At 39.2% G+C, this 60,948-nt stretch overlaps 2 protein-coding genes across 3 annotated transcripts; one reads left to right on the forward strand and one right to left on the reverse strand.

The window, feature by feature from the left end:
• Positions 1–24,938: 24,938 nt before the first annotated feature.
• On the reverse strand, positions 24,939–33,653 carry PSMF1 (Proteasome inhibitor PI31 subunit). Of its 2 annotated transcripts, none has more exons than XM_051213007.1 (3): positions 33,292–33,653; positions 31,234–31,524; positions 24,939–26,417 (listed from the first exon to the last, which is right to left on the reverse strand). In XM_051213007.1, the coding sequence occupies exons 1-3, from the start codon at positions 33,559–33,561 to the stop codon at positions 26,067–26,069; spliced, it is 912 nt and encodes a 303-aa protein (XP_051068941.1). In that variant the 5' UTR covers positions 33,562–33,653; the 3' UTR covers positions 24,939–26,066. The 2 variants fall into 2 exon arrangements, with proteins under 2 accessions (XP_051068941.1, XP_051068942.1); XM_051213008.1 differs by lacking the exon at positions 24,939–26,417 and adding an exon at positions 27,704–31,194.
• A 9,664-nt stretch (positions 33,654–43,317) lies between these two features.
• Positions 43,318–58,884, forward strand: STARD7 (StAR- lipid transfer protein 7, mitochondrial). Its single transcript, XM_051213009.1, has 6 exons — positions 43,318–43,359; positions 46,692–47,011; positions 47,056–47,552; positions 54,773–55,278; positions 55,884–55,968; positions 57,762–58,884. The coding sequence occupies exons 1-6, from the start codon at positions 43,348–43,350 to the stop codon at positions 58,106–58,108; spliced, it is 1,767 nt and encodes a 588-aa protein (XP_051068943.1). The 5' UTR covers positions 43,318–43,347; the 3' UTR covers positions 58,109–58,884.
• Positions 58,885–60,948: the final 2,064 nt, after the last annotated feature.

A 60,948-nucleotide genomic window follows, 5' to 3' on the forward strand; every position in this document is an offset into this window, starting at 1 on the left:
CTTGAGTTGGCATGCTACACGAGAGTGGTTTGTATCCAGAATCTGAAGATTGCGTTCGTAGGGAATGCGGACCAGAAACGCTGCAGACGAAGGACGAAACCACGTTGAGCCAAAAGACCAGAAGCGACCTTAACGACCATGTTCGAGACCAAGCGTATGCCAAACATTCGAAACCAAAATATCGACTGAGTGCGTTGACAAGAGCATGGGTGGCCAGTCCAGTTTTCGCCAAAGTTGACTGAAGTCGACGGAACCAAACGGAGGTGGTCGAAGGCGTGGGCTCAGGAAACAAAAAGAAAATCAAAAAAGAGGAGAGTGTAGCATGCATGTAGCATAGGAATAACACTACACCGTATCGGTTGTTGACTGTGCGACGAGTCGCGGAAGCGTACGGGCAACCGTACTCGGCGACCGGAACGTGAGACGGCAGTCTCGTTCGTATCGCGTGAGCCTGCAATCTCATCCGAGGTCAGAGGCGGCGTGGTCTGCTGATCTGGACGTGAGACTATCGTCCCGTCCGTAGACGGTGCAGATGACGCGTGCTGTTGACCGGGACGTGAGAATGAGGTCTCAGATGTATCTAGCGTGGGACCTGAAGAAGATTTAAGGATCCTGCTAGGTTTAATAGGTCTAGCATTGAATCTCAGGTTACCAGATAGGGAACTGTCATCGACGTGTGCTGGTTTGAGACGATCAACGCTGACGATCTCGACGCGTCCATATCGATCAACCTTGAAGGTCTTTTCGTGACGAGCGATCACGTGAAAAGGGCCTTCGTAAGGTTGTTGCCAAGGTTTGCGTACCGAATCTACTCGTACAAAAACATGTGGACAGGTAGATAACTCTCGAGAGAGCGACCTGTAGATGTTGTATTCGAGTTGACACCGGAGACAGCGTTCGCATAAATGCAGACAGTCGATGGACGTAGTCTGATTTACCGAAATCAGGTCTGCTCCGTGGTGTGAAGAATTCTCCGGGCAGACGCAATGTCGTGCCGTATACCAGTTCAGCGGCGGAACATTGTATATCTGCCTTCAAGCTCGTTCGAATACCTAAGGGGACGAGCGATAAGGCTTCGTACCAGTTGTCGTTCTTGTGTGCCCGTAGAGCACTTTTAAGTTGGCAATGAAACCGTTCAACTTAACCATTTGATGCTGGGAGGTAGACGTTAATGCGTATGCGAATGCATTCCGTACTAAACAGCCGGCTCAGCGAGGAGAATAGTTAATAGGGGAAAATTTCTCGAATAAAGCGTGGAATTCATCGTCACGCGAATAAAAAGTAACAAGAGTTCGGTACACATAAATGGGAGTCCATTATATTAATACTATTCTTATCGTTATCCGTCATGTCGAGTATATTATATATTAAATATGAAAATATGCGACAGACGTGGATAGATAAATCATAGACTCACGAATTGGCTTCTTTGGAAGATTTGACCAGAAGCTGAGGCGTGTTCCAAGATACGGGTCACCAATTGTAGCGTGGTGTCGAGTTGAGGTTAACTATGAACACCGCTACCAAGAAACACGTGCCAAATAAATCAGAAGGCGAAGGTTGGACGTAACCAAATAGATCCATAAAATCCCCGAGAAGCCAAATATCAGAAGGCAATTAATGGACCAAGTCGAGATTTATTTGCTGGCGATCTCGTGGCATCGAAAGGATACCGAGATCGTGCCAGGATACAACCTTGGTTACAGAACGTAACCGAATTCGCGCGAAGTTACAATCGAAGTGTAAGTATAAGAATGGAAGCACAAAATAGCTGTCATTAGCACAGTCAAACAAAAGCACATTAAAACAGTCACTGGTACACTTGGTTATAATAATAAGCGTTTTTATTAAACCAGTCGTGTTCTCGTGGTAAATGTGAGTCACTACAGGAGCCCCCGCTAGAAAGGGTTTACACTTTCTATAAATAGCGGTTTAAATCGTGGGACTGATCGGCTGACGAGCGATTGTAGGACGGAAAGATTGGCGAACAGGAAAGCGGTCGTTGATCGTCAAGTTGCCAACGAAGGTCGTTTTCGGAGAACAGTACCAGGAGCGATGTGTTGTATTTATTGCTTGAGTTGGCATGCTACACGAGAGTGGTTTGTATCCAGAATCTGAAGATTGCGTTCGTAGGGAATGCGGACCAGAAACGCTGCAGACGAAGGACGAAACCACGTTGAGCCAAAAGACCAGAAGCGACCTTAACGACCATGTTCGAGACCAAGCGTATGCCAAACATTCGAAACCAAAATATCGACTGAGTGCGTTGACAAGAGCATGGGTGGCCAGTCCAGTTTTCGCCAAAGTTGACTGAAGTCGACGGAACCAAACGGAGGTGGTCGAAGGCGTGGGCTCAGGAAACAAAAAGAAAATCAAAAAGAGGAGAGTGTAGCATGCATGTAGCATAGGAATAACACTACACCGTATCGGTTGTTGACTGTGCGACGAGTCGCGGAAGCGTACGGGCAACCGTACTCGGCGACCGGAACGTGAGACGGCAGTCTCGTTCGTATCGCGTGAGCCTGCAATCTCATCCGAGGTCAGAGGCGGCGTGGTCTGCTGATCTGGACGTGAGACTATCGTCCCGTCCGTAGACGGTGCAGATGACGCGTGCTGTTGACCGGGACGTGAGAATGAGGTCTCAGATGTATCTAGCGTGGGACCTGAAGAAGATTTAAGGATCCTGCTAGGTTTAATAGGTCTAGCATTGAATCTCAGGTTACCAGATAGGGAACTGTCATCGACGTGTGCTGGTTTGAGACGATCAACGCTGACGATCTCGACGCGTCCATATCGATCAACCTTGAAGGTCTTTTCGTGACGAGCGATCACGTGAAAAGGGCCTTCGTAAGGTTGTTGCCAAGGTTTGCGTACCGAATCTACTCGTACAAAAACATGTGGACAGGTAGATAACTCTCGAGAGAGAGCGACCTGTAGATGTTGTATTCGAGTTGACACCGGAGACAGCGTTCGCATAAATGCAGACAGTCGATGGACGTAGTCTGATTTACCGAAATCAGGTCTGCTCCGTGGTGTGAAGAATTCTCCGGGCAGACGCAATGTCGTGCCGTATACCAGTTCAGCGGCGGAACATTGTATATCTGCCTTCAAGCTCGTTCGAATACCTAAGGGGACGAGCGATAAGGCTTCGTACCAGTTGTCGTTCTTGTGTGCCCGTAGAGCACTTTTAAGTTGGCAATGAAACCGTTCAACTTAACCATTTGATGCTGGGAGGTAGACGTTAATGCGTATGCGAATGCATTCCGTACTAAACAGCCGGCTCAGCGAGGAGAATAGTTAATAGGGAAAATTTCTCGAATAAAGCGTGGAATTCATCGTCACGCGAATAAAAAGTAACAAGAGTTCGGTACACATAAATGGGAGTCCATTATATTAATACTATTCTTATCGTTATCCGTCATGTCGAGTATATTATATATTAAATATGAAAATATACGACAGACGTGGATAGATAAATCATAGACTCACGAATTGGCTTCTTTGGAAGATTTGACCAGAAGCTGAGGCGTGTTCCAAGATACGGGTCACCAATTGTAGCGTGGTGTCGAGTTGAGGTTAACTATGAACACCGCTACCAAGAAACACGTGCCAAATAAATCAGAAGGCGAAGGTTGGACGTAACCAAATAGATCCATAAAATCCCCGAGAAGCCAAATATCAGAAGGCAATTAATGGACCAAGTCGAGATTTATTTGCTGGCGATCTCGTGGCATCGAAAGGATACCGAGATCGTGCCAGGATACAACCTTGGTTACAGAACGTAACCGAATTCGCGCGAAGTTACAATCGAAGTGTAAGTATAAGAATGGAAGCACAAAATAGCTGTCATTAGCACAGTCAAACAAAAGCACATTAAAACAGTCACTGGTACACTTGGTTATAATAATAAGCGTTTTTATTAAACCAGTCGTGTTCTCGTGGTAAATGTGAGTCACTACAGGAGCCCCCGCTAGAAAGGGTTTACACTTTCTATAAATAGCGGTTTAAATCGTGGGACTGATCGGCTGACGAGCGATTGTAGGACGGAAAGATTGGCGAACAGGAAAGCGGTCGTTGATCGTCAAGTTGCCAACGAAGGTCGTTTTCGGAGAACAGTACCAGGAGCGATGTGTTGTATTTATTGCTTGAGTTGGCATGCTACACGAGAGTGGTTTGTATCCAGAATCTGAAGATTGCGTTCGTAGGGAATGCGGACCAGAAACGCTGCAGACGAAGGACGAAACCACGTTGAGCCAAAAGACCAGAAGCGACCTTAACGACCATGTTCGAGACCAAGCGTATGCCAAACATTCGAAACCAAAATATCGACTGAGTGCGTTGACAAGAGCATGGGTGGCCAGTCCAGTTTTCGCCAAAGTTGACTGAAGTCGACGGAACCAAACGGAGGTGGTCGAAGGCGTGGGCTCAGGAAACAAAAAGAAAATCAAAAAAGAGGAGAGTGTAGCATGCATGTAGCATAGGAATAACACTACACCGTATCGGTTGTTGACTGTGCGACGAGTCGCGGAAGCGTACGGGCAACCGTACTCGGCGACCGGAACGTGAGACGGCAGTCTCGTTCGTATCGCGTGAGCCTGCAATCTCATCCGAGGTCAGAGGCGGCGTGGTCTGCTGATCTGGACGTGAGACTATCGTCCCGTCCGTAGACGGTGCAGATGACGCGTGCTGTTGACCGGGACGTGAGAATGAGGTCTCAGATGTATCTAGCGTGGGACCTGAAGAAGATTTAAGGATCCTGCTAGGTTTAATAGGTCTAGCATTGAATCTCAGGTTACCAGATAGGGAACTGTCATCGACGTGTGCTGGTTTGAGACGATCAACGCTGACGATCTCGACGCGTCCATATCGATCAACCTTGAAGGTCTTTTCGTGACGAGCGATCACGTGAAAAGGGCCTTCGTAAGGTTGTTGCCAAGGTTTGCGTACCGAATCTACTCGTACAAAAACATGTGGACAGGTAGATAACTCTCGAGAGAGAGCGACCTGTAGATGTTGTATTCGAGTTGACACCGGAGACAGCGTTCGCATAAATGCAGACAGTCGATGGACGTAGTCTGATTTACCGAAATCAGGTCTGCTCCGTGGTGTGAAGAATTCTCCGGGCAGACGCAATGTCGTGCCGTATACCAGTTCAGCGGCGGAACATTGTATATCTGCCTTCAAGCTCGTTCGAATACCTAAGGGGACGAGCGATAAGGCTTCGTACCAGTTGTCGTTCTTGTGTGCCCGTAGAGCACTTTTAAGTTGGCAATGAAACCGTTCAACTTAACCATTTGATGCTGGGAGGTAGACGTTAATGCGTATGCGAATGCATTCCGTACTAAACAGCCGGCTCAGCGAGGAGAATAGTTAATAGGGGAAAATTTCTCGAATAAAGCGTGGAATTCATCGTCACGCGAATAAAAAGTAACAAGAGTTCGGTACACATAAATGGGAGTCCATTATATTAATACTATTCTTATCGTTATCCGTCATGTCGAGTATATTATATATTAAATATGAAAATATGCGACAGACGTGGATAGATAAATCATAGACTCACGAATTGGCTTCTTTGGAAGATTTGACCAGAAGCTGAGGCGTGTTCCAAAATACGGGTCACCAATTGTAGCGTGGTGTCGAGTTGAGGTTAACTATGAACACCGCTACCAAGAAACACGTGCCAAATAAATCAGAAGGCGAAGGTTGGACGTAACCAAATAGATCCATAAAATCCCCGAGAAGCCAAATATCAGAAGGCAATTAATGGACCAAGTCGAGATTTATTTGCTGGCGATCTCGTGGCATCGAAAGGATACCGAGATCGTGCCAGGATACAACCTTGGTTACAGAACGTAACCGAATTCGCGCGAAGTTACAATCGAAGTGTAAGTATAAGAATGGAAGCACAAAATAGCTGTCATTAGCACAGTCAAACAAAAGCACATTAAAACAGTCACTGGTACACTTGGTTATAATAATAAGCGTTTTTATTAAACCAGTCGTGTTCTCGTGGTAAATATGAGTCTCTACAATTTAATCGTATGCCATGGACTGGTCCATGCGGCGGTGGTCTTTCTTTCGCTTGTATCTACTTTAACTAATATATTTCTGTAATAACGTCCTTTGTGTTGTACAGTCTTCAAAGCATCTATAGTACCTTGATACGTCAATGGGGGTAGTCCATGTAAGGTGCTGACCACGAGGTGTGACTTTGACGTTAGTTGGTTCGTCACACCATTCATGTCTAACTCGAGTAGGCCTCCAATCATTTCGACATAGATCATCTACGTTGGTGATCTACAGAATCATATTTAGAGATTAAGCATCAGTGCAAGTTTTGGCAGTTTTGCCTACTCGTTTCTCATTATTAATTCATGAACAAGAAGATATCTAGTTTCTGATTACCATTAAGAACCTTAGTCATAGAAACTATTAAATCAATAGAGCTTTGTGAATACGTGGCAAAAGAGTTGGGTGCCAACAATATGTACAACAATTTTGCTTCGTACTGGTCATTTCGATCATTTTCGCCGGGACATAAATATAGAAGAATGAGAGGCTTTCAGGAAGCGACATATTACTTTCATCAGGTTAGTGGAAAAACTTAATTAAGATTATATGATGATTAGAAGTATTTGAATTATTGTAATAACTAAGAATCCCCGAATTAGGTTAACACCAATTAATGTATTGTGTTTGGAAATCGAAATCAGTAACATATTCAGTACAAAAGAATCATCAGTTCATAAAGGTACCACACACTATCTCTACGACCCCCGCCTAGCATGTGAAGGTATTTCTTCACTATTAGTAACGATACATGATGGAAAATGTGTCATAACACATGCATAACATTAAAAATCCGATGAGAAAGTCGCTTAATACCCATTCTCACATACTGTTGTTCACGAACTAAAGATTGTGTCAGCTTAGCAACTACACAGTGTTTGATATATAATTAAATGCCCAAATAAAATAAAATCTAAACTCCATGCTGAACTACTGTCGACTCCAAATAAATGTTTTACAGCCGGTTATATATCACTGGCAAATGAGCCATAAAAAATTTCAGTCAAAAATATTTAAGTGCTCACCACATAAAACTAATTTCATCCTGGACTAGTTATTGTTACGATCCGTTTTATTTAGCAACCATAAGAAGACACCAAATTCTATATAAACATGGAGAGTTCATTGGTTCATCTTGTTGCATTTCTTCTACTGTTTCGTAGATCAGCGCTTGTTTTTCGCTTTTTAATCGGATGGGTTACCTTCTGTTTTGGTACTAGTTGTGTTAATTTACATTTCAGGGGGAGATTATGATTGTTGACTGAATACACAGTTACCTGTGTTTGGCAATAGTCTAGCTAAGACTGTACGACAATATCAGGATGTATTCAGTAAATTCGCCTGTTGGCGGGTTAAATCACACTCCAGGCTCATAGAACAATATAGATTACTTTGTCATACACACTGTTGAGGCTAACAGTATTTGGGTTGGAACCGAACCATAGTTTGGTTGCATTGCCTCGTTTCAACCCTCACTGGCAGCTCTTGTGCACCGTCTCATCGGGCGGATACCAATTCTCCTCCCTGGGTGCTACTCGACGTAGTAAATTTCTGTCTCTCACTGCACTTAATAAATCGGCAAGTCGCTAGTCAGTGAACTAAACTTAATTGCTCATGCTGATTTTCATTAATTTTTGAAACGATATTTCGATATTTTACTTAGTTTACTTACTTAAATATGATCCCAAGGACAGTGTGAGCTATCCCTTAAACTAGAATCACTATTGCATTTTTAGGTAACTACTCATGAGAAGGTTGAGGCATATACCTAAAAGATATGCAATATAATAATAGTACTTAATTGGTATGTTCTCATGAACTAAACGGAACCCAGAATCAAAGTTGATAAGCAGCAAACATCAATGAGGCCAATACCTCGAAGATAAGTGGTTCTGTATTGGATATCTCCAGCACCCTGTTGAGCGCTGTATAGGCGTGTTGCAGTTATTTTCTGTGACCCCAGATGCAGGTAATCATAGTATAGGTGCTGTCTTAAATCAGTCCGACAGAGTGGTTTAATACGTGAGGCTTGTCTTTACACCCACTTAACAGGATTGTTCAGCGGTCGAATAGGAGTGTTTAGCGATTGTATGTGCAGTAGACAATGTGAGTAGACCATTCCACATCGTGGATGATCGTAAACGCCTACAGTGGTTGAAAGCAGAAAGCGATCCCTGTGGGAAGTTGGTGCGATGAATGATACGTCTGTAAGAGTAGGGTCCAGTGTCAGGCATGTTCCTGTGAGGGAACATGTGGTGGCAGATTACTTGTCAAGGTTGGATATGGGACCTGAACTTCCACTGACAGCATACGGAGTGGACAATCTAGAGGGAGACACACTAGAACCTGTCCGGCAGCGGAAGGCTAACCCTAACCTTTGAGAGGTAATCAGAGTGATGAAAGAAGGATCAGACGTCAACAAAAGGGTGGTGGACATGGAGGTAATAATGTTGCTTCGGTAGAAGGAGAGACTGAGGGCGAATACATATGGAGCCTCGATCTGGCAGCATGATGACAAGAATTGGATGGCAGTGATTCTGAAGGACTTGCGGCATAGGGTGATACATAAGTGTCACCAGGTAAAGCATACAGGCATCACTAGAATGATGAATTTACTACGCAAAGTGCCTATTGATCAGACATGGGAGACGATGTGTCTCAATATATGTTAGCTTGCTAGAGGTGCCAACTAACGAAAGGTGATCGATACATACAACCACCATTACAGTTGGCCCCAGTAACTGCAGTTGGTGACCTGTGGTAAGAGAATGTGACGAGACTGTTTCCACAGATAGTGAGCGGTAATAATCACTCGCTTGTGATGACAGAAGGTGCTACATGTTGGATAAATGCAGACCAGTGTGTAAAGACAGTGATGAAAGTAGTAATGTGGCATATTGTAGCGTGTCTCGGAACACTGGAGATGATACTAACCAACCACGAAGCCTGTTTTGAAGCCCGGCAGCAAGAGGATAAAAACTAAATCGTTTCACTCACGGACTAACGTACTTATAGAAAGGAACATCCGGACGTTAAAAAAATGATTAGCTTTTAAAAGAGGGAATTAAGAGAAAGAGTTTCATTGATTCTGCTGGCGCATCATATCTCCACACAAGAAATAACTAAGAAACCACCCTTCCAGCTGATGTAAGGGAGGTAGCCGCAACTCTCAATATGTAATAAGACCTGGCCACAACAACATAAGTGGATGGCAACAAGATTGAGAAAAGGTAAGGGAGAGGCGATGAATAACGTGAAGAGGAAACAAATGCCAGACGCGGAACAGCAGAAAAAGAAATGGAAGCCCACTGCAGTGAAGACTTGGCAAAGTGTAGAAAAACGGAAACACGACATAGCGGAGATATCAGGACCAGGGAAGTTGATGTATAAGATAAACACGAAAACAAACTTTAGGCCTGTAGTGATCTCATTCATAAATAGTTGAAATGTCTGTACAGCATTTTCGAAATCTGGATGGAAATCATAGGAACTCAAACAAGCGAAAAGGCGCAATAATGGCTGTCTTTGATATACCATCGGATGCTACCGGAATTTGATAGCACACTTGAGTCAGATCGATTTTAGAAACACTTTGTAACGTAAGCGGAAAATCATGCAAATGTGGAATGAGATAACGATCAAGTAACATTAAGTTATTCAACACGACTTGAAGGTCACGCTGACTAAATGTCGACTGTTACAAGAAGATGCACTATTTTCGGACAGCGTATTACCTAAGAAAGAATAGATATATAAGAGGACAAAAGGCTCCCCGTTGTTAAATAATCACTACTCAAATCATCCGAGGGCGTCTGCAGATTCTTACGCCTGTTTTCTGCTTCCGGTGTTCTGTCTGATATATTGCATTACTGACATAGAACAGAACTGTTATGGACAACGGGGTGACGGCAGGCACTCTTTAATATACCCTGCTCCCCAGATACCATTACGTTTGTTCCTAACACTGGGCCTGAGTGACCGCCTCTACAAGGAGGGGATCCCGATTTGTGACCAGATTACCAGAGACAACTACATGGAAGCAACATACTACCTGTGAGATAATTGAAAGATTAACACCCAAGCTACCCAACCTATTACTGCCAAGTGAGTCGAAGAAACTTCTAACGACGTGTAAAAGTTCAGTATATAACTCATCAAATGCACAGCGAACTCGGCCACATAGGAGAGCCAAAAGCCGAACATATTGTTCTCAAAAGTTCTTGGCGGCCATCTACCCATTATATCCGGATGAGGAATAAATGAACGGTAATTGCTGGGAGTTAGTATGGACTATTATTATATATACTCTTACTGGGTAATTATTAAGCAACTAGACTTCATACATTGATATACATACGTTCTTTTTATTGCAAACTTTCATTTGACCAATTGGCTACTATTATACAGTTTACCATTCTTAATTTATTCCTTATTTGCAGTTTACAATATTCCACACTCACAGGCACTTTTAGGTTGAACCTGCATACTTATTATTTTTCATTTTATGGGGTGACGAGGTTTGATCTGCTTATATATAAACCAAGTGTGTATGAAATATACGATCCACATTTCGGAAACTGATATTTGTGTTCTGGAGTACACGGGCTGGTCTAGACGAGAGGTTACACAGGGGACCAATAAAAACTGGAAGTTGACTCAAGGCCGCTAGTGCTATATGACACACCATTGGCTTAGCACGGGGACAAGGCCAGAGAAGTCAATATTCTGATTAGCGATTTTGTTATGTGGTATTTGTCGAGCCATAGGACATAGCAAGGCTACGGAGATATAGCAGGATTTTGCAAAACTCGTAACACGTGTAGCAGTATAAAATCATCCCGGCAGATGCCTTGTGCAGTGTTAACTCAAATGAGTATTAAACGGACACTCACTATGACAACTAAAAGAAACTGCTACGTACTGATGGCGGTGGGCCGTTACACCAACGGGCGTAAAACCGTTCGTATACCACGGCAAAAGGTCCTAACCCCAAAGCGATCATTGGGTTTCCCGCTGTAGCTTTCTGTTTCCTCCGCTTCCTGATCAGGATGCAGTCTTGGAAAGTCATTTCATCTCCAAAGTATAGTGGTATAATGTCTTTTACAAGCATGAGTGAGCTTCTGAAGTAAGCAGTCAGTTTGTCGATCATTCTAGACAAATCACTGATTGCTTTCAGAATTATTTTGCTGTCCTCACTGTGCAACCTTTTGGTATCAGGTTTACAACTGCTTCAACTTATGAGTTACTAAGTGCTACTGAAGCAGGTGAAAGCGGTGGGGAGCACGTACTCAGTAAATACATACTCAGTAATAGGGGAAAAGTTCCCAGTCAAAATGTTGACAACTGAAAACTCAACTTCGACACATACAACATACATTTCAGCAACACCAAATTCTTCAGAGGTGCATAAGTAGTCGCTCAGTTTGCGTTTGACAGCCCTAACAATGAATGAATTGGGTGTGTTTACCGATTCACCTCTTTGGCTTATCAGTTCCACACTTCAGCGTGTCATCCTCGTGTGCATTGATGCTTTTTTTAACCGAGTACTTCAATGAATGAAACCTTCAGTCCATCAGCTATATAGTAGTCAACTGAAGGCAATGATTTCAAAGTAACGACAACTTACGACAATGATGCAATACGGTGCATGGCCTCAAAGGAAAATTGACTATCGTAGTTGATACGACCAAAGATATCGGTCAGAGTAACATCGTCCATGCAGAAAAACAATTTTTCTTCCAGCAGCCATTTGTTCAGGATTACTAACACTTTCTCCCTCTCCTTGTTGTGAACGAGAATGTGGCAGCGACTTAGTACAATTCTGACGGAAGCCTGTAGTTTAAGAATATACGGCCAAAATAGATAAATAATCGCACCGACCTTTTGAACAATCATATCACCTTTCATTATCTTAATTACAAATCTATCTAGCTGTTGCTTCATCGACAGATGCACGGGAAGAGATATTCTTGTATATTAAATAACAAAATAATAACGGTTGTTATGAAATGAATGTTACTTGTGAGCTGCTTCTGAGATAACAACATTTTTATTTATTTAAGCACATAAACATTGGTAAAAGGAGAAGCCAAATATATATGCGCCACATAAATCATTCGATTCGCATGAGGGCTGGGATACTGTCCGGGAGCCCAAACCAAAGCAGGTGGTTTTCTTAGCGATCATACCTCGACCCTTTGATCTAAAGGTCCAGTCCACAAGACAGTGGAGCAACCCAAGGAGATGCGGTCCCATGGTAACCAGTGACCAATAATTGGTTCATACGCCATTTGTTCCTTCCGGATCCTGGAGCCCATATGCACCATTGGTTTGGAGTCAGGGTCTTCCTATCTCCTTGAGTGGATACCTCGAGAAGGCAGTGAGTAGGACTTCCCTGACAGTGGTTGTATGTACGTGGGCATGTGAGAGCATTTGAAAAGGGAGAGATGATTTTTCCTACTTTCGGCCGTACCAGGGCATTCGGGTGCGATATCAACTACAGATGAATTCAGTTAGTTAACGAAGGTTTCTCTGCATGCGATGACACCAACAACATAGTGAGAAAGATATATCCGACAGTACTATGTGATAATAATTCGGACCAACACTCCAGCATAGTGTAAAATGGCCTAAAAGGATGTTATAACATTATTACAATCTTCAGTCAACAGGTCGTGGTCAATAAAACAGAAAAACAGATAACGGAGTTAGCGTTAATTTTTAGTCAGAGCAGTAATGTATTCGTAAAACTGAAACAATTACAGAGAAACAATAGATATTGAATATAAATGTCATTACAGATAAAGTGTGACAAATAAAGAAAATAATTGTGATCTTTATTTTGTCGTTACAAAAATCATTGAATTTATATGTCACTATAGTCTTAATCATTAATTCACAACCCAATAGTTTTCTAATTCAACGTAAGACAGTGTCGTGGTCATCCACCGACATCGATGATATCTGCTTACACTTTCAGGACAGTTGAAACCAACCAGTAATGTTCATCAACTTTCTAACAATTATTCGTTCGATTTTCAACGCGATATCTATTTCAGGTAGCAATTACATTAAATAACGAATCATAATAAATACTGACTGTAATTTTGGTTCACAAATCATGATAGGTTAAACAGAATTCGTATGTATGGTCAACTGTTTTAATACAATGTCCAAACGGTATTAAATGGATAGAGTAATTGTAAGGTTTATAATAACATACATATATTTTACATTATTCTTGGGATGGTTATATATAAGTTTAGATTAACTATATGTTACAAGTTGGCTGGTTGTACCGATTGCTAGGAGATGACTAGTGATGATGATAGCTAATCACCATTTATACAAATAGGTGTATTATCATCACATTTTAACGTGTGAAGTAATTAAAATTTTTTAGAAGTTATAGCAAAAGAAATCACTTGATAAGTTCTTCATACTTCATATTATACGTTGACTCCATGCAACTGGGTAGTAATGTAGTGAATGAGAACACAGGTGGGGATAATCGGATGTATATGAATACAAAATTACACAACATCTTGGTAAAATCTGCGAACCATACAATAAATACTTCATTTGCAAAATGTCAATCAATTGTCTCAAACTTGACTGTTTCTTTTGCAAATTTCAATCAACTGTCTCAAACTTCATTGTTCTTTAGTTTCTACACCAATCATTCTTTGTTCTCGTTATCTGTTCTTTGATCTTCTTGACCTTCTGCTGCTAGATATTTCACTTTCAATTGATGACACATACTACTTATATCTATCGACAACAATAGTACACACCACAGTATTTACATTGTAGCGTGGAGTCGAGTCGCGACTGACTATGGACACCACTACAAGAAGACTACGTGCCAGTTAACCGATAAAATCACCCGTAAGCCAAATATCAGAAGGCGATTGATGGCTGTAGTCGAGATGTATCTATTGGCGATCTCGTGGTATCGAAAGGATACCGAGATCGTGCCAAAGGAGTGCAAGCGTGGTTACCGAGCGTGACCGAACTCGTGCAAGGTCACAATCAAAAGATAATGGAGCAGTAATATGGCTGCCTTTAGCACAGTTAAACAAACGAGCACAGTAAAACAATCACTGGTATAATTGGTTATAATAATAATTGTTTCAATTAAATCAATCGCGTTCTCTTGGTAAAAGTAGGTCACTACAACGTATTTATACGTTTTATGGATAACTGTTTGATTTAATGGACTACATTGTAAAGATATCGAAGTCAAGCATACTTAAAGAATGACTAATTAATAATAAATTCATAGACACAGATAATGCATTCAAATGATTATATCTACACAAAATGAAAACTTGGTCTTTTGAATAAGGAACGCATAAAAACAACAGTATGAAACGATTATTGAGTACTCTTATAAGAAAACGTAGTACTTTTCAATTACTAAGTCTTAGTGTACATAGTAGTTCTACTAAATAGAAATGTTATTTAAGTCAATAAAAAGATGGATGACATGGAAATTGCATTTAACGGTCTCATTTATTCTATAATTGTATAAATTTTTCCCTGCTTGGCTAATTCATTTACAGGGGACTGAGTATTATGGATGTCTCTGTGTTGTAAATATACAAAAAAGGTTTATTACAACTGGATTAGATGTAGTAAATTTAAGAATAAAGTGTATGCAACTGAGCAATTTATCAAATGTTATGTTTATATGAATTTGAGAGAAATTCAATATTCAGTGGCTTTGTTTGACGTATGACGATTCTATATAGATGGATATGAATGATCAGGAATTAATGTGACTATGAAGATTTTTTTCACTTTACTGAACTGATGGACGTTCGAATGTGGTTACACGTGAAGTTAACACGATTCATATCAAAGTTCAATTTTTAATACCAGTTTATATTTGTATTTTAGAATAACCTACTACAAAATTAGACTTCAATTCGCTGATTATAGATAATGGAATTTTTAGAGATTATATTAAGAGAGGGGTTTTGTAGATAGTATAGTAATTTAATAGTTGAATTCATCAGTCAGTTGAAGCGAGACCACTATGGAGAACCTGGAAGCACCAGACGGTCGTTTTGTCCTAATATGGGACTCAGCAGAGCGCATCCACTGAAGACAATAGTGGACGGCAGCGAGATTTCGTGGGTTGGTTGAAGTTAGGCATTAACACCGTCGGATGCTAGCTCAGTAGTCTAGAAGTCAAGTGTTCGCGCGCGAGACCAACAGGTCCCGGGTTCGAACCCCGCGAGGTGGGACCGTGGATGCTTACTGTTGAGAAGTCCCATACTAGGACGAAACGGCCGTCCAATACTTCCCATGGTGGTCTAACTTCAATTTACTCATGAATTTTAGAGATTAGTTAATTTACTATTAAATTCTACACAAAGTAATAACATATTGTAAAACTAAAATGTATAACCATGCTTTCGTTAATTTGTGAAACACATAAACAATAAAACCGTTAAAGATACTTATTTTATGATCTATAAAGTCATGACAAAATTCCTGTAAACATAAGCTTCTAATTCTAATGTATGTTATCCGCAATACAATTTAAGTATTCATATATCTATCTAAATGAATCGATTATTAATATGGTTAATAAGCAGTTTTCAAATCATTATCAGCATATTCAAGAGAGTGAATTATTGATTAATTTCCAGGATTTTGTGCTGTAATTCAAAAGGTTACTAACATGTACCATTTATGAAGCGATCAAGGTCCCTGTATATTGCTTTTATTCATTTGTTTATAATCTGATATAAATTGCCGTGTAAATGATATCGTGAGTTATAAACGAAGTACCATCCTTTGGTAAATAAAGACTAATCGTTATAGATTTCATTTATTTGTGATAAATCCCGCTTAAGAATTAAATACATATAAGTCCCTTTTATTCGACTCAAGATACATTTCATTACAATGTTTTAATAAAAGCCCTGCTTGTCTGAATTAACATTAGCTAATGTGTAAATTTTAGTGTTCTACTCGCTATATGGTATGAACTGATAAGTGTTCAATCATTCATACATATAATTCTTATGTCATTATATGTGAAAATTATATTTGAAATATTCTCAGCGATTGAAATATAACTAATTCCAACGTTTCGTCCAGCTAATTTGTCTGGACTTCTTCAGGGTAATAATCAAAATCAAAATTATCAAAGACATATAAAGCTTTTAACAATCAGGATTATACTGTGTTAGGCCAATCATATTTGGATGTTGATGTTTTGTAAAATAGGATAAAATGAGTCAGTTAACTACAAATCATGTGAAGAATTCAACTACATAGAAATAATTAACTGAGTAACAAATCGTATGTGTGTGAGTGTGCAGGTATGTGTGTATGTGTAAGAGATTGATATGAAGGTATAAATAAAGTTCAAGTTCAAGGTTGAAAAATGTTTTGATAATGAAACATCGATGTACATACATGTCAAAACATAAATTGTATTGTTTTAAAACTCATTCAGTTCTTTCAATAATAATAACGATGCATGTGATATTAAAAAACAGGTTTAAACAAGAGATAGGTTCCAAATTTACTTGTCAAACGAGATTTGCCAGGTAGTTGCCAGTTGAATACCATCTTTTCGGTTCAGGCTGTTCTTGTTCGCCAATATATGCAGCGCTTCTGCTGTCAATCTTTCTTTGTGGGTGTTAAAACCTTTCTAAAGTATTTTGGCCCCTTCAAAATTAATCTTGTGCCCTGTTTTTAACGCATGTAACGCTATCGCTGACTTATTTTCAAGTTTCTTTAAATCTACCGAGGATTTTGGAACATTTTTCAAGCATTATTTGTGTTCCTTCAATCTTACATTCAACTGTCTGGATGTTTCTCCAACATAGGTAGCATTACAGTCATGACAGCGAATCTCATACACAATGTTCTGTTGTTCTTCCTTTGCTAATTTGTCCTTAATTTTCACTAATGTCGATCTTAATGTGTTATTCGCTCTAAAATACACTCTTATATCATGTTTGTTTAGAATCCGTTTGATTTCTTCTTATGTTTCACTACGGTAAGGTATGACTACGGTGTACTTCCATTCTTTTCGTATACTTTCTAGTTTAGGTTTTCTTTCATTTTTAATAATCTTCTTTAAAAACCTTTTGCGTAGTTGTTATCCCTAAGAGTAGAAAATACTTTATTTAATTCGGTTCCTTGGTCTTCCTTGTCTGTAACAATCTTAGTACTTCTTTTCATTGGATTTTTCACTACATTAATTTTCGTGCTTTGTGAATGGGCTGAATTAAAATCCAAGTATCTCTCGGAATGTGTTGATTTTCTGTAAACACTTATTTTTAACTTCTTATTATTGTGTCGACGTTCAACTAAACAATCTAGATATGCTAGTTTGTGGTCAACTGACTCTAATTCCTTAGTTAGTTTAATGTTTTCAGAAATGCTGTTTGCATTGGTAAATAGTTCTTCCATCCCATCCCGTTTATTGATAATAAAAATATCGTCTACATACCTTAACCATAACTTTGGTGGACATAAACTCTTTGCGATTTCACTAGTTTCTAGGGAATGCATGAATAAATTCGCTACAGTCGGAGAAACTGGTGAGCCCATTGCTATACCCTCTTTCTGTCTGTAAAGTTGGCCTCGAAATATGAATAAGGTAGATCTTAAACATAATTCTAAGCATTTTATAACCTCTGATGGATCTAATGTGCATCGTAAATTCAAATCTAAATCAGATTCTAAACAATCATTGATAATATGGGCTCACCAGTGAAAAATCTAATGAAAAGAAGTACTAAGATTGTTACAGACAAGGAAGACCAAGGAACCGAATTAAATAAAGTATTTTCTACTCTTAGGGATAACAACTACGCAAAAAGGTTTTTAAAGAAGATTATTAAAAATGAAAGAAAACCTAAACTAGAAAGTATACGAAAAGAATGGAAGTACACCGTAGTCATACCTTACCGTAGTGAAACATAAGAAGAAATCAAACGGATTCTAAACAAACATGATATAAGAGTGTATTTTAGAGCGAATAACACATTAAGATCGACATTAGTGAAAATTAAGGACAAATTAGCAAAGGAAGAACAACAGAACATTGTGTATGAGATTCGCTGTCATGACTGTAATGCTACCTATGTTGGAGAAACATCCAGACAGTTGAATGTAAGATTGAAGGAACACAAATAATGCTTGAAAAATGTTCCAAAATCCTCGGTAGATTTAAAGAAACTTGAAAATAAGTCAGCGATAGCGTTACATGCGTTAAAAACAGGGCACAAGATTAATTTTGAAGGGGCCAAAATACTTTAGAAAGGTTTTAACACCCACAAAGAAAGATTGACAGCAGAAGCGCTGCATATATTGGCGAACAAGAACAGCCTGAACCGAAAAGATGGTATTCAACTGGCAACTACCTGGCAAATCTCGTTTGACAAGTAAATTTGGAACCTATCTCTTGTTTAAACCTGTTTTTTAATATCACATGCATCGTTATTATTATTGAAAGAACTGAATGAGTTTTAAAACAATACAATTTATGTTTTGACATGTATGTACATCGATGTTTCATTATCAAAACATTTTTCAACCTTGAACTTGAACTTTATTTATACCTTCATATCAATCTCTTACACATACACACATACCTGCACACTCACACACATACGATTTGTTACTCAGTTAATTATTTCTATGTAGTTGAATTCTTCACATGATTTGTAGTTAACTGACTCATTTTATCCTATTTTACAAAACATCAACATCCAAATATGATTGGCCTAACACAGTATAATCCTGATTGTTAAAAGCTTTATATGTCTTTGATAATTTTGATTTTGATTATTACCCTGAAGAAGTCCAGACAAATTAGCTGGACGAAACGTTGGAATTAGTTATATTTCAATCGCTGAGAATATTTCAAATATAATTTTCACATATAATGACTCCTCTATACTCTGCGCTCAATTACTGTCAAACTATTTGTTCCAATCTTGATGAATATTCGTATATAATTCTTATGGTTTCGTACGCATAGAATACTTGTCATTGAGAAAAATTAACATAAACATCTGGAAGCAATTAATGACCTGATGATTCTGTCCGGTTATTGTGACCAAGATTCATGATTCACCGACAACCTAGACACCATGTAAACGATTGCATCACATCCCGTTGTTTATCAATTAACATGTGTGTGGCTACACATAAGTAAGGACAAGTAATTGTGACTTGTAAATCAAGGTATCTGAACGTGTACCTAAATTATTACGAAAACAAATGACCCAACAAGAATAGACGATAAACATCTATCTCGCTCCATTACTAAACACTGTTGAAACAAGTCATAAAGTCAATTTTAAGCCAGTCTTTGTGGTTCTACACAGTAGTTATCTAGGGCGTATACTGAGGTTTATTGAAGTATCAGTCATATGAAAACCCGAACTCCCTTTGTGTAATTGAAGAGTTTGATTTCGCCCTAAAATTACCTTGGTAAAACAGTTTTACTATCCGGAGTGTTGAGTTTTTCACATTTCTTTTGTTTCCTCTTACTTTCCATCTTCTTAGTTAACCTTTTTTTCATACATAAATGTTCTTAAAAAGTGTATGTGCGATTCGACTGTTCAAAAAATATTGTGCCAATAGATTACATATCTCTGACAATCCTCATCTTATTACACTATCCAAATTTACCAAGGTGACAAATTGTTCTGAAGATTTATAATTTAAACCATCCAACTTAGCTACAGCAGGGAATTTTACATAAGAACTTCATAAGGACCTGTACATGTTATATTTTTTAACGAACCTCGGAGATATTCAGAAGATTGAATGGTAATACGGTAAATTGACGACGATCTCTTATTATATGTACTTTCTGATTGACTGATAGATCCAACACTACATACTACTGGCAATAAGACATAATAATAAATTACAACAAGACTATCAACACCCCAACTATTTTAACAGAGGTATGGAGAAATAGAAAGCTAATGTTACGAATTATGTATTTTTAAGAATTATTTAGAATGTAAAAGTCACAAGTTAAAAAATACTAATAAAGTTTTCTAACACCCTGAGAGAAGTAACTAAAAATTTCACTCCAACTCCGAGAACAAAACCCTAGTAGCTGTTGAATGACTAACATAAGTATAGTAATTTGTGCATAAATTGGTATGTGATATCACTTTAAGTTTGTATCAATTATTGTTATTATATGAAACGTAATCAGATAGATTATTTTATGTTTAATCTGTAAATGTTTGTAAATCATCTTGTTCTTGATATTATTGACTAAATTCTGACCAATCATAATATTAGGTTCGAATCGTGGAGTGAACGTCAACCTCTGGCATAAAGGTACATACAACTGACAAGTCTTAAAGTGAACGAAACGTGTATCCCGAATCCCACTACTAGCTACAATTCCTATCTTCTATGAGATTAGTTTTTAGTCAAAGTAGTCTAGCTTAAGGTATAATTTCCAATTGACAAATTTCGCTATGACTTTAGTTGTGAAATTTACAATTAATAACTTGAAACATATAAATTTAAATTTAGCTACTAATTATGTTCAGTATCATACTTCGAAAGGCATCGGTTAGGCCGACTGAAATGTCACTTGAGCATGAAGCACTAAAAACAGACATGACTAATTATTAAAAAGTTATTCTTTGCAACAATAATAACCCAAGGAAATACTACAAATGCTTAGGATTTACCTGTGACTTGACATTTCGTTGACCTTTACTACAGTTGTTGGGATCAAAGATCAAATTACAAAGCAACAACAGAGCCAAAGTGTACACTACAAAACAGAGAACGCTAGATTAATGGTTTTGGTATTTATTTCGTGCCTTTTTATGTAGCATAAGATGACTTATATATGAAAAACTTGATACTCATGCAATCCAACCAACCCACGGCAATTGAAATACGGAATGACCGCCTCTAGTCAAGCCGTTCAAGGTCGTTGAAACGAAGGGGCGGGCAAATTTCGAAAGGACCTAACGTTTAAACCGTGCCATTATGTTTATATGTGAATCGGCAGAACAGATTAATAGGAGAATGAAACATTCGCGTATGAATAGATATATGAATTGTTAAGGACAAATTTATGACTCCATTTTTATGTATAAATGTAATTTCTAAAATGAAGTAATATACTAGATCTAGTTTTGTTAATGTTATAACTTGTGGCCTTGTGTCATATTAATATATTATGTAATGACACTGCCAATAAGAGAACAGTGATTTATCGACAGGACCAATGACGCGTAAACCCGTACGAACAGTCTACAGTTCTTATCGGTCCTTCTTGCTGCCTAGCCCTGCCTGTTGAGTCCAGAACACTAATCTCAGCCTCTGCGATATGAATCATGTATTTCAAACAAGGCACACTAAACACAACTAGCGATCACTTTATTCAACACATATATGAAAGAATAATTCTGCCTGATTTTACATAAATTATAAAGGTAAATATTTAAGCATTTCAACTATAAATCTCTAATCTACTTACGTATAAGAAATTCATCCGAATCTTTTCAAGATTTGTTCGTTTTTAACTTCTTGCAAATATAAAAGCTTTAATCGTTCATCAAATAGAACTTGAACTTTGTAATTATCTTAATTTTAAATTGATTGATATTACATTTTAGACTAATGGATTTAACAATATAAAGAAGCCCCCGAATGCCCTGGTACGGCCGAGAGTGGGGAGAGTCCGCTCTCCCTCTCGAAATACTCTCACATGGCCACGCGTATACAGTCTCTGACAGGGAAATCCTACTCATTGCCTTCTCGTGGCGGGAGTGTTGTTTACGAAAATGAGAGGACGAAAAGCGGTTGTCCGGCGCTTTAACCGGATCCCAAACCAATGGTGCACATGGGCTCCATGATCCTGAGGGAACAAATGGCGTATGAACCAATCGTTGGTCACCGGCTACCATGGGAATGCATCTCCTTACGATGCTCCACTGCCTTGTGGGTTAGACCTTTAGGTCAAAGGCTCGGGGTGTGGCCCCCTAAGATAACCACCTGCTTCGGTCTGGGCACCCGGGCAGTTTCGCAGCCCACACGCAAATGATGAACTCTCTGTATCTATGGAAACTACTTTTCTCGCTTCGAAAAACAATCAAATGATTCAAATTATTGTCATTACTATTATTATTATTATTATCATTATTACTTACTACGACATTATTCACCCTCTTTTATTCCTACACTGTCTATACTTATTTTTCGACTTATACAGCGGCTCGTCTTTGGTGGAAATTCGACTGTATCTAAACGTTCTCGAGTCAGTGTCCGGTTGAAAATTGTATGTTACCACTGAATATGAGTACTGAAGCAGTTTTTCTGAAACCACGTGCACCATTCAAACTGGCTGCCTTCAACGTTCGCACACTTATGCAGGTTGGACGACAGATAGGGCTGGCTATGTCTTTGGAAAGTCTTCATATCGATGTCTGCTGTCTATCCGAGACCCGTATTCAAGACTCTGGCGAAGTACTACAAATTCGCTCTTCATCTGTCTCTTCGAAAAGCTTGTTTTACATGCGCTTATCCGGGGACCCTGTAGCATCTTCGTCTGGTCTTGCTGGCGTTGGTGTCGCACTAAGCGCTAGAGCTGAGGCAGCACTAGTCGATTGGATCCCCATTAACAGTCGGTTATGTGCTGTTAGATTAGAAAGTTCCATCAAAGTGAGAAGAAATCGGCGTGAGAAACGATGTCTTTTCGTCATCTCCGCCTATGCCCCGACAGATTGCAGCCCGGATGCAATCAAGGATGAGTTTTACCACCACTTATCTGTTCTCCTCCAAAAAGTGCGATCGACAGATATTATTGTGCTAGACGGAGACTTGAATGCTCAGGTCGGGCGTTTAGGCACAGAAGAGAGTCGTTTAGGTGGCCGATGGGGACTCGTTGGTCGCAGGTCAGATAACGGGGACCGTCTACTGCAACTTTGCACAGAACACAACCTGTTTCTGGCTAGCACTAACTTTCGGCACAGTCATCGCCGATGTGCCACCTGGCGTCCTCCTTCTGCATCCCAAGCCTGGATTCAGATTGATCACAACGCGATCAGCTACCGCTGGCGTATTTGTGTACAAGACTGCCGCTCCTTTTGGAGTACCTATCTGGACTCTGACCATGCTTTGGTCTGCGCCAATCTTACCTTACTTTTCAGTGGACAACGAAGTGACCGCCACCAGCGGATTGATGTTAGCAAGCTGGTTGCAACTTCTGTTGCTAGTAAGTATCGAACCGAGCTAGCATCTAGGCTAGCTACCATTCCACCGAAAAGTATAGATGAGCATTGGTTGCAATTGCATGACGCCATGAAAATGGCGGGTACAGTCAGTTGTGGGTTCGCGAAACGTCCGACTTATAAGCACTGAATTTCTTCAGGCTCCTTACAACTCATCGAAGCCCGTCGGTCTACTCCGTGTCACCGTGAGTTTGACCACAAACGAAGGATGTTATGGAAGGAAATTGGGCAAAGCTTGCGTAAGGACCGAGAAGCCTGGTGGTCGGAGCGTACCAATGAGCTGGAAGCAGCAGCTGCATCTGGTAATTACCGGAAGCTCATCCAACTCATTCGAGCCACTGGCAGCAAGAAGTCTGGTGTGAGTGAAACAATCTGCGAGGATGATGGGATGCCAATCACTAACATCCATCGACGTCTTGGACGATGGGCAGAAGTTTTCGAAGGGCAGTTCAACTGGCCTGCTGCTCCGGCAACACCGGTCAGACTGTCCTGCCCTCCACGGCCGGTGACGACTGATCAACCAAATAAGGCGGAAGTCCGCAAGTTTATTAACATCCTAAAAGCCCTACATACAAACACCTAAGGCAGAGTGAGGGCATACAACCACCTCTCTCCATTGTTCCATTCGAGCAGTGGGGTTAGGCAGGGTTGCCCAATCTCACCATTCCTCTTCAACTTTGCCATCGATGAAATTCTGGAAACAGCTCTGATGGATATAAGTAATGGTGGTGTGGATCTGTTGCCTGGACAAAGAGTTCTCGACCTTGAGTATGCGGATGATATTGTCTTCCTGGGCGATAATGCCCAAGGCATGCAATCCGCACTTAATCAGTTGGCAATCAGTGTCCGTAGGTATGGTATGTGCTTTGCACCTTCGAAGTGCAAAGTACTTCTACAAGACTGGCAGGATTCTAATCCTGTACTCACCCTGGGTGGTGAGCAGATAGTAGTCGAGAGGTTCGTGTATCTAGGTAGCTGCATAAGTGCTGGTGGGGGTGTGAGTGATGAGATCAATGCACGTATAGTGAAAGCCAGAGCGGCTTATGCCAATCTGGGCCACCTTTGGCGCCTTCGTGATGTTAGCCTGGCTGTAAAAGGTCGGATCTACAACGCGTCGGTGAGGGCAGTTTTGCTCTATGCTTGTGAACCCTGGCCTCTCCGAGTTGAGGACGTTAGAAGACTCTCTGTGTTCGATCATCGCTGTCTCCGAAGGATTGCTGACATCCAGTGGCAACACCATGTCAGTAATGCAGAGGTTCGGCATCGTGTGTTCGGACACAGAGATGATAATGCAATCGATGTCACCATCTTGAAACACCGACTTCGGTGGCTTGGACATGTTCTACGAATGTCGCTCCAGAGAATTCCACGTCGTGCATTATTTGCCGACTCTGGGACTGGTTGGAAGAAGCGGAGAGGTGGTCAGTGCATGACATGGTGTCGTGGTATGAAAGAAAGCTGCAAAGGACTGGCTTCTGTCGGTCCTTCACGACTCCCTGGTTGGGGTCTGAGAGATGGTGCTACACAGTGGCTAGAGACGTTATCAGATATGGCTCAGAATAGAAGCCAGTGGCGATCCTGCTGTAACCTTCTTTTACTTTCTTCATAAAAAGTGGTTGTGTCTCCCTCAACTGAAAGATTTCTTCTGATTGTACCTTTCCGTTCTCTCATTATTACTATTATTATTACTACTACACTACCTTACACCAACCTCTTCGTTATTGTTCTCTTTTTTTCTTTCTCTTCGAATTCTCATTGTTTTGTGTGGCGTATATATATTGGCGCTCTCTTGTACCAATATTTATGTGTTCAAATAATAATAATATAAAGATCACCTTTTGTGAATTACTTTCATATCTAGTTTGATTATCTTCAGTATTATACTACTTCATTCTGGTGGGTGGGGTACTTTCAATTTTTACAATACTAAGGAGAAACAGCCGTCCAGTGCTTCCAGGTTTTCCATAGTGTTCTAGCTTTAATTGACTCATGAATTCAACTACTAAACCCCTGAAATCTCCACAAAAGCCCCTTCTGACAAGAAGAGTCTCCAACCATTGGTTACGATAGTCACGCGGACCCCAACCAAGTAGTCTGCATCTACCAACATGGGACAGACCAGAAGTTAGTGTCTTCAAGCACTGATACCACGTTTTGGTTTGGCCACCCCTAACTTTCTTCCAACCATCTCCAACACCGGTTAGCATTGCACGTCGTCGTCATCGGTCTTCAGGCATACATAACACGTGGCCCAACCATCTCAGTTGATGGAGATTCACCTCATCAAATGATTTGTCATCATTCCCTAATACCCTGCATCTAACCTCACTATTACTCACCCGGTGATCCCAGCAGACGCCAGCAATATTTCTAAGGCATCTGTGGTCAAATACTAGTAGCTTATGAGTATCTTCTATCCCTAGTGGCCATGTTTCGCAGCCGTAAAGCAGAACAGAACGAACGAGATTCTAGGTCCATCATGGACACAGTAAATCTACTTTGATTTAGCTAATATGAACCTATATATAGGTATAAATGAGTTATATCTATTAACTCATAACTATTTATAGTTCTCTACAAAATAAAACAATTCGATATTCAGTAAGCTTTTGAAATGATAGAGAAAGAAAGCAACATATATAGTTGTAACTGTAAAATGAAGTGATACATAATAGGGAAAATAAGAGAATCTTCTACGTAATTGAATCGAATAGAAGAAAACTCAGTTCATTGAAAGGTCTACATATAGAAGTTATCGAATCCAGGAGGTATGGCATGATCAGGATCTGGAATATGGCGACGACCACCTGAAGGATGTGGTCTGACAGGTCCTATACCGGGTCCAAAAGGATCGAATCGAGCCCCCGGAGGGACTGCCCCAGGGGGAAGAACATCAGGACCACCGAGAAAAAAGTCACTATCAACTCGACTACCAGGTATGATGCGCCTTGGATCTAAAATCATTCCACCACCTCTTGATGGCCCTCCAATACTTGCTAGGGGATCAAGGTCACTTCGTCCATAATCTGGCGGTAGTGTCCCAGCTGACGGCTCTGTTCTGGTGAAATTGCCCCGAAAGGGTATTTGTGGCTACAAAGAGAGGATGTGAAAGACAATTACATTTTACACATTCGTTTAATAAAGACAAGTCACTACAGATTGAATTTTTTCTTAGGATACATTCATAACAGTAACTGATCAACTATTGCCCTAAATAAAAAAACCCATCTAGTTGATGTCAATGCCACATAGTGCTCCATTTTACAAGTTATGCTCGGAGAAATATTTCATAATGATGGATGAAAAACCGAAAACCTGTTATCGATAACAATCAATATTATCAAGCCACTAGTCTGGTTTCAATAAATGTAACCGATATGTTAAAAGACAGTCTTAGGATTATTTATTTATTTATTTGAACACATAAATATTGGTACAAGAGAGCGCCAATATATATACGCCACACAAAACAATGAGAATTCGAAGAGAAAGAAAAAAAGAGAACAATAACGAAGAGGTTGGTGTAAGGTAGTGTAGTAGTAATAATAATAGTAATAATGAGAGAACGGAAAGGTACAATCAGAAGAAATCTTTCAGTTGAGGGAGACACAACCACTTTTTATGAAGAAAGTAAAAGAAGGTTACAGCAGGATCGCCACTGGCTTCTATTCTGAGCCATATCTGATAACGTCTCTAGCCACTGTGTAGCACCATCTCTCAGACCCCAACCAGGGAGTCGTGAAGGACCGACAGAAGCCAGTCCTTTGCAGCTTTCTTTCATACCACGACACCATGTCATGCACTGACCACCTCTCCGCTTCTTCCAACCAGTCCCAGAGTCGGCAAATAATGCACGACGTGGAATTCTCTGGAGCGACATTCGTAGAACATGTCCAAGCCACCGAAGTCGGTGTTTCAAGATGGTGACATCGATTGCATTATCATCTCTGTGTCCGAACACACGATGCCGAACCTCTGCATTACTGACATGGTGTTGCCACTGGATGTCAGCAATCCTTCGGAGACAGCGATGATCGAACACAGAGAGTCTTCTAACGTCCTCAACTCGGAGAGGCCAGGTTTCACAAGCATAGAGCAAAACTGCCCTCACCGACGCGTTGTAGATCCGACCTTTTACAGCCAGGCTAACATCACGAAGGCGCCAAAGGTGGCCCAGATTGGCATAAGCCGCTCTGGCTTTCACTATACGTGCATTGATCTCATCACTCACACCCCCACCAGCACTTATGCAGCTACCTAGATACACGAACCTCTCGACTACTATCTGCTCACCACCCAGGGTGAGTACAGGATTAGAATCCTGCCAGTCTTGTAGAAGTACTTTGCACTTCGAAGGTGCAAAGCACATACCATACCTACGGACACTGATTGCCAACTGATTAAGTGCGGATTGCATGCCTTGGGCATTATCTATGGAAACTACTTTTCTCGCTTCAAATAACAGTCTTAGGAAGATAGGTATGGTGCTACAGGCAGTTAAGTGGCTAACTAACTTGTCTCATTACTTTAGAATTAAGCCGGTCAAGCACCAACCTACAAAATAAGAAGTGGAAAATGTGTTTATTATATAGGAATATGAGTCTGGTACTAGCTTCGCCTTTCTTTATGAGTCACTAAATTGATGTTCAACACGTAAAGGACGTACTGGTATTGGAGGAGAATGCTGGGTGCTCCGAATTAAAATGTTAAAGTGCCCTGTTAAGCATCCTTACAGAACAGTATGATATTTGAAACCTAGTCTGTATTCGAGCGAGTTCCGAATATACAGACTGGTTTATCTATTTATCGACTTATATTTTTACGCTTGGTTGTATTATTAGTAGGACAGAGATAATAATAATGCGCTGAACGCACAAGATCGTTGACATTTAATCCATGCTGAACATATATAATTGGTCGTATTTCATACAACAACGAAATATGGAGTACTCGGTAAGATAAGTAAGTCAATAAGTAAGGCTGTCAATCTTCAGTCGACCACATATTTAAGTTGGGTCCGAATGAATCGTTTATATCTTACGTACGGTCAAATAAAAAAGGAGTTATGAACTTTTTAAGTGTTTTCGCTTAGTGTAGAAAAAAAGTTGAACAGTTAGTATGAAAAGCCTATGGTAATAAGAAATATGAATGGTGTGATTTATGATTATACATAGCCGTTTATAGTTTGATATTTAAACCATCTGTTATTTATACAAGATAACTTCTTGCAGTTAACAGATTTTTTCAATTGTATCTCTTTACATTTCTTGTTCAGCAGTTTAATAATTGCAGTATGAACTTTGAACAGCATTTTCGCTTTAAGAAACGATTAACTAAACTGCTTACAGATGGGAATGGAAGATTACAATTTAATTTATATATATTCAGCATATTCCAAAAACTTTATGTAGCTGCATTATGAGTTTGTCGTACACGATATTGCTAATAGTAAGTTTCTGAAAAATCTCAGAGCGAAGGTTATCGTAATAATATTCAGAAAACACATTATCAACCATAAATGCCAAATAGGTCCAAGCAAAATATGAAACCTAGTTACGAATATGCACTATTGTATTCCAAACTATTCAACGATATGATAAATGTTGAGATATTGTTCTAGAATAATAGTATGGAAGAATGAGCAGTGAGCATTTCTTTAAAAATCTTAACGCGTTTAGCAGACAGATTAGTATTTGGTTCCGAGTTACACTCGAAGTGTGGGGGTTATTGGTGCTACTGACAACCCAAACCGAAGTAGATGGATCGGGACCTGAGCCTGTGACTTGGTGGCTGAATGTTAAACACCTCAACCACTGGACCAGCGTCATCAAAGTAATAGCCACCAAATGCCCTGGGACGGCCAAGGTATGGAGAGTCAGCTTTCCCTCTCGAAATGCCCTCAGATGGCCACGCGTATACAGCCACTACCAGGGAAGTCCTATTCATTGCCTTATCGTGGTGCGGGTATTGTTTACGAAGTTGAGAGGACGATAAGTGAATGCCTGGCACTCTAACCGGGTTGGTGGATACGGGGTATCTACTAAGGGGAGTTAGAAAACCCTCATTCCAAACCAATGGTGCACATGGGCTCCATGATCCTGAAGGAACAAATGGAGTATAAACCAATCGTTGGTCACCGGCTACCATGGTTCTGCGTCTCCTTACGTTGCTCCACTGTCTTGTAGATCAGATCTTTAGGTCGAAGGCTCCGGGTGTGGCCCCTAAGAAAACCACCTGCTTCGGTCTGGGCACCCGGGTAGTATAACAGACCGCACGCAAATCAAGTGACTTGTGTGGCGCATATGTATTCTGTTCCTCTTTGTACCAATATTTATGTGTTCAGATAAATAAATGACTAGTGTGACTTAAGTATCAAGTACAATTCTGCAAACCGTATTATCAGCCACGACTTTTGTGTGAGAGCTCATGGAAGTACCCGGCTGCATACACTGAAGTAGACAGTGTAGTCGAACGTAGGGTTAATGTACGTGTTAAAGATAGCTATGTGTATGAAATATGGTTCGTAAAAATAAAACCGGATAGAGTAAATGATGTTCGGATGATAAGTTTAATTTTAACGAAGAAAACAGTGGGATTTCTCTATAATGCTAACTTAAAGGATCTGTTTTAATATGAACAACTAGGGCCATCCTGATCAGCAATTAGACGCAATTAGTTTGTCATAATCCACATAGAGTCAGACACACATGTGTTAGCCTATGGTGACATACTAAAATCATCAGAGCAAAATGTACAATAGCAGGGTGGTCAAGGTTTGGTTGTTCTTAAGAAATATGAGGACTGTAAATACGCGTTTAGGGTATCAAACTCTATGAAAGCACAAACAGTATTCACATGTCCACCTTGGTAGAAATCAGACTATCTGAGAACTATGCTTGTGATACTGTCGAAAATAATGTACAGTAATGTGTAACCATCAGTTCGTTTAATTCACAAAGAAAGCTCGGAAAGGAATATTTAAGCATTGTTAACTCAGGTAACTGAACAATACTATCAAGAAGTGTATAATTTAAGCTATGACGTTAGTTGAATTAAAAAGACTGTAATCATATTATGGACATTGTGAGCACAAAAATGTAGTAAACTGATCACTATTATCCTTCAAAAAGTGACTGATCACTAATTATATGTTTTTTGTTTACAATGCATGTCGTTCAATTACTTGTGCCTGTAGGAGACAACGTGTTTATAAGAACCTTCGTTTAAATTTGGACAACATTGGATTTACTTAAAATTCGATTGCTGAATTTTTTACAAATATAATCCTCCTGCTTGATGTTCAACAAACTTGTTAGTTTAAAATCATAACTAATCTTTCCATAGATCATAAAAAAGTCTATACAGAATTATGTTGCTGTTTAATAGCATCAAGATAAATGTCACAGTATGAATTCCTAGACAAAAAACAGTACAATGAACTAACTGAAATTACAACGACCGAAATTGAAGGGTGAGAAATAGCATTTCTCAGACTTTTGGAATCGCTGTGTTGTAGGTCAACATTAGCTGAAGATTGGGAAATAAAGAGCACCGAAGGGATGTTTTGCTCTGGCTCGACTCTTTGAAATTTCGGACCGAAAAATCAAGATAGAACCTAGAACCTTCAAGTCTTGCAGAAAATAGAATACTATTAGGTTAGTAGGTTTAAATTATGTGGTCAGAAATCCCAAGTTTGGTTAATTCACAGTCTAACATAACTATTACTACCTGAAATCAGTGGGTGGTTATTCTATTCTGTCAAGAATCTGTTAACTCCACATACTATGTATTACACCCATTTTATTCCAAGGACTTCAGAGCATGTTTGTCTTATTCTAGGAAGTCAAAGAATATATGTGCAATATCACTACCAGATAAATAGATTAAGTTCTTAATGCAAACATACTTGGTTATGGAAATCATCATTGCTTGGTCGAGGTTCATTCTTATCAGTTTCAGATGGACGGCAGGAAAGAGGTGGTGGGAGGACAGGTTTCCATAGATTTTCCTCAAAGGAGTCCAGCAGTTCGTCTAATTGGGGGAATACGATATTAGCATCTCCGTAAGTCGAATTATCGACGCTATCAAGACAAACATGTTCGATTCCAGAAAGTTCCAAATGTCCAAATTTATCAGTAGTTGTGTCTGTTACATTAACAAAAATGTGAGCGTCTGTTTCGGCTACTGAGACTTGCAGCTTTTAAAGATTAAATAACATACGAGACAAGAGTTAAAACTTATGATATATATATATATAGTTACAAGTCAAAGAAATTAAAGTTTGAACAGCCTTATATAAAACAGAATGTTAGCACAAACAAATCCCAACGTGCATTTCAATTAGCACTATTCCCGTATGTACTAAGGTACTCGTTTACTAATTAAAAAGAGAACACGTAAAACCAACAACACTGAGTTTGTACATAAACCACGGTGTGTCAATTTGATAAAACTTAGAAGCAAGTGTTGTTGGTACGGTACTACCTCGAGCTGCTTAAACACCAACATACTAATAGTAAATTGAAAAAATAGGGAGAGTTACATTAAAGACTTTAATCCGTTTTGGAAAGTGAATCGAAACAAAATGACATATTCACTGGGACTCATGTGATCAACCATCTTACTGATGTATGGTACCTTGGGTAGGGCACAGTTTTGTCCGGTTTTTACGCTATGACTAATATTATTTTCGCAATGATTTCATTAAAATTAAAAGACTTCGAAGAGATGACCAGTAAAACACCTAAAAGCATACATTTATAGATCTAAAGGGCTTTAAGATTCTCGGAGTGGAAAAAACTGGATGCTATTACTTGATAGAGAGATGTCTGTGGGAATGGTAGTTGTCAATGTAAATGACAAGAGTGTCATACCATAACACATTTACTTGATCGGGTTTGAAAGGCATTTTCGACTTTCCTCGATAATATAGAAACTTTTTAATGAGACACAATCAATGTTGCTTAATAAGGGAGTTTGAATGGGTTCTTGTACATTATTTAATTTTCTCGAAGCTGTAATCAAAACCCACCAATTAGATAGGAATTATGATAATATATATTTCTTAGCAGTATTTTGAGGCTATTATGGGATTTCACGTCATTTAGCTTGACGAAATTGCCATACGACCTGCTCGCAAAGTAATATCTGGGATCGCCATTTTCAGTCTTGCGTTCTGAAACTAGATTACACTTTTCCAGCTAAGTCGGTTACTGTCTTAAATGAATACGTACGTCACAAAAACACCTCAAAATTTAGCAAGTTAGTTGCATGTAATTAGTTTAAAGACTTAGTACATGAACCTGTACAAGATAACAAAGCTGTAGGCTCGAGAAAACCAAGTACGAATAATGGCGATAGGTCTGTTCATCCCTATGAGTGCTAAAAAGAAGCGGGCTGATTCGTCTAATAAAGGTGAAGAATTCTAATTAGATCCATAGATCGATTTCATCACTGTACTTTTACTGAATAGTGCTTCTACAAATAGTTGTATGCATCTTTTGTTGCAGGTTGACAGTTTATTCTGACCTGAAGGCTTCCATTTTTATTAAAAATTTCTGAAATTTGTAAGGGATATACTTGCGCATGGTGTTTTGATTATAATCCATCCGAGTAGATCGACAGTCCAGAAGAAATTGTGGTTCGCTGAAACTGTTTCTAGGCAGAACAACTTGCTTATGCGTCATATGTTGCTACCAAGCCCTTAAAGAACGTTCCTAACGGGTAATTTAGCGAGGTAACCTAATAAAACAACGAGTGCCATGGGGAGCTTTATTTGCTGGAAGATATTTGATTTAAGCTTTTAGTTGTATACAAGTAGTCTGAGTAAGTATACGAGCGAAACAACACAAGTATGCTTTTTACACATTAAACGGTGCGCTGGGTGCAAAAGATACATTCAGTCAACGACAGAACCCTCTCCAATACTTTAGGTGAATACTTAAGACAGAATAAGTATACGTACTTGGGTGCACGGTGTTGATAACGTGTCGGACTTTGATCTAGATATCAACGCGTATGACATTCGAATAGGATCTTCAGCAAGACAGGACGAACTAAGTACTGCAGTTCGCGCGGTAGCTTCTGTGGGTCTTGCTCCACGCGATAAAAGTTCTGAGTGGACCAAAAGAGCTATAAACGAAGCTCGATTCTTGCAATTTGACCCATGAAAGGATAAAACGTAGTCAAGGATGCTTGTTTCTACAGGACGTTTTTTACTACTTGCATCAGACATAGGTGATATGAGATGAGCTTGATTTAACGAATCCTCTCAAAAGATTTGAATGTTGGGACATCAACGACCTTGACTTTATAAAGACCACAAAGTAGCGTTAGACTTTATGTAACTGGCTTGCAGGCAACTTGTATCCTGAATTAAAATAAATTGGAAGGGAGAAGGAAAAGTAGTAAGTCAGCAACACCATCTGCATGTGGCATTGATTTTTTATTATAACTGAACACAGAAGCTACAGGAATATTACTTCGCACGAGTTACAGCAGGACTCGAAGAATTACTCAAGGTTATCCTAACTAAAATATTTACCTGTAAGATTTTACTTTTTTGGAGGCTACTTAAAAACGGGGCAGCTGAACAACTATGTTAGGATATACAGTAGCATGAATTCGACATGAAATTATATATTTCAAACGGTCACATAATAAGCAGTCAACCTCATTATATTATAACTATTAGTCTAGCAAGGTAAATAAATTCTACAACCTAACCAGTGCTTCTAGGTATGCTAGCCCTCCTTTTGAAACTCCGATGGTCGGTGGGTAAAAAGTCCGAACGTTGTTTGAGGCATGACTTAGGTATCATTGATCCTCTGACAATTAAACTGTACTTTGGATCTGTATGTCAGCACTGGTAAACTTAACGAGATCTAACAAAATGTAGGATACGGATGTCCTTGAGCGGTGTTCGATGGGAGCGATGCCATTTTCTCATCGGGAGCGAAACCTACTACTGAACAACTAACAAAATACTTTGCAAACTTGAGATTATTTCGTAATGACCACTGTTTCACTGTCCTAGAAGAAAGTCTTGGGAGGAATGAGTGCTAGTGAGGTGAAACCATGGGATGATTAGCTGCAGAAAACTAGTGGATCAAACTAAAGGTGTGATAGCATTATCAGGTACGTGCGAGATACTTTGTCAGTGCCAGTTATTCAGACAGTGTCACACGATAATCAGACATTTAGGGTTGTAGGCTTTTGAGTGATATATCAAAGATAGGATTCTGAGTCACTTTTGGTTTGAAGCTGGCAAAACTTTCCAAAACAAACGGTAATCGTTGTCAGCATAGCTGTAGAAGGTTCAAGGTGATTGAAATTGCTGTTTCCCGTGACCAACAAACTCATTTGAGATTTAACTGCCGGAGTACATAGCATTCTTATGTTATATAGTCTAACCTTAGTATCGATCAAGTAAATTAGTCAGTCAACCATAATAACGTAAAACCTAGCACATTGGGAGTGATCTCCCGGTATAAAAAGAATAAGATCTTTTTAAACCCAAGAATTCAAGTTAATTTACCTCATCCATAGCAGTGAGACTGATTTTATCATTACTTGCATAACCCCTCCAACCATCGATTATGATAATCGCGTTGGACCTAACCACACAACATCCCACCACCAACCACATCACTTAACCCAACGGTCATGTTCGTCTGATATTTCCCCTCAAATTCCCCACAAGTTCTCATCTCACCCCTCTCTCAAGATGATGATTTTATTGGTGCCTAGTACCTTCGTACGATAAGTAACCATGTATCACCATACTCTTAAATTTATAATTGTATTCCATTTTCATTACCGAACAGCAAAGACAAAATCTCAGAAGCTTCGATGAGTTTATTTCCTAACGTTTCCGCAATATTAAGCACGTTTCAGATCGTTGGCGTGGTGAGAGCCACGTATTTATCTGGACTCTGGATCCTTACTTAATCAAACAATTGAAAAGGTCAGTAGCACCACGCACACCCAGGGATTGGTTGCAATATTGTATGTTTAATTTGGTTCCTTTAGGGTCACTACTACTGATCACAACTGGTCTTTTATCCATCAAATCTGTTGGACAACTTAAATAAAAATAATAATCCGGAAACATCGCTGTCGAATTTACCCCAACACTGACTGAAGTTTATGCCATTATCACACATATGAGTTAGGGGTTGTACTCTCGTTGATTACAGCTTGTGCTCTTCTCGATAACCACGAGAGCAGGACTCTCCGTTTATCATCTTTTAAAGATTCATTTAACCGGAAGCATCGTACAACACCTCATCACCCATATTTGTGGGCAATAAGCTTGGTTGACTCACTCATACAAACTGATCTCTATATTATTCAAAACGTGACACTTTCAACCGGCTTTTAAGTACCAGAAACCAATGTGCATGAATATAAGTAGTCGATCTATTGGACATGTGAACATTGGAGTCCAGAGCACATCTCTCACGAACCTACTCATATTTAAGGGTTTACTGTTGTGGTGCGTGCTACTTATATTGATATAATTAGTATATAACGTGAGTTAAAAGAATGTAATGTCTGGCAGCAGAGGATGGTGAAGATCAAGAAAGGAAGAGCGAGAACACAATGGAATTTGTAAGAAACCGCATGAACAATGAAATGTGAGACAATGGATTGATGTTTCAACGGCAACAGTCCGGTTAGATATGATGGAATGATATTTTGCAAATTAACGACTTACTATATGGTTTTTCTATTTTACCAAGTAATTCTGTAATTTTGTGCTAAATACAATTTGGTTGTCCTCACCTGTGTTCTCCTTCACTACATTTGGTGTCGCTGCCTCCACTAAGGATGAAGATTCCGTGGCCGAAGGAGTTTGAGGACGGAGATGTGCTGAGCTTCCTGAAGGAGTTTGAGGCCGTGGCGGAGCTGGTGGGAGTGAAGGAGCCGAAGGCAAAGTTGGTGGTGCTAGGGACGCTGCTGAGAGGCAGGGCGAAGGCTGTGTATGACAGCTTGGACGGTGCTGGCGGGAAGACGACATGAGGACAGTCACGGAGCGGTTGGCGGCGGAGTTCGACAGCTCAGTGGACAGAAAGGGGGGCACTGCAAAAGTTCCGGTTGGCGAGGTTGCCGGTCGATGGTGACCCACTGGTGCTGTCTGTGGAGCTTGCCAGATTGTTACGTCGTGCGCTGCCGAGTCTGGATGAGGAGTCGGAGGCACAGTTGTTGGCGTCACAGTTTATCGAGAGTCTGCCACCACCTCCCAACAGCTGAAACTGGTGAACGCAGCGCAACCGAACTGGCGAAGGTGACTCGTCAGCTGATGACGCGAACAGTAGCTCCGGTCGGGTGCGAAAAGCAGGAGATGAGTAATGTCGAGAGGAAGATTAGGGAGCTGGATCGTGAGATTGCAGCAATACGAGTGAATCATAAAAGGAACGATAAATGTTACGCTTGTGGAGGGACAGGACATTGGAAGATAAACTGTCCAACAAGACGAAGACGCAGATATTTTAGACGTTATAACGAGTGTTCTTTCTATCCTAGGAATCTGTGGGTTGTTGCGTTAGTAGAAAGAGGGGCAGTGTATACGAGAGTGAACATAAACGAACGAGATTTAGTTTGTCTGATCGATGCAGGGGCAGCAGTATCGTTAATAGGCAAAGAGCAATGTAAGAGACTAAAGCCGTGTACATTAGCTGTCCACACTATAGGAGGCCATATGTTAGAGGTGTTGGGGGTATCTAACAGTATCGCAAAAGCGGGAGATGCTGAGATAAATTTTCCGTTCGTGGTAACCACAAGCTTATCGAGACCGATATTAGGAGCAGATTTCCTAAGAGAAGTAAAAGCGATAGTCGACTTAAGAAGCGGTAAGGTGGTCACAAAGTATGGTTCATTGCCAATACACGAAAGTAGCGAAGAGGCTGAAATAAGAGTGGCAGCGGATGTCTCGTCGAAGAAACCAAACATTAGCGAGTTATCCCAAAAGTATGCGAAACTGTTCACTGGAGATGGGGAGCCGTGTGGATTTTGTGACAAAGTAAAGCACGAAATCCCGATAAAGAACGACCGAGTAAATATATTTGCAACACGTCGTGTCCCGGTGCATTTAGAGGCTGCGGTAAATCGTCAGGTCCAGGAAATGTTGAAAGAAGGTATAATTGAGGAAGCAGGCAGCCCATATAGCTCACCGGTACTCTTGGTAAAGAAACCAAATGGAAAGTATAGATTTTGTGTCGACTTCAGAGAGTTGAATAATATAACAGACCTGAAACCTTGTGCAATGCCCACAGTGGTGGAAACATTAGATTGGCTACAGAATGCCACGGTGTTTACAGTACTGGATTTGCGGTCAGGATATTGGCAACTGCCTATAAAACAGAGCGACCGAAGCAAGACAGCGTTTACTGTACGTGATAAACAGTATCAATTTAGACGAATGCCGTTCGGGTTGGCGGGTGCGCCGTTCACGTTCAGAAGATTAATGACACTACTGCTCAAGAATCTAGATAATGTCGAGGTATATGGCGACGATGTAGTTGTGTACAGTCGAACAGAAACAGATCACATCAAGCATGTGGAAGCGGTCTTAAAGCGAATTGACGAATTTGGACTTCGGATTAATAAGGACAAGTAGCAGATAGCGAAAAGTAGCGTCACATTGTTGGGACATAAAGTGGGAAATGGAGAAATAAAACCATTGCCGGAGAAAATTCTTACCATAAAAAATATTGCAGTACCTAATTCGAAAAGGAAGTTGAGACAGTTCCTGGGAAGAGCGGCGTTCTACAGTCGGTTTGTCAAGAATTTCAACGAAATAGCAGCACCCTTATATAAGTTATTGAGCAGCACCAAGTTTACGTGGACTGAGACTGCCGAACAAACGTTCAACCGAATCAAAAACATGCTAGACGATCGCCAGATGACGCTCAGACTGCCTGAACCGGGAAGACTGTTTACAGTGGCCACAGACGCGAGTGATCATGGTATAGGTGCTGTGTTGAGTCAGGCTGATAGAGTGGTGGAATATGCGAGTCGCGTCCTCACACCCGCTGAACAGAAGTATTCAACCATCGAAAAGGAGTGTTTAGCGATCGTGTGGGCAGTGGAAAAATGGAGACCATACCTCTTAGGTAGACGATTTCACATTGAGACCGACCATAAACCCCTGCAGTGGTTGAAAACAGCAAGAGACCCCCGAGGGAAGTTGACGCGATGGATGATACGCCTGCAAGAATACGACTTCAGTATCGGCCATGTTCCAGGAAAAGAAAACGTAATGGCGGATTACTTGTCAAGACCAGACATGGAAGCCGACCTGCCATTAACAGCATACGCAGTGAATAGTGTAGAGGGAGACCCATTAGAACTCGTCCGGCAGCAGAAAGCTGACCCTAACCTTCGAGAGGTAATCAGAGTGATAAAAGAGGGAGCAGACGTAGATAAACGAACAATGGACAATGAGGTAATAACGCTGCTTCTGCAAAAGGAACGACTGAGAGTGAACTCATATGGAGTCCTGGCAGGACGATGACGAGAATTGGGTGGCGGTGATCCCGAAAGACTGGCGGCGTAAAGTGATACACGGGTGTCACCAGGTAGCACATACAGGTATCGCAAGAACGACGGGCTTACTACGACAAAGTGCATACTGGCCGAGCATGAGAGACGATGTGGCTGAATACGTGTTAACTTGCCAGCAGTGTCAGCTAATGAAAAGCGATCGATACACACAACCGCCATTACAGTCAATCCTAGTAGCCCCAGTCGGCGATCTATGGTCGGTGGATGTGATGGGACCGTTTCCACAGACGGCGAGCGGTAACCAGTACCTGCCAGTGATGACGGAACATGTTACACGTTGGGTAGATGGCGTACCCATTGCAGACCAGCGGGCAAGGACAGTGATCGAAGTGGTAATCCGGCATATTGTAGAGTGTCACGGAATACCGAAGATGATATTAACTGACCAGGGTCCCTGTTTTGAAAGTGACGAGTTTAAAGCCCGTTTAAAGCAGTTTGGCATCAAGAGAATACGAACTACACCATATCATCCTCAGACAAACGGGCTTACAGAGAGAAACAACCGGACGTTAAAGGAATGGTTAGCATCTAAAGGAGGAAATTGGGAGAAAGAGTTACCATTGATTTTGCTGGCACACCGTTCCTCCACACAAGGAACAACCAAGAAGTCACCTTTCTTACTCATGTGTGGCAGACAGCCACGACTTCCAATTTCATAATAAGACCTGGCCACAACAACAGAAATGGACGACAACAAGGTTAAGAAAAGAGAGGAGGGAGGCAATAAAGAACGTGGAAAAGAGACAAATATCAGACATAAAGAAGGCGGAACAACAGAGGAGAACGTGGAAACCCTTTGCAGTGGGGGACCTAGTAAAGTGTAAAGAACGAAAAAGTAACATAGCAGGGGGAGCAGGGTCGGGAAAGCAGATCCCAAAGCGGGAAGGACCGTATGTTATCACGGAGAGACGCGGCTCGGTCTACACAATCCGGAGAGAAGACAAACAGAAGCGCGTAAATGCTAGTCAACTGCAGAGATGGTTTCAAGATCATCATGGGTGTGAGTCACGAAAAGCACCAAAGAAGACAACTGTACGGCGATCAGAAAGACTGTGAAGACACCTTATTAAAAGGGGGGACTAGTGTGGTGCGTGTTATTTATATTGACACAAATAGTATATAACGCGAGTCAGGAATGTAATGTCTGGCAGCAGAGGATGGTGAAGATCAAGAAAGGAAGAGCGAGAACACAATAGAATTTGTAAGAAACCGCATGAACAATGAAATGTGAGACAATGGATTGATGTTTCAACGGCAACAGTCCGGTTAGATATGATGGAATGATATTTTGCAAATTAACGACTTACTATATGGTTTTTCTATTTTACCAAGTAATTCTGTAATTTTGTGCTAAATACAATTTGGTTGTCCTCACCTGTGTTCTCCTTCACTACACTGTTAGCTATCTGTCTGAAATTCACATAATTATTAGTACAAAGATGCAAAAAGTATTCGAAGTTTGACAACACCTTAATTAGTAACATCTTTCATAATCGAAACGTGACGACCCAGTCAAATCAGAAGTCCGAAGCGACGAGGTTCGAAGATATATTTGACAGAATATAGATATATCGAGAAGTAACTAATCTAAGCTGGCTAATGGCTGTAGGGGATGTGGAGTATATTGTATCCACTGCGATCTCATGGGGATGCGTGACCCAGCACCTTTAGCTGTGTGAGTCCATTAAAACTAATGCGGTCAACATCAAATATCGAAAACTTAAAGAGCTATTAATTTTGGGGATTTATTTGCCGCTACAGGTATTTTTAGGTAATTAATGACCTTTTGATAACGGTTCATACATATCGGTAGTTTTACTAATTCCTATCACGGCTAAGCAATAACGAGGTAGAGAAAATCTCTCGTTAATAAATAAATAGTATTAAACTTGACAACCAACTGAACAACTAGTTGAAGCTCTTCCTCTCCGCGGTTAGCTATTGTAAATCACCAACATAGATGGTCTGTTTAGAATGACTGAGGGCTAACTAGCACCGAAGTCATACATTACGGTTGGTACCTAACGTTGATCACCCATTCGTCGTATACAAGTACTGTGGCTATCTTGGTGACCATACAGCACAGACAACGTTGTTACAGAAATATGTTGATAGGAGTAGATACAAGGAAGAGAGTGCGACCATCATCGCATGGGCCAGTCAGTGACGTGCAATTAATTGGTGCATGTTGGTTGTTCTCAACCTTGACGAGGATCAGCAAATTGTTGGTCGTTCCGTGACCCAATCACCAGATGATTTGGCTAGGATTCAATGACATTCAACTATCCCTACATTACTCCGCCACCAGATTCAATGGCCGTATTAAAATTAACAAATTGACTGAAACACTAGTTGGAATTCTTCCACCATCCCCGTGGAATGCAAATGCATTTGTAAATCAACTTATATGGATAGCAGACCGGCATAAACGTTAACTGTCTTTCTAATTCAAACCAAAGTTTACACCAATATCAACATTGATACAGTATTGATTGTCCTTCTATTTATCAGCACAAAATCCTTGAACTCCTCATAAGTTAAGCTATTAACCAAAGATCATTACTATTCATCTGGATGTGACTTGCTCAAATAGCTTTATACTAAATCATTCTTCATCATGATAATTCTTTTCTGCTCAGTGATTAAGTAATGTTCACGTGGATTTTCATTTTACGCGTGTTAAAAATTAAATCAAACATTTTTGAAATTACAACATGTATTTCCCAATTAGTCACTGCCGCCTTCTTTTCGATTCAACTTTCAGTTTATCAATACACAGAGGATTCTTATTATTCTTTTGGTAACCTATGACTTGTGACAATCCCACTCGATTTGATATCGAACCAACGTTACGTTGATTATGGTGGGATAGTAGCGTAGAAGTATTGGTTCTTAATCACGTGTCCTCTGAAGCTGAACATCTAACTACTGGGAAGATTTACATTCAACATATGACGCAAAGTGAAGGTCAACAATAGTGAACGCGGCAACAGGAGATCGAAATGACATGGCTCGGTCATGCGGTTTGGTGACAATAATCGCCAACAAACCAAATGAGGCAACATATACTTAGATGCAAGCAACGGTCGAAGGAGTGATACATATAAGACAGACCATGGGAATGGTCGTGGAAGAACATATATGAAGGAATTTTTTATTGTACTCGCACAGCAATCGCACAAAGTGGGTTGTAAAGCCCTCCACAAGTTTGACACTTAGGAAAGAGAATTCTCGGGAGTTCGTGAATGAACGTGAGAATATTGATGGACGGTCTTTTGACGAACTTGAAGGAATCTACATAATATAGCGGTGGAATGCTGTAACATCAGCGACCAACTCATTATTGTTACCAGCCCTTTGGACAAAGTGATATAGTTGCCATACATATGGCCACAATACTGGGCTCTAAAACGATGATAGTAATCATGGAAATTGAATGCTCGTCTCTTAGAAGTGTTTGCTAAACAGTCCATCAACACGAAATGGTAAAGGATTCTGGAAAAAACTGGTCTAATTTAACATTACTGAGGCACATTATCTTCACCAGATCTTCTAAATTAAAAGTGTCGACACATTTAGAGAGTCACAAATATGTCACGAAACTTGATATCAAACACAATATTTATCCTATCTAAATTGTGAGACTACGAAGTGACAGACGATACTTCAGATAATAGGATGTTATATAAAAACCAAAACGATGCAGACATTATGGTTAATTACTTGAGAAAAGCTTTTGTACATGTTATACCTCCCAAAACCCAATATCTTCTTAAAGTAACAAAATAGAATTTAGTTTCCCTATACATAAGATGGCATGAAATGAATCACTCTAGCCACGGCAATTTCAGCAATACAGAATGAATTCAGTAATAACTGCTACTTGATATGTTCATTAGTCACTATTTATTCTCAGTGTAAACCAACCACAGAGTATCTACCACGCACTTTGTGCTATTCTTGATAGATTGCGTCAACATATAAAGAAAAATTCCAGAGGTAACTGATACACAAGTAGCGTTTAGACTATATTTGGTTTACATGTAGCCTGACGATACGTTGTGTACTTAGGGTGTAAGGGAAGAGACTCTGAAAGATGGAAGAACGGACTTCACATAAAACTGGTGGGATCCATAGTTATAAAGGATTGAGAATAACTTTTAATATTAAAGTTTCGTTTTTATTTCGATTATTGTAGGTTGCTAGCATCCTTTCGACAATGATTTCTGTATTGAGATGTAAATAAAAAATATCAGAAACCCAACTTATCAAAACTGTTGGTCATCAGTACGTTTACGCATTTTGAAATTTTGTCAGGAAATTTTAAAGTAAAGGTTTCGTATAGGGAAATAAAATAAAGTTATTCTAACATACGCAGATGTACTATTTGTTGCTAAGTGGGCGTTATGAATTAAACGGGTAGGCGCGCCTTGCGAATCTGTGAGGAAAACACATGGGTGTCCTTGTAAGATAGTTTTGTGTAATTAACGGGTATTTTAATTATGTAAAAAGTCAATAAAATGGTTTTTTCTGGGGATAGCTACCCAATGTTGCCTTTTATCTGCACTGACATGCATCTGTAACAATCAAAGTTATGGTAGGAACGTAGGGCACATTTTTTATATATACGTGAAACTTCATGGTACTTATTCTTTCACGCTTACCGTCTTGAAAATTAGTTGCACCCCCAAGGTAGAATAGGAAAAATTGCTCCAAAAGGTCATTCAACAGGAGAACTATGGGTTTCAACTTAGACTTTTGTGTCACTTTAGTGATGCGTCGAAGTTTCATCATTCGTAATAATGTCCGTTAATAATTCTGACTACTGATGTAATATGAGGTTCCAATGGTCGTGATTTGAGTATCACTCGGATCTTTGTCTCAAGTTAGTTCACAAAGCATCCTAATTAGGACATTATAACACCCAAATTGCTACTAAAGTTACGGAATGCCAATACTAGGTCACCTCGCGTCCTACGATACGATAAGGGAAGAAAATTCAGGCATTTTAAGTGCTCGCCGTAAGGGTGTTGGGAAAGTTCATTCACCAACTTTTCCCCCGCACAATGAACACCCACTAGTGTGTCAGTATGCTCAATAAGACTTAGACCAGCTGCTTGGACACAGTACACTAGGTGTGGTCTTACATATGTGGGATATAAAATCCAAAGCATTTAAATACTCAGTAGAGCGACCATAACTCTCAGAAACCTTTAGCGGCTGATTCATTGCACTGCGCAGTTATGTCACTACTTACTGTTACCCCTAAGTCCTTGTGTCTTTACAGGCATGAAAGTGATGTGCCGTTGATAGTATGTTTGTAAGCGTTGTCGTGTCTGATAGGCATTATCACACTTTCTAGAATCAGCTTCTAATCCCCACCTTTGGGACCATCTAACTGATTCATCTAGGTCAGCTTGAAGATCAAGATCAACCACACCACTTATTGTTCTTCAGATTTTGACATCATTCGCAGACAGCAGTGTTGACGAGTCAAGCAGTCTTGGCATTTCGTTGAAGTAGAGAAGGAAAAACAAGGGAACTGATATGATGCCCTGAAGTACACCACTTCTGACCGGCTTCCATTCAGATAGTGTCCCATTTACCCTCACCCTCTATTTTCGGCTACAGAGAGAGTTTCTTATCCATCCTTGTAAGGGACCTGTTATTAAAAATCTCGAAAGCTTTCGAATAGACCCTAAGTGAGAAACTTAACCAAATGCTTTGCTAAAATCTATGAATATCACATCTAAATATAATCTATTATCTTAGACTGCTGCCCAATACTCTCGCGATTAGTAAGTTGGTTAAGCGTGAAAGCTTATTCCGAAACCTGTGTTGCTCAGGAGTTAACCGGTTGTATAATTCTCTGTGACTCAATAACTCAGCTCAAATTATTTTTTCAAGTAACTTACCTACTATGCTGGTTAGACTGACAGGTTGACAGTTTGATACGATCAGTTTCTGACCATATAGGGCTAACTACAGTATCTTTTCACTCTCTAGGATGTTGAGTGTGGGTTAAGGGACATGTTAACGAGTATCGCGAGTGGCCTTGAAATGTCTGCGAGAAATGACAGCAGTTGGGGATGTAACCCATCAAGACCCCGTATCTCAAACCTATGGTATCATGCTAGTTGCTTCCACATCGTGGATTATAAGCCGACGCTGGAACTGACTGGATAAAGCTGTGGGGTGGTTGGTGTATGATATGATTTCGTGGTATTAAAGAAAGCTTTACAGGACTGGTTTCTGTTGGTTCTTTACGACTCTGGTTGGGGTCCTAGAGATGGTGCAACTCGGTGGCTAGAGACGTTATCCGACATGGCTCAGAAGAAAATACCAGTGACGGCTCTGCTATGGTTTTCATTTTATTTCTTTAATAATGGTGAGAGGGACATTTAGTTGAAACAATTCATCGTGATTACACTTTTTAAAATTGATTTGCTTCTCTTACTACAATCTATTCTTATTCGCTTATTCCTATTCATTTATTTGTTTCTGATTACACTTCTCCAATCCTCTTTGATTTAATCCGCTCCTTATAAAATAATCATCGATTTTTTTTGATACACTAATATTATTATTTTCATTCATCCTGATTTCCGTTTCTTTCCTAAATTACTTTTATTGTTATGTTGATGTGTGGTGTGAGAACTTGAACTAATGCATATTTATTCCAGGTTTTACGGTGTCTTTGACGAACTGACAAATACGTGGCTGAGTACTGAGTAAGCAAGCTTGCTCTTAGTTACTAAGTTTGGTCACATTCACCAGTTCGCTTATGCGTCAGAGATCCGAGTTACCTTTTTTCAACCAGTGAATGAAATTCTTAATCGTTCTACATAATATGGTTCTTTTTTAATAAGCAAAACTCAAAGATAGATAGGTAGATGTTTACATGGCTTTCCAGATCCGTATTTTGGTCTTGTAGAGCTTCTGCCCGGTGACTCTGTTTAATTTTGAATTGCATAGCGATGTTTGTGTGCTAAACTACCATTTTGCAACTTAAATAGAGTAGATGAGATTTCTTTTTCCTGCTTCACTGACTAAGGTTAGAAGTTCAATTTCGTCATAAAAGCTTTGTTGAAGACGACCCTAGTAAAATTAAAAATACATTTAAATTTATCACATATATCGATTACGATAATTATAATTTTTGAACTAACTAATTGTCAGTAAATACAGATCACAGTGAAAATGCATTGAAATTCTCTAAAGCAATGTAACGAAAGTTTGTTGGAGATTGACCGTAAGTTCATCTTACATCAATATCGATTTTCCTTATAAACCATATTCGAGAATTTCGCATCCTCAACAGAAATTTTATCAAGGGATATCTCGTCATAAATCGTAGTCCTTTTTTCGTTTATGGTTTATTTACGAGAAATGATACTGAGAAATCAGTTGCATAAACCCTATCCTGTCGAATAACTATTGTTTCAAGGTTAATTGCTATTTTCATTTTAGATCTTCCTGGATACTGATCAATACTTGATTATTGCGGTTTCTCTTTGTAATGATTTAGCTAATTTACTAAGTACATATATGTTAACTTTTGTTTATGATAAGTGTTCTGTGTCTGGCGTCATATAATGTTCGGCTGCTCAAATTAAATTAGGTAGGACAGTGTCCGGGCTTGTTACTTAAGAATAAAATATTAAGTACTTGATTCGCTAATCCATCTATCCTCCATTTCTTTGTATAATCTATAAATTATTCCATTATCATTATAAAAGCCTATTGTTCAGTATTTGGTTTTTTATATAAGATACTTTATCTACTTTTGAATTGCAGAAATATGTTTTACAATCTCCTATTTCCGTTCAACTCCATTCTCTTACCCTAAACTTGTCGTCGCAGATAGAAAAAACATGCTGTCAATCTGATTCCACATTCTCGAGATTCTTGTCATCTACTCATCGGACACTACTAGCTAATCTGTTTTTATGTCGTCACTCAGGCACGTTAATCGTCCGTCGTTTACGTGAAAAATATTTCAGCTTACACCCAAACATAAAGACAGATTCTCGGTTGTTTATAACTCAGAAAGTTTTACTTGGAGGGTCTTTAATTTCATTTGCTCAAGACAAAATTACTGATGAAGAGGTCCTAACGTAAGTAAAGCTAGTGACTATTCTCATTTCTGTTTTATCTTTAGCACTTTGAAAAGTTTTTCAATAAATGGTAATTCAAATAATTCCAACAGAAGTAGTCCATTTGTTGTTGTGGAAGATGATACTAGTGAAGAGGATGCCCATTCACCATTTGAAGATCGTACAAGAAACGAGTGCTCTGAATCATGGGACCCACCACTGACTTTAATGATACGGGAGTTACGTAAAACATATTTAAACCGGACATCAATGTTTTCACGTCCTACTACGGAGCCAGTTGTCGTTGGTGATTCTTGTATATCTGCTTGTGATGCAGATCCTCATGCTAATGAAATTTCGAATGAAGATCACTTTACTGCGTCTCTTTCGTCATTGTTTATGGATTTAAATATTCAGCCAGATGGTACAGGTTTTGTTGATGAGTCGTGGGAACTTGTTTATGATCGAACAAGTATGCGCGTTTGGCGTAGACCACTGATGGTACCTCAGATAAATGGTGAATGTAACCCCCCAAAATCAAATGTCAAGTACGAGTACCGAGGTGAGTGGTTTAGAATAGGTTCTACTTGTTTTAAAGTAGTATTTTACTGACCAGTTTTGTTATAACGTGGAAAATGCTGCTGATTAGAGGGGTAGCGAATTATTGATCGGACCAAAGACGCGCAAACACGTAGAACGACCTAGGGTTCTGATTGGTCCCGCTTCCCTGTCTAGCCCAGCCAGTTGAGTCCAGAACGCAAGTCACAGCCTCTGAGTTATGAATCATTATATTTCAAACATACTTTGTTTATATACCAGTCAAGCAGACCACAACGTACCACAAAATAGAAAATAACATTGTACAATATTGGCCAACAGGAAAATAACACGTTAAATAAATATTGACCAATAAGATGATACCATTTCATGTCCAAGGATAGCATTAGGCTTAACAGGATAATTTTTGGGATATTCAGGAGAATATCCCAACAAGTTTTTATTAATTTTTGCTCATGGAGGCTAACAGTATTCGTTAGTCAGTCAGTCAGCTACAACGTAGGACCAGGCACATATATGCATCGGTCCAAGTTGCCATACCTCATTAACACAACAAGATGAACACCGGATTCATAAAAGTAGTTAATTCAGAGATGGTAATATATAAAAGAAAGACCGCATATAAGGATATAGTACAGGAAGAAAAATTCAGTTCGTAAAAAGAAAGATATGGAGCGATCTTAATCTCTTAATTTTAAGGAAGACAGAAAGTGTATACACCGACGTCATTGTGAGCGATTGTGAACCATGTCACCAAGAGTCTCCAACCATTGGTTACGATAGTCACGCGGACCCTAACCAAGTAGTCTGCATCTACCAACATGGCACAGACCAGAAGTTAGTGACCTCAAGCACTGATACCACGTTTTGGTTTGGCCACCCCTAACATTCTTCCAACCATCCCGAACACCGGTTAGCATTACACGTCATGGTAATTGGCGTTCGGGCATACGCAACACGTGGCCCGACCATCTCAGTCGATGAAGATTCACAACCCCACCAAATGATTTGTCATCATTCCCTAATACCCTGCATCTAACAGTGGACTACCTTATCGGACACCACTTGAGGTTGCAAAATCAGATGACAGTTCGCCATAAGGTCTGACTCGACTAGTAGTGTTCGAGTAAAGAGCCTTCACAAGGTTTATGTACTTCTGAGGTACGCCTTTCAATGACAGACACTGCCACAGAATCTCGCGGTCTACCGAGTCAAATGCTGCTTTTAAGTCAAGAAAGACCACGATTGTCGGATGCCGATAAGTATGTCTGTTCTAGAACCTGACGAATGGTGAATATGTGGTCGATGCAGCCACGATCAGGTCTGAAGCCAGCTTGATTCTCTTGTGTTTGCAGTTCACGAGTCTTAGTTAGGTGTCCGATAATTATTGAGGCTAGTATTTTAGATACTATATTAGTTAAACTAATCCCTCTATGGTTGTTACAGGATGATTTTGACCCTCTCTTATATATTGGGACGATAAGTGATTGTGACCAGTCAGATGGAATAACGTCTAACTCCCAGATCTCAGCTAAAATATTAGTCAACCTAATCGCTAAAATTGGACCACCATCGTTAAAGACCTCTGGAACCAATCCATCTGGACCAGCTGCCCTTCCTCGTTCCAGATTAACTATAGCCTTTTGAACTTCAGCTAGAGTTGGGGGACCTACTTCAATGTTCCATTCACACTGTCTGAGAATGGAGGGTAGTTGTAGAGTAGCTGAAGGTCAGCTGAACTGTTCTCTAAAATGTTCCGCTCATCGTTCTAAACGTCTGGACTGGGAGCATATGAGAGTGTCGTCTTTTTCCGAGATAGTCTGACTTACATTTGACTTATTAATTCCAGTTTCTTTTATCAGTCTGTAGACCTGTCTTGTGTTTCCTATAGCCGCCGCCTTTTTCATCTCTTTTGTTTTCGTTGCCCACCACTACTCACGGTCGTTCCTTAGACTTTTGGTTAACCTAGATCTGATTTCTTTACGCTCTTCATCGTGTTCAGAGCCTGATGGGATGAGTTTACGAGAATCCATCAGTGCAATAGGCCTTGAAGAAATCCATTGGTTTTTAGTAACCCTGTGGTTTAAATCACTGATAGATGTCACTGCTGTTTGTATATCTTCCCATGCAACATTTGGGTCAGAGTCGTTTTCAGAACTACCTAATTGTGACCTTAGTTGTTCCTGGAACCCACTTTTGGTTTTCTTGTTACTCAATTCAGTTATAATGGGTCTTTTTACTGTGGCTGTTTTGCGTCCAGTGAGGCGCAAGCAGATGCATACCCGTATTAGGGTGGGATCGGAGTCTAAGCAGGTACTCCAGAATGAGCGACAATCTTCTATCGACCCTCTCCGACGATGACTGATGGCAATATGGTGTATTGGAGTCCATCGTTGGTTTGGTGCAGGGGGTCGCCATATTAGACGATGTCTCTCCTTAAGCTTTAAATTTGTGTTTTCTAAAAATAAACGATTGCCTGAGCACAGTTGCAGCAGACGATAACGATTATCTGTTCGCTGAGCCGGAATACTAAAATAGCCACTTAAATGACTTTGTGTTTGGTTTAAGCTACCTATCTGAGCATTAAAGTCACCTGCTACGAGTACTATGTCTGGACGTTTAGCTTTCTGACGAAGTTCAGAGAGCTTTGTACAAAATTCATCTTTCACTTCATCCGAGCTGCAGTCGGTTGGAGCGTCGGCAGAAACGACAAAAAGGCAAGGACGTGTGTCCCTGTTCTTCCGAGTTCTTAGGAAGCCGTTTAGCCGAACAGCACATAGACGACTGTTGACGGGGATCCACTCTAACGGTGCTTGTTCCGCCCTCATACTTAGTGCTATGCCTACACCTGCAAGTCCACGAGAGCTGGCCGTCGGGTCGCCAGATACACGGATGGCGTATCTCGTTGGCTCTCCGTTTTGCCGAGGTGAGGTCAAGTGAATGACCACCCTGGGATCCTGTATGCGTGTTTCAGAGACACAGCATACATCAATGGTACGAGATTCTAGGGTTCTAGCCAAGGAAGCCTGTTGACCGATTTGACCTAGGGTGTGTACGTTGAAAGCTGCAATGTGTCGTTTGGAGCGAGGTTTCAGTAGATGTGGGACAGTGTTTTGCGCACTAAAATCGTTGGCTATGGTTACACTTGAGGAGGAAGCAGAAAGAGGAAGTTTAGTGTTGAAAGTCGATGTAGAAGGAATATTAGGAATCGAAGAGGAAGGTTGATTATGAATACAGTGGTCTTGAGTGCTGTTAGAGTTATGAGGGCGGTTTTCAGTTTCCGGTTGCCCACACCGTGGAAGGGTTTCTGGAGGTACCTGAAAAGGAAATAGGATTAGAGGTGGTCTCAGTGACCTGAGAGCATGACCGCAGTGCCCAAGGGACAACTGCTTGAGGTCGGTCACACACGACCTTTTTATGAGTAATTTTTTAGTTAGCTCGTACTTGTTGAGACCTTACCGCCGGAGACAGATATCCGTGGGATGAAGCGAGGTGCTCATTTTTAGGGTCGACCTTTTCTAACCTCACCCTTCCTTGTGGGAAGGCAGCATCGCTGTCAAGCTGGTTGTCTGAAGGGAACAGCTTACTACTGTCATACCTCTGTACAGTCAACAGTACGACTTCGCCTTCGAACGTTGGGTTTGTTGCTTTTAGTCTTACCGCTCTTCAAGCGACTTGTCTGGTATTGTAGGACCTTTAGGAACGCTTGTTCTAGCCAGTATAGCTTGGTTGCTTCATCACGATAGGCAAGCCCGACCACCACGTCAAGGTAGAAACAACGGTCGGGCAGTATTCGTTATTTAAATATCGAAAGGTGTGTCCCAAAAAATACTTAAACCTAATTAGTCTTCACTTGAACATCGTGTTAGGACTTACGGCTCACTGTCATCAAAGTTGGCCAACTAAAATGGTGTTCGTCACAGTTGCCCACTTTCTTCACTTATCTTTAACTTTGTCATGGAAATTATTTTATTGATAACTCTGCTTTAGTTTAACCTCGATTATCTCTCTATCATAAGACTCACCTATGGACTTGTAATACGTAGATAGTATGGTTTTGTTTAGCAAAAACGTCAACAAAATGCAGAATTTACTTAAAGCCTTAAGGAACAATACACCCATATTCATGACGCGTTTCTCTCCCTTTAAATGACAAAAGTTCTCTCACTACTAGTTGTTATCGATTTCTAGACTGGCCACAGAGAATAAAGTAGTTGAGCTCCTTGTCCACTCCATTTATTTCAAAGGCTTCATCAGCCTTGTTCGGTTGGTGCCTGGTGGAATCTCGGTATCGATTTAGAAATCCCGATTATTTTTTGCAAACTTATGTCACTTAGCGTGGGCGAGATGTCTATTTCCCTATCAAATAGGCGAGTACATGGCTCAGGAGTTCACTTTGTATTACTGAGTGTATGTGAAACATGACCTATGAAGATATAAGACATATAGGCTACACGCTTTTTATCACAAGTGTCTTCGGAGCATTACTCGCATATCATGAAGCAATGAATTGGCTCATTGTGAGATTGGGCACAGGATACTAGACAAAAATAGCAAATCAGTCGATGAGAATTTGTTTCATCTCTCTCATCATGATTAACGTTATAACTTGTGGTCTCGTGCCATATTAATATATTATGTAGTGACACTGCCAATTAAAGAACAGTGATTTATCGACCGGACCAATAACGCGTAAACCCGTACGAGCAGTCTACAGTTTTTATCGGTCCTTCTTCCTTCTTAACCCTGCCTGTTGAGTCCAGAACACCAATCTCAGCCTCTGTGATATGAATAATGTATTTCAAACGTACTGGGTTTATATACAAACGAAAGAGACCACATCGTACCATATTATGGTAAATAACACTTGTACAACATTTAGCCAAAAGTGGCTGTGAATGTGGGAGACTGTATGTAATAGACTAGGTATAACTCAATAATGGCAAATCGTATAATAATAGTCCATGGGTCGAAATAAAGCTTATAATAAGAGGAATATGAATATACATATTTTAGCTACTTAACAATTATGCAATAAAAATATATGTATAGTATTAGTCCATAAATGGATCCCAACAGTTAGTATTCATAATTCTCGTTGGGATATAACAATTGATGCTACTATTGTTTCTACTCTTTTACTATTCCGCTTGTTAATTCCATCTTACCACGTTCATTTAGTATGTGAAATTGAGTTACTGTACATTTATGCCAGACTAAGTTGATTATGACTAACTGAAACACCAGAAAGCATGAAATGCAGTTCAAAAGTTGTGTAGAGATTATTTCAATATATTTAACCACATTTGGCAAACACAGATCATAAAAGATGGCCAGAAGAAGTTCATAATTATTTTGTTAATATCGAGATAATCCATTCGATAAAATTGGAGATTTTTGTTATGTTCATAAATCGGTAACTTCTGAGAACTATTTATTGACAAATATTATACGTATATTCTTATTTTATAACTATTCAGTAACTAGGTTATGTATATCTATACTCCTTTTATTACAAGCTTTATTTTGACCTGTACGATTTACTGTTCTTAAGTCATGTTCAGTTTATTAATTACCGTCTCCCACAATCACAGCCACATTTTGGCTTGATCTTTTACAAATGTTATTTCCTATTTTATGGTATGATGTAGTCTGTTTGACTGGTATACAAACCAGGTATGTTTGAAGTAAATGACTTATAGTGGAAGCTGGTATTGGTGTTCTAAACTCAACTGGTAGGGCTAGGAGGACGCTAGGCTGCTCATACTGGTTGAACGTAATTGGTTTGGCACAGTGCTAAAATTGCATAAGTCGTACTCCGATTGGGGAGTAAGTCACGTGATATTTAACCGGCTCACAACACCTCCATTTATCTGTTTACCATTTCATTGTCTTATTTGTGCGGTGCATATTTATTCTCAAACTCATTTGTATCTTGAATTTATGTTTAAATATAAAAAAAACCACTACATGCTAATCTCGTTCACTTGTTCTTTCTAGTTTATTTGTTTTTGACTAAACTCCCCTTCCTTCCTCGATTTCTTCAAATTCTCACTTTATAATTTGTGTAGTGCATGTTTACTTTGATACCCAATTTTACTAACGATATGTAAGTTATACACACTTGATTTTTAAAGCATTCATCTAGAAAAACAAGAGAAAAAGCGGAGTAAGGGGTTAAATGTGTACTATTTCATCATTCAAATGCATAGTATAGATGATCATACTATTAAGGTGCTGTAATGCAAGACATATCACAATCTATGAATCTCAATAAAAATGCCTAAATGACACACTTTCACCGTAAAACTGGCGTAAATCACCTATGGTTGGGAGTTTTATATTTTCAATCTGTAAGTTATTATTATAATGAGCAGCTTTGTTTCTTATCCTATTTTTTTCAACTCATTGGTGGGTGCATAACGTTGGATTACATTCATTGTGATTCCCTACTTTTTTTGTTTTGAAGTATGTTTTGACGATTGTGAATCCATGAGACAAGTGCATTTCATGCTCCATTGGACAGCATCAGAGCAACTCCCTGTGAAGCATTTTCTTCTTCGTGATTAGGGTACAGCAGCATCTCTCCTGTACCTAACCTTTTCTATCCAGCTTGGATCCAATGGGTTTCACTGATTCCGAGCACCACCAAGTCGTATCACCTCTTTTCATAACTATTTGACTGGTCTTTCCGGTTTCTCACATTGTCCGAACATTGGCCTCGTGAATTCCGGAGAGTTTCGCCTTTCACCATTAGGCGTCATAATTCTAAATGAAGATCCTTCAACTACCAGGACAGAGCTTAAGTTGTTTAGAATGTTTATTCTGGCTATTGTTTTTTAGCACGGTTGTTTTCTACGGGATGAGGTTGTTAACCTCTTGCCTAACCCTCCTCCTCTATCCGCGCTTCGGACCCTAGACAGGCTACAGGCGGAGTTATGTATGTGATATCTGTCTCTTGTTCTACCTGGGCAATATACTAATGACTGTTTCGTCAATTGAATCTTTCATAATCCAATAGTTTATGCTTAGAATTAAAACTTTATTTTTTGGTGGGTTTATCTTCCTGAAACTTTAATATCAATCCGTACTGTATTCTGTCTTGTGTCTGTATGCTCGAAAACACTGTACTTTTTAAATTTGAATTCTACACTTACGCACACACAGCTTTACATTTTAAAAATTCATTCTTAGTCTTCGTTCTATTTTATGCTTGTTTAATAGTTTGTGGACAATTTCATGATATATCAGCTTCATCGTTTATGGAAGTACAACTCAATTTGGACTATCGACGAAAATGGGATGATAAGATTGTAGAATTGCAGTGTATTACACCGAATAACGATACACATATTAAAGATTTAGATATTATTCGTTGGGTTGTACGTTTTCCATTTCCTATGGTCAATCGAGAATATATTTACGTAAGACGTTGGTGGATTCAACCTAATAAATTTTCTATGAATATGGAGAAATCACTTGCATTTCATAAAGATAATCCTTCAGAATCAATTCTTTTATCTCAAGACAGTACAACTAAGAACATTTCTACTAGACGCTATGCCTATCTAATTTCTCGATGCTCAGCAGATTTTAAAGAAAAATGTATCCAATCTTCTGATATTTTTTCAGTAAAGTCTTCATGGGAAAGCATAAGAAAACGAGACCTTGTTCAAGTTCGTGAATATCATTCTGAAATGTTAATTGAGTCACATGGAGAATTCAATCAAGTAAGCACCATTTAGTTATTTGTATTATATATGTATAGCACAATCTATAATGGTTAAGTGCTCAAGCGCGAAGCCAGTAGGTCCTGGGTTCGAATCCCGCGGGGTGCGGGATCGTGGATGCGCACTGCTGAGGAGTCCCGTACTAGGACGAAACGGCCGTCCAGTGCTTCCAGGTTTCCAACGGTGGTCTAACATCAATTAATTCATGATCTCAACCAAAAACTCTAAATTATAATTTGATTAACTCCACCTACTGAGCAAAGGTTTATATATTATTTAGTTTTCAGTCACACTAGTTTATGTGAAGGCTTTCGGATTCGAAGTATATGGGAGTGTTTTATAAGCCTTGAACCTACCGGTTAAAAATGGAGTGCTTTGACCATTAAACCACCGGTTGATTTCAAGTATTTTTATTCAAATGAATCTGACGGTCAAAACAAAGCGTGCTTCAAGTATGTAACTAAATCATTATGATAAATCATGGTTATTGTTACACGATTGTTGCGAAAAATAACTATAAAGTGGATATATTTCTTTAATGTCTTGTAAGTTATTTCACTTTCACTCTATTGAAATTTACTACGGTTTTTTTTAAACTTATATAGAATGGACTTAATTACTATTTAATTTATTATGATGATCCGTGTCTTCCGATTAATGGATCCCCAATAAAATTATTTTCTGTCAGAGGTAAGTTTATTTGTTGATTTTATTTTGTATATGCTTTTATTTGACCATTCATATTATCAGGTGACAGTTTGTTTTATACGTCTAACAACATTCAAGTATATATTGTTCGTCACCCCTTTGTCTTTCAAGTGTGTAGATGTAGCAGAATGTTTGTAATCAAGATACGCATTTTTGATCTGAATCACAATAGATAGTCGTTTCTACATTATCTGTATCAATAGGACTAAAAGATCTTAAAAGACATAGATATATGGATGGTGGTGAAACAGTATCAGGATGGTTGACGGGATCTAGATGTACATTATTCTATTCGCTTGATCACAATCAATGATCCCTTTATGATAAATACAGAGAAATCAGTTTGACTAATATAATTCCTAAATATTAGTAATATTTAGTAACAAGTCCTTCAGATAGTCGTACAGACTTCATGATCTAGTTGTTAATACATAGACCCAAGTTTCACTCTTCATTTAATCTTTATCATAATTACCGACGTCTACTGTAGTCTTGTCCTTTAACTCAATGGTATTAACCAGTGTTCGGTAAATCTTGTGACTGTATGTCTTTCTACAAGATTATGCAAATAATTTATACGAACTTACCGAAAGCTCTGTACCCGGACATTTATGGTTCGGTTAGAGTATATGGGGAAGTGTCTTTTGGATTGCCTACGTTATTTGCCCACTTCTAACGTGTTTACTTGATTTTATCATATATATACTCTTGGAGGTGATATTTGCATTGTCTCACATTTTCTGGTATTGATCTCCTACACCGTGACAATCTCAATGTCTTAGAATAGACATGAAGCATAGTCCTGTTAGCTGAAGAGATTGACGAAATCCAGAAGCTTTTAAAAGTTTCAAATGAAGATGATTCCATTGAAAATGGTCTGCATCAATAATTAATCTAATTATTAAAAGTAAGGCAGTTAAACCTGCCGATCATTTCAATAATCCAAGAAACCTAATCGGCTACGATAAGTTAATGGTTCTTGAAACTTGTGCAGTCAGTCATCTACAATGTAGAACTAGGCACATATATGCATTGGTTCAAAGTTACCATACCTCATTAGCACAACAAGATGAACACCAAATTCATAAAAGCAGTTACTTCACTTGTAGTAAATAAAATTTTATATAAGATTAGTTCGTAGAAAGAAAGGTATAGAGTAATTTTAATCTCACAGTTTAAGAGAAAACAAAGAGTGTATACACCGATTCTGAGCTGTGTCACCCAGAGTCTCCAACCATTCGTTAAGTTAGTCGCGCGGATCTCTACCAACATGGCTCAGACCAAAAGTTAGTGACTTTATGGATTGATGTCAAGTTTTATGCAAATTAAAGAAAAAAACATTAAATAATAACTACAATACTTCACTTAGTATTGTTTGGCTTGTATCTTCCCATTGAGGTTTAGGACTGCAATTGATCAGTCTGTTATTGGCACATGTGCATACTGTGCGTATGCCTTGATATTACCTTAATTCACAAGCTTTTTGTAAGCAATAATGGATAGTGGCTAGCAGTGGAATCCAGGACGCGCGCCACTTCGTCCTATTTGGGACTCGTCAGCTGGATGTACCTGCATTTCAGAGTTGATGTTCACTCTGGAACTCGAAACCAGTAGTAGTATTTTTATCTAACGAATCTATTGGTTTTATCCCTTTTAAAACGATACTTATTTAAGCTTTAATTGGATAAAATATTTCCAAAATAAATTGAGTTGTATAAATAAAATTCCTTTATATTATCTCTTACTATTGTTCAATTCTTTTTTTTTTCTCCCAGCTATTGAAGAATTTATGACAAAACTTCATAAAGCTGCATTACAATTATGTCATGTAGGCTTACCTATTGGTATTCCTCCCATAATATATGATAATAATAGTAATAATAATAATAATAATAATAATAATAATAATAATAATAATACCAATACTACTGATAGCGAAATAAAACTTAACCCAAATCCAGATCTATTCAATGCATCAAAGTTAATACCACCATCATCAACACCACCTACAACGAAGAAACAATTCAGTGGTAAAAAATTAAATTCCTATTTCTTCACTGATCGTCATCCTTCAGAACTGAATAATAATTACATGGATTCAACTGCAGCCGCCTTATCCTAGTAATAACAATCCCCTTATGTTTATTTGGTTTGCTTTGTTTAACAGTAGACTCTTCTCTTTTTTTTCTAGCGAAAGAAATGTTCACTTCATTATTCCTTCCTTTTTTCTTAAGTATTTATAAATAAGACAGATGGCTGGTATGTTTATTACTACCACTAAGGCGAATACCATTTCATGCTCTCAATAAAAAGGACTTTCGCTTTATTTTTGAACATACGTACCGGTTATACACTTTAGAATGTGATTTTGATATAAACAGTTATAATCTTGTGATTAAAGCATATATGAGGTAGTCTCTATGTAGTGTTAGTTTTGTCATTTTGATCTACCCGTTATGTTTACTCAATTGTATCTAGGCACATAGAAATAGATGAATTGATGTATACATTGACATATATATATAGAGCTAACATCAATGTATTCACTTTTCATGTTCCTTTTCTTTGTATATGCATATTCTGTAAATTATTTATTTATATAAAAGTGTAATCACAATTGTGTATAGTGTTTAGAATAAAAAGTCAGTACTTAGTAATTTGTCTTTGTACTTTTCATTGTTTTTATAACTGTTTCTTTCAATCAGTAAGTAGTAGTTGTTGTTGTTGTGGTGGGTAATTCGTTGATATGTAATGATACTAAAGATCTATTCAAAGAAGGTTATTCTCCTCTTAGGTTATCTATTGTTAGTCTATATAATTTTTGTGAAACTTTTTCTAAATTTTATTTATTTGAACACATAAATATTGGTACGAGGGGGTACCAGATTTATATGCGCCACACAATAACAATGAGAATGGGAAGAGAAGAAGAATGTAAGGTGTGTATAAGAGAGAAGAAAAGAAAGAAATGAGAACAGTAACCACCACAGATTAGTTTATGGTAGTGTAATAATAATAGGGGAAACGGAAAGGTACAACCAGAAAGAATTTCAGTTAAGGAAGTTACAACCACTTTCTATGAAGAAAATAAAAGGTTACAGCAGGATAGCCACTGGCTTCTATTCTGAGCCATATCCGATAACGTCTCTAGCTACTGTATTGCACCATCTCTCGGACCCCAGCCAGAGAGCCGAGAAGGACCAACAGAGGCCAGCCCTTTGAAGCTTCCTTTCATACCACGACACTATGTCATACACTGACCACCTCTCCGCTCTTTCCAACCAATCCCAGCGTCGGCAAATAGTGCACGACGAGGAATTCTGTGGGACGACATTCGTAGAATATGTCCAAGCCACCGAAGTCGATGTTTCAAGATGGTAACACCAATCAGATTATCGTCTTTGTGCCCGAACACACGATGCCGAACCTATTCATTACTAACATGCTGTTTTTTTTGTGAAAAATGACAATGATTATTAGATATGCTTCTCTCACTCCTATTACAATTTTTGTGAAAAACTCAGTTCTATGTTTAATAGTGATGGTAAGATTTAGTTGAATGTAGAATTTGATAAAACGCTGAATTGGTGTGATGCTTAAACTTTTCGTGAAAATGAAATTATATTAACAAATTAGTTTATTGAATGATTTTCATATGAAATTGTCACTCTATACCTAGGTTGGTCAATTTATTTGTTGAATAGATAGATGAAACTAGGTTATTAAACCGATAATTGGGTGATTTTGTGAAGATATATATTTATATTTGAAATGTAAACCAGTTGATGGGATATTGAACACTGAATGGTTTTCTCTTTCTGGTTTGTGACTTTCTATAAGATTTAATCCAACGACTCAACATATAATATCGAACCCAAAGATTTCCGTTTTTAAAGCAGGTCAAATATTTTTTGATAATTGGGACTAAATTCATTAGTGCACAGTTTGATGTCTGTGTATATTGTGAGTTATCTTTAAATTAAATAGTCACCATCAAACCATTCATCGAAATGTTGTACTCGTTTGTAGTGAACAGAACACAGGTGGGGACAATCGAATGTATTTAACACAAAGTTACAGGACTTGTTAATAAAATCTAACAATCATGTAGTAAATGATTAATTTGTTTAATTTAATGTCCACCAATTGTCTCAAAATGACTCAGACTTCATTGTTCTTGCATTTTCATACAAATTGCATCCTGTTTCCATTCTTTACTGTTCGATCCTCTTGTCTCTCTGCTGCCAGACTTTCTGTTCACAACTAACATCATATACTACTTATGTCAATATAAGTAGCACACACCACATTTAATAGCTTTGAGATAGGTGGCTCACAGTTCTTGTGGAATCAACCGAATTTGCAAAATCAAACAATAACTCATAGATGATATTAGTTCTATGTGAGGGACAATGAAAGTTCTATGTTCGATTCATTACGAGTGCAAACTACTCATTATTTTCATAGTAGAATGCGGTAACTTTTTAGTAGATCACAAATTTACTCAAGCCTCTGAAAAATTTATACTTTAGAAGTTAATTTTTTGCAATAAAATCCAAGGTATTCTAGATAAGTTCCATTAAAAGCAAACTATTTTTCAATGATTTTCTAGCTTTCCATCAGATCGTGATGGCAACTCCTTTCAATAGGAGCCTGATCTCTTTCATATATTCTCTTTCACATGTAACTTGGGAAATAACTAGCAGTAGAATCTGGGATGCCCATTTCGCCTTATTTGACACTTGTCATCTGCAGGTACCTATATCGCAGTATTAATGTATACATTGGGTTTGAACCCTACTGGTTAAACACTGAACTACTAATTCTAGATTGTGGAAAAGGTTTGGATTTTGTGTAAGAAATTGTATATTTCCGTTACTGATGTTAAGGAATACAATTGATGTGTGTCGATATTTTCTTTTTTGTTATTAACGTCAATACTGAGTTTCAACTGACAAATTC

Source organism: Schistosoma haematobium, chromosome 3 (assembly GCF_000699445.3).
Source record: "Schistosoma haematobium chromosome 3, whole genome shotgun sequence".
Classification (NCBI taxonomy): Eukaryota; Metazoa; Platyhelminthes; class Trematoda; order Strigeidida; family Schistosomatidae; genus Schistosoma; species Schistosoma haematobium.

Coding starts and splice junctions, on each gene's coding strand:
- PSMF1 (XM_051213007.1), bottom strand. CDS start 33,561: ATGTCTGATGCAAGTAGTAAAAAACGTCCTGTAGAAACAAGCATCCTT. Junction 31,525..33,291: donor TATCAACACCGTGCACCCAA/GTACGTATACTT, acceptor AATCTTTAAAAG/CTGCAAGTCTCAGTAGCCGA. Junction 26,418..31,233: donor ATGATGATTTCCATAACCAA/GTATGTTTGCAT, acceptor CTCTCTTTGTAG/CCACAAATACCCTTTCGGGG.
- STARD7 (XM_051213009.1), top strand. Junction 47,553..54,772: donor TGTCAAGTACGAGTACCGAG/GTGAGTGGTTTA, acceptor CTTGTTTAATAG/TTTGTGGACAATTTCATGAT. Junction 55,279..55,883: donor CACATGGAGAATTCAATCAA/GTAAGCACCATT, acceptor AAACTTATATAG/AATGGACTTAATTACTATTT.